Below are 72,089 nucleotides of genomic sequence, written 5' to 3'. Positions count from 1 at the left end.
CCCAACTCTCTGCTCTCCTGCACCTGACTTCAACACCAGTAGATCACAACTCTCTGCTCTCCTGCACCTGACTTCAACACCAGTAGATCCCAACTCTCTGCTCTCCTGCACCTGACTTCAACACCAGTAGATCACAACTCTCTGCTCTCCTGCATCTGACTTCAACACCAGTAGATCACAACTCTCTGCTCTCCTGCACCTGACTTCAACACCAGTAGATCACAACTCTCTGCTCTTCTGCACCTGACTTCAACACCAGTAGATCACAACTTTCTGCTCTCCTGCACCTGACTTCAACACCAGTAGATCACAACTCTCTGCTCTCCTGCACCTGACTTCAACACCAGTAGATCCCAACTCTCTGCTCTCCTGCACCTGACTTCAACACCAGTAGATCACAACTCTCTGCTCTCCTGCACCTGACTTCAACACCTGTAGATCCCAACTCTCTGCTCTCCTGCACCTGACTTCAACACCAGTAGATCACAACTCTCTGCTCTCCTGCATCTGACTTCAACACCAGTAGATCACAACTCTCTGCTCTCCTGCACCTGACTTCAACACCAGTAGATCACAACTCTCTGCTCTTCTGCACCTGACTTCAACACCAGTAGATCACAACTTTCTGCTCTCCTGCACCTGACTTCAACACCAGTAGATCACAACTCTCTGCTCTCCTGCACCTGACTTCAACACCAGTAGATCCCAACTCTCTGCTCTCCTGCACCTGACTTCAACACCAGTAGATCACAACTCTCTGCTCTCCTGCACCTGACTTCAACACCAGTAGATCCCAACTCTCTGCTCTCCTGCACCTGACTTCAACACCAGTAGATCACAACTCTCTGCTCTCCTGCATCTGACTTCAACACCAGTAGATCACAACTCTCTGCTCTCCTGCACCTGACTTCAACACCAGTAGATCACAACTCTCTGCTCTTCTGCACCTGACTTCAACACCAGTAGATCACAACTTTCTGCTCTCCTGCACCTGACTTCAACACCAGTAGATCACAACTCTCTGCTCTCCTGCACCTGACTTCAACACCAGTAGATCCCAACTCTCTGCTCTCCTGCACCTGACTTCAACACCAGTAGATCACAACTCTCTGCTCTCCTGCACCTGACTTCAACACCAGTAGATCCCAACTCTCTGCTCTCCTGCACCTGACTTCAACACCAGTAGATCACAACTCTCTGCTCTCCTGCATCTGACTTCAACACCAGTAGATCACAACTCTCTGCTCTCCTGCACCTGACTTCAACACCAGTAGATCACAACTCTCTGCTCTTCTGCACCTGACTTCAACAGCAGTAGATCACAACTTTCTGCTCTCCTGCACCTGACTTCAACACCAGTAGATCACAACTCTCTGCTCTCCTGCACCTGACTTCAACACCAGTAGATCCCAACTCTCTGCTCTCCTGCACCTGACTTCAACACCAGTAGATCACAACTCTCTGCTCTCCTGCACCTGACTTCAACACCAGTAGCACATACGCTGACAATTCACCCAGTTTGACTGATAAATAAAATGTATCAGGAACATATTATACATGTAATTGTATTCATGAACATTGAAGGGAAGAAGTCTGAATTTGCTCCATCTAGTTCTGTTTATCCACCACAAATATTGATTTTGATGGAGACCAAAGTTCACAACTGGTTCCATAGTGGAAACATTCTTATTGAGTTCAAGCAGCTCCTTCCTAGAGATCAAACACAACTCATGGTAACCTTGCAGAATCATCTGTATCAGTGAGCTGTTGTGAAGCTCCTTCTAAGAATCAACCTTACAAAAAAAGTGACATTTGCATTTTCACATTTGAAATAACTGCTTTCACATGTTGAGCTGAAATTTTCACGTGAAACCATATGTTTTACATTTTAAAATCACATGTAACAGATAGATTCTGAAGGGGTTGGGGAAGTTTTCCACTTGAACTTCAAGCCAGCAAAGTCTAGATACCTGGTGCTGAAAAGGGGGAAGACTGTGGACAAGTTCCGCTTCACCATTCAAGACACCGAGAAACCGGTAAAGAGTCTGGGCAAGATGTTTGACAGCAGCCCGAGGGATACAGCATCCATCAAGACATCCAACCAGGAGCTGGAAGTGTGGTTGGCTACAGTGGACAAGTCAGGTTTATCCGGCAAGTTCAAGGCCTGGATATGGTGTCCTCCCACGGAACCTCTGGCCCCTCCTGGTATACAAGGTCCCAATTTCTATAGTCGAGCTAATGGATGGGATTACTACGAAGCCTGAGCAGCACTGCCCTGTACAGCCAGAAGAACAAACTGAAGCTAGCCATCAGCATGAATGAGGAATTAATGGTGACTCGTACAAAGGAGGTGCTGCAATACAGGGAGTCAAGCAACCCGAAAGTCTCCTAGACAGGTATAGAGGTGAGGACAGGAAGGAAGTGGAGGGCTCAGGATGCAGTAGAGCAGGCTGAGTCACGGCTACGGCACAGCGTACTGGTGGGTAATGTGACTCCGGGAAGAGCTGACCTTGGTAGCATTACAACCCCACACTACGACCAGGCCCAAGGGAAAGACAGGTGGAAGCTGGTGCAGGAGGAAGTGTGGGCAACAGTTGAGGAGGAGGGAGCCAGCAGGATGGTAGGAATGCAGCAACAAGATGGGAGAAAATGGTGGAAAGCACATGGTCCGAGCTAGGGCTGGGCGATATGGCCAAAATCTCATATCCCGATAAAGGTAATTTCATATAACGATACATATAACGATATAGCACATTTTCTGTAAATTCAATGAATAAATAGTTTATATAAAATTACCATAAGTAAATGCCTATTTCTTATTACATTTTGAATTATACTCAACAAATAAAGGTACTTACTCATATTTGATTATTTCTCATTTTATTTAGAACCTTTGTGCAAATTTTCAATTAAGCATTTAACAAAATGTAAAATATTAATGTATAAAATCTAAAAAGGTAAATAGAAAACACTTCAACTATAGTTGCAAACAAAATAAATATAGGCCTAATATATTTATTGGGGGGGGGGGGGGGGGACTTGACTGTTTGTATGTTATTTTGGTATTAATACGTGTCACATATCAATTTGCATTTGATACCTTGGGTCGAGTGTTAGCACCAACTCACGAAACCCCCGTTTCTTGGCCGTGCAAATTGGGGCCTTCTCTTTACAGATGTAAGTTGTAATGGCAACTGTGGTCTCCTTCCACCTTCGTGATTTTGTTATATGGTGTGCCGCGGGCAAAAGCCTCTTGCAACGCCTGAGTCGGGGGATTGTTTTGAGCACTCAACTGTACTTTTTTGGGTGTCATCCGTAGACTCTTTTCGTACTGTTTCACATGATTCTTGTGTCGTAAAAGAGATCAGTGGTGTTTGAGCCTGTTGTTGTGACCGGACTGCAGCATATTTTGCAGAGGACGGTTTTCTGGTCCATGTCAGACTTTTCATACCCAAACCACATCCATGCGACTGAAGTAGCCCCTCTTTTAGGTACGAGCTCTGTGTCTCCGTGCTCTGTGTCACGTTCACTCTCCTCCTTGTTTGTTTGTGTTGCACATTTTCTTCCACACAACTCAAAGCGATGTCCAATTAACAAAAACATTTGGCGTAAAGAGTGTGATTTGCGACATAACAAAATAAATGATAGAGCATAATATGAAACTATAGATGTTTTTCTATCGTCACACGATATATATCGTCATATCGCCCAGCCCTTTTCCGAGCTGCGGAAGGCCGAGCACCATCGCATCAAGTTCTTGATCCAGGTAGTCTACGATGTCCTGAAAAAGAAAAGGAGAGCCGCACACTCTAGGAGCTCAGATGCAATAATTCAATAAACAGCCAAGCTGTCTTCATCAGGGTATAGTCTACAACGTCTTACCAAGCCCATCTAACCTGTTCTGCTGTGGCAGGGTCGATTCACAATCATGCTCTCTGCCTAAAGAGAGGAGTACATCGATTCTCAATTGCTGCTCTAAAGCCCAAGGTGAGGGTCACTACCGCTGGTGCCACAACCTTGTGCCTAAAGCCATTGTGGAAACCATCTGTCAGAATGCAGGTATTATGGTTTAAGACAAAAACGCATCTTCAGTGGGATCAGCCACTGCAAACGCCTCGGACAAGCTAAGTAGGCCATTGCAATCGTCAGAGCCGGGGAAAAGCCAACACCAGCTACCAGAACCTCCACAGGTCTTTTCGCAACAGCTCAAGACTGGGAGCTGAAAGTTGACCAACGAAAGCAGTTCAAGTTCCCAGACATGATCACAGCGACAACACTGAGGCCAGCCATTGTGCTGTTTTCCAAAACATCCAAGCAGGTCATCTTAACGGAGCTCACTGTCCCTTGGGAGGACCGCATTGAGGAGGAGAATGAAAGAAAATAGCCCGAAGTACGAGGACCTGGTGGGGCAGTACTGAAGAGCAAGGTCTGAGTCTGTCGAAGTGGGGTGCAGAAGGTTCGTAGGTCAATTCTTCTACAGGACATTATGACTACTAGGTACCACAGGGAGGAAGGCCATCAAGACAGTGGAAGCTATGCTTTGGCTGTTAATTGTTAATTAACCATGTTAAATTTCAGAAATGTCGACTTCAATGGGGTAGGGACGTCCCAAGGATTTTGGATAGCACAGATCCAAGGGCACATTGAGCTGTGCTAGTGTGCAGGTGTTATCTGCTCTGTTAAACCAAATCTAAAAGGAGGGCAATAAACACAGGTTTTGCAAACAGGTTTTGCCTAGATGGTTAGTTTGTCAGAAATGACGTTTCGTAGCAGGTTAGGAGAACTTACACTGCAGGCTCGAATAATAAACGTAGCATGTTTGAAGAATTGGGTTAGATTTGGGAAAAAGGTTAGGGATAGCTAAAATAAAAAAATTCTCAACTTTTGACATTTGGATGTTGTCTCTAGTTCATTTATAAGCTAAGTGCATTCTGCTCCTAAAATGAATACCAACGTTATCCTCTTCATGTAAAAATGAAAAACTGCTGTTGGGTAAACTATACATCTATATCTGAAAATACATCTACTATGTACAAAATGTATTAGCTAAAACAATTACAACTATTATTGTTTGTAGTTCATGATTTGCCAAAATTGTATAATTGTATGTCTATAATTGTCGGTTATACAGCCAGCTATATGTTTGTGCCAGCCCTACTTCTGCAGCTGTTTATTATCAAATAGGCAATACCAGTTGCTTCTATGATTTCCTGTCTTTTTGTCACTGTTTTAGCAGTATATTACCAAAGTTATCTAATGTACAGTACACCGGGAATAAACCTTGCACTGGGTAGGTTATCCTTTGGAACCAGGATTGGTCATCACGTGTTGTTAAAGGGAAAGTTCACCCTAATAAAAAAATGACATATTGATTTACTTATCCTGTAAGCAGTCTATGGGAAAGGTATGAAAGCAATCCATGATTTGGTTTAGTTTTCCTAGCAGTTTGCACATGAAAACGTTAGCATTTGTGGCGCAAATCCAATACAAGCCATGTGCAATGTTCACTCACATTTTTTGGGACACAGCAAATTTCAGGTCTGCAGTGCAGTGCGCAAACTTGAAAAGTCAGTGAAAGGTTAGTGCAACTTCCAGCACATGTTTTCTGTGAACACAGAGGCTGTACACGCTTTAAGTTACAGTTTTAACAGTGGCCAAGTAGGCTTCTGTGGCTATTTGTAGACCTACTAGAGTGGGCTACCATCAAAAACAATGGAGAAAATGCAACCCATAACATTGTTACATAGAAATAGCTCTTCTGTCATTAAGCCTACAGCAGCAACCAATGAGTGGTGTTCAATGTAGGCCTACATTCCATGAGACTTATGTTGTTGTGTTGTTTGATGCAAGAAACCACTTTACAAAATAAAATGTATTATTATTCCCATACCATTATTACAGAGAATCAGACAAATTATGCTACCCTCTGCCTATTAGCTACTTAGCTTATTCAACCCTGTCTCAAAACACAACACTGGTCCTTTAAGACAAAAAAGCTCTTTACCTGACTTGCTTGCAAAGATGCCTAGGAATGTGCACGTTTGTCCTCTTGTAGGAAGCAATCACTCCCCTATTGCTGACTACAAATGATCTAACAGGGATAAAAACTCACTAACTCGAAAAGGATATGAACTAAATGTGCACACGTGGCTACATGTAGCTCTTGTTTTGATCTCAAAACAAGGACATCTACTGAAGAGGGTTAAACCAAGGCCTCATACCTTTTAAAGGGTTAATAAATGATGTTATGATAAACTGTAAGGTCTCCTCTTCAGGAGACCTCTGTGTGTGTGTTAAAACCTGTTTTGCGTGTTGTGACCTTCAGACACTATCAGAAGGCGTCTACGTTCAGACTCCTCCTGTCTGGATCCCACTGTGGTTGTCTGATTTTCTGAGAACAGAAGGCTGCCACAGACCTGGTGAAACCAGCCACCTGTCAGAAGATGCTTACACTTGTTCACATTGTTATGACTCTATACTTGAGATGAAAGGTCAAGTTTCGGTCAAACCCACTTCTGAGCTTTTAATTGCTGATAATATGGTTTCTGCTGACAGGAGGATGTTAGATTTATTAAAATGTTGTTGCCAGGGAAACTCACGCAAGGAGGACTGGGAGAGGCTATATGAGTTACAGGATGTCTTAGACATTTTGCAGAACTTGGGGAGAACTATCATATACTGTTATATTGTACTCTGTATCAACTTCTGCCTAAAATTGTAATACTACAGGAGAATTTTAAAACTTAAAGAGTCTGTGTTTCCTTTCCGTTACTAATGTATGTTTGATAATTATATAGACCTGATCATTTGTTGAAGAAATTGACCAACACTGTTCGTGACCACTCATGCTATCTGTCAAGCCCTGACCTTAGAGATCCTTCTTATGTCTCTATTTTGGTTTGGTCAGGGTGTGAATTGGGGTGGGTATTCTATGTTCTATGTTGTGTAGTTCTATGTTTTGGCCGGGTAGGGTTCTCAATCAGGGACAGCTGTCTATCATTGTCTCTGATTGAGAACCATACTTCGGTTGCCCTTTTTCACACCTGTGTTTGTGGGAAGTTGACTTTTGTTTAGGGCACATAGCCTTTAGCGTCATGGTTTGATTTTGGAGTTTTGTTCGGCGTCTTTTTTCCAAATAAAGAGAGAATGTACGCTCACCACCCTGCACCTTGGTCCTCTTCTTTTAACGGCCGTGACACTATCAACACAGTCCAGTTCAGAGTAAATGGCACAGATCCATATACAGTTGAAGTCGGAAGTTTACATACACCTTAGCCAAATACATTTAAACTCAGTTTTTCGCAATTCCTGACATTTAACCCTAATAAAAATTCCCTGTCTTAAGGCAGTTAGGAGCACCACTTTATTTTAAGAATGTGCAATGTCAGAATAATAGTAGAGAGAATGATTTATTTAATATTTTATTTCTTTTATCACATTCCCAGTGGGTCAGAAGTTTACATACACTCAATTAGTATTTAGTAGCATTGCCTTTAAATTGTTTAACTTGGGCCAAATGTTTCGGGTAGCCTTCCACAAGTTTCCCACAATAAGTTGGGTGAACTTTGGCCCATTCCTCCTGACAGAGCTGGTGTAACTGAGTCAGGTTTGTAGGCCTCCTTGCTCGCTTTTACAGTTCTGCCCACAAACTTTCTATAGGATTGAGGTCAGGGCTTTCTGATGGCCACTCCAATACCTTGACTTTGTTGTCCTTAAGCCATTTCTCCACAACTTTGGAAGTAGGCTTGGGGTCATTGCCCATTTGGAAGACCCATTTGTGACAAATCTTTAACTTCCTGATGTCTTGATATGTTGCTTCAATATATCCACATAATTTTCCAACCTCATGATGCCATCTATTTTGTGAAGTGCACCAGTCCCTCCTGAAGCAAAGCACGCCCACAACATGATGCTGCCACCCCCGTGCTTCACGGTTGGGATGGTGACCTTCGGCTTGCAAGCCTCCCCCTTTTTCCTCCAAACATAACGATGGTCATTATGGACTATTTTCGTTTCATCAGACCAGAGGACATTTCTCCAAAAAGTACTATCTTTGTCCCCATGTGCAGTTGTAAACCGTAGTCTGACATTTTTATGCCGGTTTTGGAGCAGTGGCTTCTTCCTTGCTGAGTGGCCTTTCAGGTTATGTCAATATAGGACTTATTTTACTGTGGATATAGATACTTTTGTACCTGTTTCCTCCAGCATCTTCACAAGGTCCTTTGCTGTTGTTCTGGGATTGATTTGCACTTTTCGCACCAAAGTACATTCATCTCTAGGAGACAGAACGCATCTCCTTCCTGAGTGGTATGACGGCTGGTGGTCCAATGGTGTTTATTCTTGCGTACTATTGTTTGTACAGATAAACGTGGTACCTTCAGGCATTTGGTAATTGCTCCCAAGGATGAACCAAACTTGTGGAGGTTAACAATTCTTTTTCTGAGGTCTTGGCTGATTTCTTTAGATTTTCCCATGATGTCAAGCAAAGAGGCACTGCGTTTGAAGGTAGGCCTTGAAATACATCCACAGGTACACCTCCAATTGACTCAAATTATATTATTATCAGAAGCTTCTAAAGCCATGAGATCCTTTTCTGGATTTTTCAAAGCTGTTTAAATGCACAGTCAACTTAGTGTATGTAAACTTCTGACCCACTGGAATTGTGATGCAGGGAATTAGAAGTGAAATAATCTGTAAACAATTGTTGGAAAAATGACTTGTGTCATGCACAAAGTAGATGTCCTAACCGACTTGCCAAACTATAGTTTGTTAACAAGACATTTGTGGAGTGGTTGAAAAACTAGTTTTAATGACTCCAACTCCAGGTGTTTGTAAACTTCCGATTTCAACTGTACATTGCCTTCGGACGGTTTTCAGAACACATGACTTTTCCCACATTTTGTTATGTTACAGCCTTATTCTAAAATTGATTCCCTTTTCCCTCAGCAATCTACACACAATACCCCATAATGACAAAGCAAAAACAGTTTTTTACACATTTTGTATTGACATAAGTATTCAGACCCTTTACTCAGTACTTTGTTGAAGCACCTTTGGCAGTAATTACAGCCTTGAGTCTTATTGCGTGTGATGCTACAAGCTTAGCACATTTGTATTTAGGGAGTTTCTCCTATTCTTCTCTGAGGATCCTCTCAAGCTATGTCAGGGTGGATGGGGAGCATTGGTGCACAGCTATTTTCAGGTCTTTCCAGAGATGTTCGATCGGGTTCAAGTCCGGGCTCTGGCTGGGCCACTCAAGTTCGGTCGGAAACTTGTCCCGAAGCCACTCCTGGCTGTGTGTTTAGGGTCGTTGTCTTGTTGGAAGTACAGTCCGGGCTCTGTTCTTTGTTCTGTTCATCTTTCCCTCAATCCTGACTAGTCTTCCAGTCCCTGCCATTGAAAAACATCCCCACAGCATGATGCTGCCACCACCGTGCTTCATCGTAGGGATGGTGCCAGGTTTCCTCTAGATATGACGCTTGGCATTCAGGCCAAAGAGTTCAGTCTTGGTTTCATCAGACCAGAGAATCTTGTTTCTCATGGTCAGAGTCCATTAGGTGCCTATTGGCAAACTCCAAGTTGGCTGTCATGTGCCTTACTGAGGAGGGGCATTCATCTGGCCACTCTACCATAAAGGCCTAATTGGTGGAGTGCTGCAGAAATGGTTGTCCTTCTGGAAGGTTCTTCCACCCCCAAAGAGGATCTCTGAGCTCTGTCAGAGTGACCCTTGGGTTCTTGGTCACCTCCCTGACCAAGGCCCTTCTCTCCCGATTGCTCAGTTTGATCTGGGCAGCCAGCTCTAGGAAGAGTCTTGGTGGTTCCAAACTTCTTCCATTTAAGAATGACAGAGGCCATTGTGTTAGTTGGGACTGTAACAATGTGTACTGAGAGTCGGGAAGCAAGTTCTGGGAGTGAATGTTTTAATAAATAAACACAACATAATACAAAATAAGAAACATGAACAACGCACAGACATGACACAGAAACAATAATGCCTGGGAAAGGAACCAAAGAGAGTGACATATTTAGGGAAGGTAGTCAGGAAAGTGATGGAGTCCAGGTGAGTCTGATGACGCGCAGGAGCACGTAATGATGGCGACAGGTGTGCGCCATAATGAGCAGCCTGGTGACCTAGAGGCCGGAGAGGGAGCACATGTGACAGTTCCCCCTCCCCAATGCACAGCTCCAGCCACAGGACACTGACCTAAATGATGATCCCGGGGATCAGGAGTGGACCGGTCACCTCTGCTGAGGCACGGGAAACCTGTCAGTCTGGCTGAGACGCGGGAGCATAGCGACCTAGAGCGCCGGAGAGATTATACATGACGGTAACCCCTCCCCGGGTGTTCGGCTTCAGCTGCAAGACGCCAACCAAAGAGACGATCTCGGGGATCATGAGCGGACCGGTCGTTGACTGGAGCGCGGAAACCTGACGAGCCGGTTGAAGCAGGGAGCTTGGCGATCCGGCTAAAGCATGAGAGCCTGACCAGCCGGCGGAAGCAGGGGAGCCTGGCGTTCTGTCTGAGGCATGAGAGCCTGTAGCGGCTCCCGGACCCAACGTCATTCCCACCGGGAAAAAAACACTCCCTGGGTGAGGCGTTATTCTATGGATCTACAGGTTCCCGCACCTTAGCAGAGGTGACCGGTCCGCTCCTGATCCCCGGGATCGTCATCTTGGTCCGCGTCCTGCAGATGGAGCCACGCGTCGGGGAGGGGGTACTGTCACTGTCACGTGTAATCCCCCTCCGACCTCTAGGTCACCATGCTGCTTGTTAGGGTGCACACCTGTCACCAGCGTTACACGCATAATGACACTCACCTGGACTCCATCAACTCTTTGATTACCTGCCCTTTATATGTCACTCCCTTTGGTTTCTTCCCCAGTCGTCATTGCTTTTCTTTCATGTCGGTGCGCGGTTTGTGTTTTTCTGTTTTGTTAATTTATTAATTAAATGTATTCACTCCCTGAACCGACTCTCAGCGTACATCGTTACAGGGACCTTCAATGCTGCAGAGTTTTTTTTGTACCCTTCCCCATATCTGTGCCTCGACAATCCTGTCTCGTAGCTCTACGGACAAATCCTTCCACCTCATGGCTTGGGTTTTGCTCTGACATGCACTGTCAACTGTGGGACTTTATATAGACAGGTGTGTGCCTTTCCAAATCATGTCCAATCAATTGAATTTACCACAGGTGGACTCCAGTCAAATTGTCGAAACTCCTGAGCTCAATTTCGAGTCTCATAGCAAAGGGTCTGAATACTTATGTAAATAAAATGTGCAAACATTTTGAAAAACAAGTTACCGCATTGTCATTGTGAGGTATTGTGTGTAGATCGATGAGGATTAAAAAAAATGTCATCCATTTTAGAATAAGGCTGTAATGTAACAAAATGTGGAAAAATCAAGGGGTCTGAATACTTTCCGAATGCACTGTATGTTCATAGTGTATCTATAAATACAACATATTTGGCTCCATTTGCACAATAAGGTCAATTATGTCATGCCATTTTAAGTATAATTTCTCACATCAATCAACAGTATTTGGGAAAACATGGATTTTTCACAATCAAAAATTCCTTGTGGACAGATGTGAGCTGTTTCCAGTTCATTCCTGAATCTCTGAATCTCTCACTCTCTTATTTCCTACAAATGACATGCCATCCTCTACTTCGTCTAAACATTAGATAACTGTTTATGTTAGTCTTCCATGATCTTCTTATCAATTGGTTGATTATTTACTGTAACAACGGATACAAATTCAACATTAATTTGATTAATATGTTTCCAACCACGCCCTCGCCATGGGAAAGCTGACTTGTATTCGCCCAGGAAAACGTCAATCCAAATTCTCCGAACTGCATTGGCTGTAATTCCACACAATGAATTTAGACCACTCCCACTACCATTTCCACACATTGCAGAGGCGCGGAAGTTGGTTTCGTAGGGTACGTTATGTTGTTAAATTGTGCGAAATAACTTCAAATACAGTTAGTTAAATCTGTTTTTAAGGACATGTGGTTTGGGAGCAGATGAACGCATTGAAAGTGTTCCGAATGTTTGAAATTCTCGAAAAAAATAACATCCCAACGTTAGCATGCCGATGTAACTGTGTTAAGCGAACCTGACTGGCTAACGTTAGTTATTTGCATATCTAAAGTTCAGTGTACACTGTTTTCTGAAATGCAACGATACTGACTGACATTTGCTTACAATGTAGTATTGTTCGGACGTCAAAGTGATGTCAACTTTTCCTTGACACATTCATTATTAGCTAGCTAACGCGTTAGCTGGAGACAGCTGGCTAACGTTACCTGACAGCCTTTGTAAGTATCTGCTGCTGAGTGTTACCAGACTTTGGAAAGAATAGGAGATATAACTACCAATTACTTTCTCGTATTCATCCAGACAGCTACTATAGCTAGCTAGTATAATGTTAGTTGTCTTACAGAAAGACACATTAAGCATCCTTACCACTCCGATTTAGAAAACAAGGTATGTTGAGCTATTATAATAGCTCGATACAATGCCAATGAGTAACGTTAATACGTTGTTGTTGAGAAGCTAGGCCTATATACCGCGCACGGTTTTGTAAGAATGTAAGTTGACAGTAAATGAAGCGTTTTCCTGTGTCTTGTCTCGTAGCAGAATGTTGGGGGAAGTCGGTATGCTGGAACGAGACAGAAGGGGGCTTCGTAAATGCTCTGTGACTCTCTGCAAAGATATGGTGGTGGACGAGCTGTTCATTCAGTCGCTGCAGACAGACGACATTCTCACCGACAGCATGGCAGAAAGCATCCTGGTATGTTGTGTTCACCATGTTAAATTGTGTAGTTCGATACTATTACCAGGTCAGGTGACTTATGACGCTATCAACGTCCAAAAAATGCATGCATTCATGGCCCAAATGTCTTATTGTTGATTTATGTCATTAACTTCAATCATGTAATCAAATATGAATGTTAGTGTAGATCAGGGTTTCCCAAACTCGGTCCTTGAAACTCGTCCTTGCCCCTTGTGTGCATGTTTAAAAATGTTTTGCCATAGCACTACACAGCTGATTGAAATAATCAAAGCTTGATGAATTGATCATTTGAATCATGTGTAGTGCTATGGCAAAAACCAAAAGATGCACCCGGTTTCAGAAACCCTGGTGTAGATTACCATGTCTTTCACTTTCTATTTTTTGTAATCTGGGTTGATATCCGTTGTTCCCCAGGTGGAGCCGAACTCCCACAAGCGGAGCTGGCGTCTGCTGTCCCTGCTCCCCAAGCGTGGTCCCAGAGCCTTTAGCAGCTTCTGCTCAGCACTGAGAGACACAGAGCAGCAGCACCTATGTGCCCTGCTCACAGAGTCACCAGAGAGGGATGGAGAGAGACAGGTGAGTGGGCACTGGGTGCCACACAAGATGTTGATCCAGACAGATGAGCAGAAGGACAAAGATAGAAAGGGAGAGGGGTGAGCGCCACAACCAACCTAAGCCTCAAACTGTGCCCCATACACAGTGTCCCCAGACAGCTAAAGTGAAAGACAGGGCTGAGGAGGTGATATCCACAGCATACCCAATCCAAGCTTCAGACAGCAACGCCCCATTCACAAAGACCCCAGTCAAAGACAGTGAGGAAGAGGGGGATAAAGAGAAAGAGGTGAGCTCTACCCAACACCTAAACCAAGCTACAGACTAAGTTGGAATATTTTCCTGGCATTTTACAAATGTTCCATCCCAAGAATAAAACAACTTTTCTCCAGAGTAACCCTGTATTTCAGTCTAAAACTGGAAGTGTCATTCAAAAACATTATAAAGCATATGTAATGAAAAATATTCAAACCTAATGCTACCTGAGTCTGATACATTTTACGAGGCCTACATTAAAGACATTTAATGAGCCCAAAGCCAAAATAATTGTTCCATTATCTATAGGATATAGGCTACTGCACATTACGCACGACAGGGAAGCATTACAACCCATAGATGTAGCTAGCTATATGCTCTTGGGTAAATAAATGAAACAAGCTCCAGTAGGCTAATCTTTTTGAGTGTGAACTGTATTACTCTATTGTATTATACTCTATTATATGAACTGGAATTACGCACAACGTTAAAACCATGATAAAGCAGAAGAGACCATGAAGATTGAATGGTTGTGGGTCTGAATAAATAACTGCATTAGCCTGCTGCCTTGGCACGCAATCACTGTTCTTTCAAACTACCCTTGAGTTCTGTTGGCTGCTGTATTTAACATTCAGCAACAACAACAAAAATTGCATCTCTCTTCGAATAGTCTATTGGTGTAAGAAATGCAAAAAAGATTGTCTAGCTTTTCCTGCATGGGATTCAGAGCTAAGGAGTGTTTTTTGTTTGAGTGGCCAGCGGAGCACAGGCGCTTGCGCATTGTGCAAGAGACAGAGGCTATAAGTTAGATGCTTATTATGCATTATCCATCATTAATTAGCTTAATATAAGGTTAATAATGTTTTACCTGAAAGAGGTAGGCCAGAACATCTATATATCTCAATTTAGAACAGGGTTATCTATTTTAGATGCAAATTGAATGGGGTTGATAGAGAGAGTGTGTTCACTGATTTAAAGCAATGATGTTAGAGTGATAGGCTGTTTTTAAAACTCTTGGACTGCAATAAAAAAAAATATATATTTACAAAACAAAATGTAAAAAGTTGACCCCTGAATGCCAGATGGAGATGGGTAAATTAGACGTGCATTCTGTCTATATTACTGTTGCATAGGCTATGCTGCAGTCAATGTAGGCCCACCTGTCACAAGAAAACATGTTACCATGATGAGATGATACAGGAAGCGGAGCTGCTGCTTTTGCAACAGCTAATGGGGATCCTAATAAAATACCAATACAGTGGGTATGCATTGTGAACTGCGCTCCATACTGAGATGGGCTGCCTGTCTCGCCCCTGAGCTTTGATTCATCATGCAGCGGCTGTAGAGAAACCAAATTTAGACATTGCATATCATTTTAACAGTTCCATTTCACTCCATGCTGTTCATATAAATCATTTATTGTAATTTACCGGTTTCTCGCAGTTATTTATCCCGGGAAAGGGGAGTGGTTTTGGACGGTAAATCTCGGAAACTTGGTTCCTGCCATTCAACCCTACTACAGACTGTCCCCCCCAGAGTCCCCAGATAGTCACTAGAGAAAGAAGTGACCACACCACTCCCAACCCAAGCTACAGACTGCTGTAACAGGGAGAAACATGGGAATAAGAAAAGAGGAGGAGAGATGTAGATTGGGAGAGAGGTGAGTCAGCCATCACTCCCAACCCAAGCTACAGACTGCTGTAACAGGGAGAAAGAGGAGGAGAGATGTAGATTGGGAGAGAGGTGAGTCAGCCATCACTCCCAACCCAAGCTACAGACTGCTGTAACAGGGAGAAAGAGGAGGAGAGATGTAGATTGGGAGAGAGGTGAGTCAGCCATCACTCCCAACCCAAGCTACAGACTGCTGTAACGGGGACAAAGAGGGGAATAAGAAAAGAGGAGGAGAGATGTAGATTGGGAGAGAGGTGAGTCAGCCATCACTCCCAACCCAAGCTACAGACTGCTTTAATGGGGACAAAGAGGGGAATAAGAAAAGAGGAGGAGAGATGTAGATTGGGAGAGAGGTGAGTCAGCCATCACTCCCAACCCAAGCTACAGACTGCTGTAACGGGGACAAAGAGGGGAATAAGAAAAGAGGAGGAGAGATGTAGATTGGGAGAGAGGTGAGTCAGCCATCACTCCCAACCCAAGCTACAGACTGCTGTAACGGGGACAAAGAGGAGGAGAGATGTAGATTGGGAGAGAGGTGAGTCAGCCATCACTCCCAACCCAAGCTACAGACTGCTGTAACGGGGACAAAGAGGGGAATAAGAAAAGAGGAGGAGAGATGTAGATTGGGAGAGAGGTGAGTCAGCCATCACTCCCAACCCAAGCTACAGACTGCTGTAACGGGGACAAAGAGGAGGAGAGATGTAGATTGGGAGAGAGGTGAGTCAGCCATCACTCCCAACCCAAGCTACAGACTGCTGTAACAGGGAGAAAGAGGAGGAGAGATGTAGATTGGGAGAGAGGTGAGTCAGCCATCACTCCCAACCCAAGCCTCCTCTGGATGTTTTGGTATTCACACTGCAGGCGAGAGAGAAAATCAGGAATGAACTGGTTTCACCTATAAATGTTTAGATTGTATTGATGTCGAAGGTATGTTAAAAGATGGTTAAATTCTCCTTTTCCTTTGTCCTTCAGAGATATGTGGACTCTCCCCTCCCACTTCCCACCCAGGAGGGGATTGTTCCAGCCAAGAGAGCCAGAACACAAGGTGAGTAGAGCAGTCATCTGAGGTGGGTGCATTCAAGATCACAGTTTTACAACTGTTTCATTCACAATATTTGCACTTTTCCAAGGAGATCGTGGGAGGGGTTGTTTGTGTGGTGTTTTGGAGAAGAAAAAAAAACAAATGTAATCATTCTGTTTGTTGGCTTGCAACTCAGTAAAAAAAAGCTTATTTTTAATAAACCCAATTAAACTAAATGAAAATGTCCCAATTGAGTCCAGTTGTATAATTTGATCAGTGTGGAAGCAGTGCTGTAGCCTTGGTATGGAGTGCCACTGCCCAGCCAGTCTCGCCACCTTCAGGCACTACGCCCGTGTGACTTGCTCACATAGCTGTAGTACAAAGGTTGTTACAACACCATTATATGTTGCTAACAGCTTCCCTTTCAAGGCAGAAACGTGACCTTGACTGGAACCCTGCTCTGATGGACATTATTGTAATTGTTTGTCTCCACTGGTGTATTTTCTGGAATGAAATACATGCAGGGTGTAATGTCATCCTAATATGTGTTTCAGAGTCAATGGAGATGTGTCTGGATGCAGACAGTCCCATCACCAGCTCTGTTCTTCCCTGTACACCAGACTTCTACCTAAAACACTGCCAACAGGTACAACGCTCACTGTTAATACAAACCAGTAAATCACCTGTCTGTACCTTGTCACTGCCAACAGGTACAACACTCACTGTTAATACAAACCAGTAAATCACCTGTCTGTACCTTGTCACTGCCAACAGGTACAACACTCACTGTTAATACAAACCAGTAAATCACCTGTCTGTTCCATGTCACTGCCAACAGGTACAACGCTCACTGTTAATACAAACCAGTAAATCACTGTCTGTACCATGTCACTGCCAACAGGTACAACACTCACTGTTAATACAAACCAGTAAATCACCTGTCTGTTCCATGTCACTGCCAACAGGTACAACACTCACTGTTAATACAAACCAGTAAATCACTGTCTGTACCATGTCACTGTCAACAGGTACAACGCTCACTGTTAATACAAACCAGTAAATCACCTGTCTGTACCATGTCACTGCCAACAGGTACAACACTCACTGTTAATACAAACCAGTAGATCACCTGTCTGTACCATGTCACTGCCAACAGGTACAACACTCACTGTTAATACAAACCAGTAAATCACCTGTCTGTACCATGTCACTACCAACAGGTACAACGCTCACTGTTAATACAAACCAGTAAATCACTGTCTGTTCCATGTCACTGCCAACAGGTACAACACAGTCTCTGTCTGGTATCTCTTACCTGAGACAATTAACGTTGTTAACTGCTGTGTATTTTTGGTTCTCATATTTGTCACTGCAAATACAATGCAACAAAATGCAATCCCCTAGGGAAGTTAGTTTCAAGGCAGCAGCCACTGCAACGTGCACCTTTGCAACAAACACATGCATGCACTTCTTGTGTCCAGAATGTGTTTCCAGATGCTGTTTAGCTGCATTGTTCCCCAAGGTATTTCTAGGGAGCAGGAGAGCAGATCTTCCTATTCATCCACCTCAACCTGTAACAGCGGTTGAAGTGTCTGCTCTAAACAGACAGCTATTAGACCTCTGCAGTATAGACAGAGTTAAGACAGTACCAGGACCAAGTCCCACTGGTCTGTAGAAGACAGTGTTTGTCTAGACCACAGTCAGTTTGACAGGAAAGAGACACGGGGAGAATTCCCCCAGCCCATGTGTTGAAGTCTCTGTAAACCTGCTCAGGTTGAGGATGATTCATCACTGAGCTCCACTGGGTTGTAAAACTGTCATTGAAGTACAGGGACAGAAACCACAACAAACACTACTGAGAACAGCAGCAACTGAAGCACATTATTATTTTCCTTCAGGTAAACCATGTCATTTTCTCACGCTGCATTTTTGTCTCTTGTCCCTCACTCTTTTTTCCTCCTTTCCCTTCTTCGCTTTCTTTCCTCCCTTTGCATCTCTCTCCTCCCCTCACACGTTCTCTCTTCCCCCTCTCCTCTCTTTCTCCTGCTCTCTCCCCTTCAGTCCTATAGTATGGTGTCCAGTCCTCGTGGCCTGGCCTTGGTGATCAGTAATGTCTCCTTTGACCCCTGTGCTGCTCCTGACCTGGACTCCAGGAAGGGAGGGGAGGTGGACGAGGAGATCCTCAGGAAGGTGTTCACTGAGCTGGACTACATGGTCACCGTCCGGAGAGACCTCACAGCTCCGGTAACAAAGACATACAGTTGAAGTCGGAAGTTAACATACACCTTAGCCAATTATATTTAAACTCAGTTTTTCATAATTCCTGACATTTAATCTAGTAAAAAATCCCTGTCTTAGATCATTTAGGATCACCACTTTATTTTAAGAATGTGAAATGTCAGAATAATAGTAGAGAGAATTATTTATTTCAGCTTTTATTTCTTTCATCACATTTCCAGTGGATCAGAAGTTTACATACACTCAATTAGTATTTGGTAGCATTGCCTTTAAATTGTTTAACTTGGGTCAAACGTCTCAGGTAGCCTTCCACAAGTTTCCCACAATAAGTTGGGTGAATTTTGGCCCATTCCTCCTGACAGAGCTGGTGTAACTAGGTCAGGTTTGTAGGCCTCCTTGCTCGCACACACTTTTTCAGTTCTGCCCACACATTTTCTATAGGATTGAGGTCAGGGCTTTGTGATGGCCACTCCAATGCCTTGACTTTGTTGTCCTTAAGCCACTTTGCCACAACTTTGGAAGTATGCTTGGGGTCATTGTCCATTTGGAAGACCCATTTGTGACCAAGCTTTGACTTCCTGACTGATGTCTGGAGATGTTGCTTCAATATATCCACATAATCTTCCAACCTCATGATGCCATCTATTTTGTGAAGTGCACCAGTCCCTCCTGCAGCAAAGCACCCCCACAACATGATGCTGCCACCCCTGTGCTTCACGTGACATACTTTCTTGGATTTTCCAAGCTGTTTAAAGGCACCGTCAACTTAGTGTATGTAAACTTCTGACCCACTGGAATTGTGTTGCAGTGAATTTTAAGTGAAATAATCTGTCTGTAAACATTTGTTGGAAAAAGTACGTGTCATGCACAAGTAGATGTCCTATCCGACTTGCCAAAACTATTGTTTGTTAACAAGAAATTTGTGGAGTGGTTGAAAAACAAGTTTTAATGACTCCAACCTAAGTGTATGTACAGTTCCGACTTCAACTGTACACACACACAGAGAGTAAGATAGTGGTGCCAAAGGTACAGCAGTGCTTCAACAACATGGACTGTATCGGTGGATCCCCCACTGGCTTCAATCAGTGGCACTCAGGCATTTGTTTGCCTTGATCTTCATAGACCTGTTGCTATTAGAGTCATGTTGTTAGCTAGTGGAGACAGCTGTGTGTAGCGTTGGTCTTTCCATGACCATGTTTAATGCAAAGAACAAAGGGTGAATTTACAGCTCTACACTTCCTCTCTGTATAACTAGTGGCGCTTGCACTTTGTGACAAAATGTACCAAAATAATTCTAAAAGTGCTATGTAATTACACTATAGTTTAATACTTGATTGATCTCTCTCTATGGCAGGGCATGCGGGAGTGCATTGAGCAGTTTGGCAGACAGCAGCAGCACCAGACCGTATCCAGCTGTGTGGTGTGTCTGCTGTCCCATGGAGTAGAGGGGGCTATCTACGGCACAGACGGACAGCTACTGGAGGTGTGTGTGACCTCATTCAGTTGAGAGTGAAACCCTTTCTGATGATAATAATCATATTAATTGAATCTCTGTCTCTCTCTCAGTTGGACTGGGTGTTTGAGGCATTTGACAACGCCCACTGTCCTCTACTGCAGAATAAACCCAAGATGTTCTTCATCCAGGCCTGCAGAGGAGGTGAGCTCACACACGATCTCTCTGCCCTCACTCTCCCTCCTTCCCTTTCCCCAACCCTCCCTTCCCTGTTCTCTTCTTCTAACCCGTCTTCTCTCTGTCTCTGTCTCCGTCCAGAGGAGATGGACTGTGGGGTGGAGCAGCCAGACGGTCCAGAGAGGACCCAGTCTCCTGGCTGTGAACAGAGGGATGCAGGAAGGGAGGGAGAGGGAGATGGAGACACCAGGCAGACGGAGGAGAGAGGCAGGCTCAGAGTCAAACTGCCCCAGCGCTCTGACATGATCTGCGGCTTCGCCTCCCTCAAAGGTGTGAGTGTGTGTAGGTTATGTGTGTTCTCTGAGTTGGTTTATGATGTGAATGTTGGAGTATTTGGTGGTATTTCTTTGTTATGTGTGTCTGTCGGGCCCTGCTAGGTCATGTAGTGTCTGTCGGCCCTGCTAGGTCATGTGGTGTCTGTCGGGCCCTGCTAGGTCATGTAGTGTCTGTCAGGCCCTGCTAGGTCATGTAGTGTCTGTCGGGCCCTGCTAGGTACTGCAGCCATGAGGAATACCAAGAGAGGATCCTGGTTCATCCAAGAGGTCAACTCAGCACTCCGCTTCAGAGCCAGAGACACACACCTATCAGACATACTGGTGCAGGTAAACACAAACACACACCACATATCACAGTCATAGTAAGTACATTTTCCCTCAATAAAGTAGTTATCAGCAAGTTCAGTGCTAGTAACCTTTTGTAACCTCTGTCCTCAGGTGAATGGTCGTATTAAAGACAGAGAAGGCTATGCTCCTGGCACCCCCCACCATCGCTGTAAGGAGATGTCTGAATTCACCAGCTCCCTCTGCAAAGACCTCTACCTGTTCCCCAAGTACCACCCTCAGTACTGACACGCACACATTTCTGCACCACACACATACCGCACCCACTACTGACACACACACACATGCTGTTACACACACTCACAGAGGATTAATTCATTCACATTTGCTGTGCAAATTCTCTCACAGACAAACTCTTGGAAAGAAAAATGGAACGAGTTGTTGTAAATCTATGTGCTTGGTAATGGGCATGAAGTATACATGACTGGTATGAAGCTGATGTGTGTACCTACCTATCAGGTAGGCTTGCTATATGTGTATCTGTGCCAGTTAGAAATGGGATTGAAATGTTTGAGGAAACATTTTTGTCTCGCTAACACACCAGAATATATTTAAATGTATTGCTTTTAATTTCTTACTAAACTAACTTTTGGGTTTCAAGTTTATTATTTTTTTAAACATGTATTTTGTATGCAGATCTATTTTTATCAATTTATTTTGTATCAAATTGTTTTTATGCTGTTTTTTTTGTAAGAATTTTAAAGCCCTCGTTTCCTTTTTGTATTCAAAACTTTATTATAAAATGCATAACATTATAAGCATTATAATAGGAAATCCCCCTGACCAAATGAAGGTGTGTATCTGTGTCCATCTGATGGGCAGACAGGTGGTGGTGTAGAGTTATTGGCTGAGGAGGCAGCATGGAGGGAGCTGCTTTTCAATACCTTCCTAGTAATCTGAGTCTTCCACTGAAGGATACTGGGACAAGTAGATGTGATATTGGGAGTTTCATGTTTGTTAGCAATGATTTGATGTGTTATTGAGGCAACAAGTATACTGCATTCCATTTGAATAGAATGGAGTCATGACCATTTCTCTCACAAACAACTGTCCTCCCCCTCCCATCTCTCAACCTCCATGGGGGCGTTACGGTCTAAGGCACTGCATCTCAGTGCAAGAGGCTTCACTACAGTCCCTGTTTCGAATCCAGGCTGTGTCACATCTGGTTGTGATTGGGAGTCCCATAGGGCGGCGCACAATTGGTCCAGCGTCGCGTCATCCAGGTTTGGCCAGGTTAGGCCGTCATTGTAAATAAGAATTTGTTCTTAACTGACTTGCCTAGTTAAATAAAACATTTAGGTTAATTAATGTTGTAACTACACTGGTAACCAGACTGTTATTACTTAGATGTGATGAAAGATGTCAACATTTTATTTAAATGAATTACATTTATATGTTACACCAATGAATTATATTAGAATTCTATGTAACTGCTTGTTATCTCTGGTCAACTTGAGACCTAAGTTACCTACTGTCAACGTTTCCTTGACCATTAAGGTTTCAGTTCACAAGATGGATGTACATGGATTTTTTAAAGATGGATGGATTGGTTTTAAAGCAGCTACAGTATTTTCCTTTTCAATTTGATATGCAATATTCCATAGCAATGTGTGCCATGTGAAATATGTGTTTAAGTATTGTCTTTAAAATACTTGGTTAATCATTTACATAGGACGATGCATTCCATTCAAGTGTATGAGCAGCAATATTGATGTTTCTCAGAATGAGCAGCAATGTGTTTGGTTCTAACAGTGTTGTAGGGAAGAGTGATATGACAGGAACAGTATGAATTGAGCTGTTGACCAACCAATCACAGAGACAATGCGTAGTGATCATCTTTATAAGGGACAGTTCCATAGAGATCCTGTTAAATTTGTATTCTAATTCTATGGACAATTCACCCCAAAATCAAAGTGCCAGATGTTAGACGTTTTCCATTCGGTTTGAACTAACTTAATGTGTACAATATATCATCTACACAACTGGTGTGGTGGAAAGTCATATTGTTTTGTAATTGTAAATGTTCCAAAGGTGGATTTTGTGGTGAAGTAGGTCATCCCTTGAAAGTGAAGTACTGAGGGCTGGGGTTCACTGCCATAAGCTAAGGAGCTGCTGGGGATGGGGGGAGATGATGACTGTATTCATGTCTAAAACAAAGACTGCCAAATGTTCAAGAAAATAAACAGCTTTTTGTTTTTCTATGAATTGACTTTCTATGAGTTGTGTTAACATGCGCTGTGTGTGTGTGTGTGTGTGTGTGAGAGAGCACTGTACATATATACACTATGCATGATATTATATTTTGATCTCTCCTTGTTGCTGTTTGTTTATATCGCAGTGTACATCCAGTCCCCCTCAATGTACTGGTATGGTATAACTCGCATAACCCTGTAGTAAGGACTGTATGATATGCGTCATGAGTCACACTGACCACCACCACTGTGATAATATTCTCTGTGTATCAGGTAGTGCCTCAGCCAGCTGTCCATAATCATTCTCCCTGACACACATCACACACTCGCCCACTGTCAGTGACACATTTCTCTCTGGCCACCACCATGCAGTGAGATTAGGTTGTAATGTGGTGGCGTGTGGTCTCCAAAGCAGAGAAGGGTTAAGGGATTGGTGGGGCTGGGCCATTCTCTCTCTCCCTCTCTTTGGGCGGGCCATGCTGTCTCATCCGGCTGACATGGAACAGGTGAGTTCAGATCAGTAAACATGACTTTAGTGAGAACCACTTCAGACCTTTGAGATAAATGCCTACAACCCAGACGGAAAACCATTATATCAGGAGGGATATATGGCAATGTGCGTTATGGTGACTGCTACATCTGGCCTAGTGAAGAGGTATGTTGATACAGCAGGGGGAATGAGGGCTTGGAGCATGTGAGGGGTTCGAAGGGATAGCCTTGTATCATTGGCTGCTGAGTTGATACCTGTCACGGGGGTGTTATGTGCACCCACCCTCACGTTGCAGAGGCAGCCCCGTGGGGGGTGGCATCACGCTCAACCCTGACTGTCCAAACAAGAACACTCCATCCAAAAACAAAGATCTAATGGCCCATGGGTCTAGCTGGCCTGCTCACGGAGACAAGAGGTGTGTATGCCAGTATCGGTGTCGTTAATGTGAGCCCTGCTGTGTGTTCTAATAAAGGAAAGCGCTGCGTCTGTCTCTGCCTGTGTGTGCGCACTGAACTGCTGTGTGTGTTCCAATGCATATGTAAGAAAGTGTGTACACTCTTGATGTGTGTGTTTGACTGAGAGTGTGCGGGTGGAAATGCTGAAGTGACCATCAGGGCTATTTTTGGGTCTGTGTCAGCGTGTCAATGGCTGCAGATGCATCGCAAAGGAAGGCTCTGAGATACCAACAGACCCTGGTAGGTCTCTGTCTGTCTTTCCATCAGTCTGTCCACTTCTCACTCTCTACCTGTCCGAGTGTCCGTCCGTCGCAGTCCATCTCTGTCTCTGCCCGTCTGTACACCTCTGTCTCTACCGTCTGTCCACCTCTCACTCTCTACCTGTCTGTCCATCTCTCACTCTCTACCCGTCTGTCCACCTCTCACTCTCTACTGTCTGTACACCTCTGTCTCTACCGTCAGTCCACCTCTCACTCTCTACCTGTCTGTCCACCTCTCACTCTCTACCCGTCTGTCCACTTCTCACTCTCTACCCGTCTGTCCACTTCTCACTCTCTACCTGTCTGAGTGTCCGTCCGTTGCAGTCCATCTCTGTCTCTGCCCGTCTGTACACCTCTCACTCTCTACCGTCTGTCCACCTCTCACTCTACCCGTCTGTCCACCTCTCACTCTCTACCCGTCTGTCCACCTCTCACTCTACCCGTCTGTCCACTTCTCACTCTCTACCTGTCCGAGTGTCCGTCCGTCGCAGTCCATCTCTGTCTCTGCCCGTCTGTCCACCTCTCACTCTCTACCCGTCTGTCCACCTCTCACTCTCTACCCGTCTGTCCACCTCTCACTCTCTGCCTGTCTGTCCACCTCTCACTCTCTGCCCACCTCACTCTCTACCCGTCTGTCCACCTCTCACTCTACCCGTCTGTCCACCTCTCACTCTCTACCCGTCTGTCCACCTCTCTCTCTACATGTCTGTCCACCTCTCACTCTACCCGTCTGTCCACCTCTCACTCTACCCGTCTGTCCACCTCTCACTCTACCCGTCTGTCCACCTCTCACACTCTATCCGTCTGTCCACCTCTCACTCTCCACCCGTCTGTCCACCTCTCACTCTACCCGTCTGTCCACCTCTCACTCTCTGCCCGTCTGTCCACCTCTCACTCTCTGCCCGTCTGTCCACCTCTCTCTCTCTACCCGTCTGCCCACCTCTCACTCTGCCCGTCTGTCTGTCCACCTCTCACTCTCTACCCGTCTGTCCACCTCTCACTCTCTGCCTGTCTGTCCACCTCTCACTCTCCACCCGTCTGCCCACCTCTTACTCTGCCCGTCTGTCCACCTCTCACTCTGCCCGTCTGTCCACCTCTCACTCTACCCGTCTGTCCACCTCTCACTCTCTACCCGTCTGTCCACCTCTCACTCTCTACCCGTCTGTCCACCTCTCACTCTACCAGTCTGTCCACCTCTCACTCTACCCGTCTGTCCACCTCTCACTCTCTACCCATCTGTCCACCTCTCACTCTCTACCAGTCTGTCCACCTCTCACTCTCTACCCGTCTGTCCACCTCTCACTCTCTACCCGTCTGTCCACCTCTCACTCTCTACCCGTCTGTCCACCTCTCACTCTCTACCCGTCTGTCCACCTCTCACTCTCTACCCGTCTGTCCACCTCTCACTCTCCGCCCGTCCACTTCTCTCATGTTCAAATCAGATGTTATTTGTCACATGCGCTGAATACAACTGGTGTAGACTTTACCATGAAATGTTTGCTTATGAGCCCTTCCCAACGATGCAGAGTAAAAAACGGAATAATATTAACACAAGGAATCAAATAAAATACAAGAATGGATCTATATCCATGGAGTACCAGTACCAGATCAATGTGGAGTGGTACGAGGTATTTGAGGTAGATACAGTTGAAGTCAGAAGTTTACATACACCTTAGCCAAATACATTTCAACTCAGTTTACACAATTCCTGACATTTAATCCTTGTAAAAATTCCCTGTCTTAGGTCAGATAGGATCACCACTGTTTCAAGAATGTGAAATGTCAGAATAACAGTAGAGAGAATGATTTATTTTGATTTTCCCATGATGTCAAACAAAGAGGCACTGAGTTTACATTTACATTACATTTAAGTCATTTAGCAGACGCTCTTATCCAGAGCGACTTACAAATTGGTGAATTCACCTTCTGACATCAGTGGAACAGCCACTTTACAATAGTGCATCTAAATCATTTAAGGGGGGGTGAGAAGGATTGCTTTATCCTATCCCAGGTATTCCTTGAAGAGGTGGGGTTTCAGGTGTCTCCGGAAGGTGGTGATTGACTCCGCTGTCCTGGCGTCGTGAGGGAGTTTGTTCCACCATTGGGGGGCCAGAGCAGCGAACAGTTTTGACTGGGCTGAGCGGGAACTGTACTTCCTCAGTGGTAGGGAGGCGAGCAGGCCAGAGGTGGATGAATGCAGTGCCCTTGTTTGGGTGTAGGGCCTGATCAGAGCCTGGAGGTACTGCAGTGCCGTTCCCCTCACAGCTCCGTAGGCAAGCACCATGGTCTTGTAGCGGATGCGAGCTTCAACTGGAAGCCAGTGGAGAGAGCGGAGGAGCGGGGTGATGTGAGAGAACTTGGGAAGGTTGAACACCAGACGGGCTGCGGCGTTCTGGATGAGTTGTAGGGGTTTAATGGCACAGGCAGGGAGCCCAGCCAACAGCGAGTTGCAGTAATCCAGACGGGAGATGACAAGTGCCTGGATTAGGACCTGCGCCGCTTCCTGTGTGAGGCAGGGGCGTACTCTGCGGATGTTGTAGCGCATGAACCTACAGGAACGGGCCACCGCCTTGATGTTAGTTGAGAACGACAGGGTGTTGTCCAGGATCACGCCAAGGTTCTTAGCGCTCTGGAAGGAGGAAACAATGGAGTTGTCAACCGTGATGGCGAGATCATGGAACGGGCAGTCCTTCCCCGGGAGGAAGAGCAGCTCCGTCTTGCCGAGGTTCAGCTTGAGGTGGTGATCCGTCATCCACACTGATATGTCTGCCAGACATGCAGAGATGCGATTCGCCACCTGGTCATCAGAAGGGGGAAAGGAGAAGATTAATTGTGTGTCGTCTGCATAGCAATGATAGGAGAGACCATGTGAGGTTATGACAGAGCCAAGTGACTTGGTGTATAGCGAGAATAGGAGAGGGCCTAGAATAGAGCCCTGGGGGACACCAGTGGTGAGAGCGCGTGGCGAGGAGACAGATTCTCGCCACGCCACCTGGTAGGAGCAACCTGTCAGGTAGGACGCAATCCAAGCGTGGGCCGCACCGGAGATGCCCAACTCAGAGAGGGTGGAGAGGAGGATCTGATGGTTCACAGTGTCGAAGGCAGCCGATAGGTCTAGAAGGATGAGAGCAGAGGAGAGAGAGTTAGCTTTAGCAGTGCGGAGCGCCTCCGTGATACAGAGAAGAGCAGTCTCAGTTGAATGACTAGTCTTGAAACCTGACTGATTTGGATCAAGAAGGTCATTCTGAGAGAGATAGCGGGAGAGCTGGCCAAGGACGGCACGTTCAAGAGTTTTGGAGAGAAAAGAAAGAAGGGATACTGGTCTGTAGTTGTTGACATCGGAGGGATCGAGTGTAGGTTTTTTCAGAAGGGGTGCAACTCTCGCTCTCTTGAAGACGGAAGGGACGTAGCCAGCGGTCAGGGATGAGTTGATGAGCGAGGTGAGGTAAGGGAGAAGGTCTCCGGAAATGGTCTGGAGAAGAGAGGAGGGGATAGGGTCAAGCGGGCAGGTTGTTGGGCGGCCGGCCGTCACAAGAAGCGAGATTTCATCTGGAGAGAGAGGGGAGAAAGAGGTCAGAGCACAGGGTAGGGCAGTGTGAGCAGAACCAGCGGTGTCGTTTGACTTAGCAAACGAGGAGCGGATGTCGTCGACCTTCTTTTCAAAATGGTTGACGAAGTCATCTGCAGAGAGGGAGGAGGGGGAGGAGGAGGATTCAGGAGGGAGGAGAAGGTGGCAAAGAGCTTCCTAGGGTTAGAGGCAGATGCTTGGAATTTAGAGTGGAAGAAAGTGGCTTTAGCAGCAGAGACAGAGGAGGAAAATGTAGAGAGGAGGGAGTGAAAGGATGCCAGGTCCGCAGGGAGGCGAGTTTTCCTCCATTTCCGCTCGGCTGCCCGGAGCACTGTTCTGTGAGCTCGCAATGAGTCGTCGAGCCACGGAGCGGGAGGGGAGGACCGAGCCGGCCTGGAGGATAGGGGACATAGAGAGTCAAAGGATGCAGAAAGGGAAGAGAGGAGGGTTGAGGAGGCAGAATCAGGAGATAGGTTGGAGAAGGTATGAGCAGAGGGAAGAGATGATAGGATGGAAGAGGAGAGAGTAGCGGGGGAGAGAGAGCGAAGGTTGGGACGGCGTGATACCATCCGAGTAGGGGCAGTGTGGGAAGTGTTGGATGAGAGCGAGAGGGAAAAGGATACAAGGTAGTGGTCGGAGACTTGGAGGGGAGTTGCAATGAGGTTAGTGGAAGAACAGCATCTAGTAAAGATGAGGTCGAGCGTATTGCCTGCCTTGTGAGTATGGGAGGAAGGTGAGAGGGTGAGGTCAAAAGAGGAGAGGAGTGGAAAGAAGGAGGCAGAGAGGAATGAGTCAAAGGTAGACGTGGGGAGGTTAAAGTCGCCCAGGACTGTGAGAGGTGAGCCGTCCTCAGGAAAGGAGCTTATCAAGGCATCAAGCTCATTGATGAACTCTCCGAGGGAACCTGGAGGGCGATAAATGATAAGGATGTTAAGCTTGAAAGGGCTGGTAACTGTGACAGCATGGAATTCAAAGGAGGCGATAGACAGATGGGTAAGGGGAGAAAGAGAGAATGACCACTTGGGAGAGATGAGGATCCCGGTGCCACCACCCCGCTGACCAGAAGCTCTCAGGGTGTGTGAGAACACGTGGGCGGACGAAGAGAGAGCAGTAGGAGTAGCAGTGTTGTCTGTGGTGATCCATGTTTCCGTCAGTGCCAAGAAGTCGAGGGACTGGAGGGAGGCATAGGCTGAGATGAACTCTGTTTGAAGGAAGGAAGGCATTGAAATACATCTACAGATACACCTCCAATTGACTCAAATTATGTCAATTAGCTTATCAGAAGCTTCTAAAACCATGACATAATTTTCTGGAATTTTCCAAGCTGTTTAAAGGCACAGTCAACTTAGTGTATGTACACTTCTGACCCACTGGAATTGTGATACAGTAAATTATAAATTAAATAATCTGTAAACAATTGTTGGGAAAATTACTTGTGTCATGCACAAAGTAGATGTCCTAACCGACTTGCCGAATCTATAGTTTATTAACAAGAGATTTGTGGAGTGGTTGACAAACAAGTTTTAATGACTCCAACCTCAGTGTATGTAAACGTCCAACTGTATGTACCTGAAGGCGGGGTAAAGTGACGGCTTCAGAATAGATAAGTGTAAACTAAAGAAGAGTAGTAGGAGCAAATGCCGTGTAACAGTGTGTGTAATGTGTATGTATGTGTTTTTGTGTTGTGTTGGTCTGCGTGTATGTGTGGGAGTGTCAATGTAATGTGTGTGAGTTCGTGTGTGCATATGTTTTGTATACAGTATATCACCTAGTGAGTGTGCGTTTGGTCAGTGCAAGATAGTCATTGCAGATAGTTTGGGTACTATTCACTGACTATTTAGTAGTCTGGCTATTTAGCAGTCTTATGGCTCACGGGTGGAAGCTGTCTCAAAGCCTATTGGCCCAGGAGCCAATGCTTCGGTACCATTTGCCGGACGGTAGCAGAGTGAACAGTCTATGGAATTGTTTCAGTTCTTCCGCTGACCCCGCCTGATATAGAGGTGCTGGATGGCAGGGAGCTCAGCCACAGTGATGTACTGGACTGACCGCACCACTCTTTTCCTGAGGCTGTGATGTGGGCACCAAGGAACTTGAAGCTCTCGACCTGCTCCACTACAGCCCTGTAAATGTGGATGGGGGCATGCTCTCCTCTTCCCCTGTAGTCCACATTCAGCTAATTGGTCTTTTTCCTCTGTACGTCTCGTTGTCTGTCTCTTCATCTGTCTCTTCCTTCCTTCCTCCCTCTCTCTCTATCTCTCTAACCTCAATAGTGTTCTGTGTTCAGGTGTTATGTGCTTGTCTGACCTGCTGGTGTGATGACATAAATATGTGACGCTGTAGAGAACCTAGTCCTCCCTCATTCTCTCCTTTATTCAACAAGATAATCTGAATGCCCGTTGCTTCTTCATGTACGAGATTGCATGGCCCACCACTCATCCATACACTGAGTATAGCAAACATTAGGAACACCATCCTAATATTGAGTTGGAACAGCCTCTATTTCTCTGATGTGGCAAGATGGCGCCGACAGACATGGCAGCTATGCTTCTAGCTCCTAAGCAACTTTGCAGTATTTCGTTTTTTGTGTTATTACATACAGCCGGAAATAACTTTTGGATATCAGAGCAACGGTAACTCATCAGCATTATGACCAGGAATACGACTTTCCCGAATTGGATCCTTTGTTCGTACCCCCCAGGGCAATTTAACCTATCCCAGATGCTGCTCCAAGACGCCACCAGCATAGAAGAGGTATTCGGAGTTGACTTCAAGTCCGACTCAGGAGGCATGCACATAATCCACCACTTCTGAGTATATTACTTGCTTATGTTCAGTCTCTGGACAATAAAATAAACGAGCTTAGGGCGAGGATCTCCTTCCAGCGAGACATCAGGGACTGTAACCTACTCTGTTTCACGGAATCATGGCTCTCTCGGGATATACTTTCCGTCCATACAGCCAGCTGGGTTCTCAGTACATTGCGCAGATAGGAATAAAGAGCTCTCCAGGAAGGAGAAGTGGGGTGGTGTATGTTTCATGATTAACTGCTCATGGTGTGATTGTGATAACATACAGAAACTCAAGTCCTTCTGTTCCCCAGAACTAGAATTCCTCACAATCAAATACAGACCGTATTACCTCCCAATAGAATTATCTTCGGTTATAGTCACAGCGATGTATTTTCCCCCTCAAGCCAATACCACCCAGATGGCATCCCTAGCCGCATCCTCAGAGCATGCACGGACCAGCTGGCTGGAGTGTTTATAGACATATTCAATCTCTCCCTATCCCGGTCTGCTGTCCCCACTTGCTTCAAGATGTCCACCATCATTCCTGTACCCAAGAAAGCAAAGGTAACTGAACTAAATGACTCCTGCCCCGTAGCACTCACTTCTGTCATCATGAAGTGCTTTGAGAGGTAAGTTAAGAATCATATCACTTCTAACTTACCTGACACCCTAGACCCACTTCAATTTGCTTAACGCCCCAATAGATCCACAGACAATGCAATCGCCATTGCACTGCACACTGCCCTATCCCATTTGGACGAGAGGAATACCTACGTAAGAATGCTGTTCATTGACTATAGCTCAGCATTCAACACCATAGTACCCTCCAACCTCATCATTAAGCTTGGGCCCTGGGTCTCGACCCTGCCATGTGCAACTGGGTCCTGGACTTCCTGACGGGCCTCTACCAGGTGGTGGAGGTAGGAAACAACACCTCCACCACACGGATCCTCAACACATGGGCCCCACAAGGGTGTGTGCTCAGCCCCCTCCTGTATTCCCTTTTCACCCATGACTGCGTGGCTATGCACGCCTTCAACTCAATCATCAAGTTTGCAGACGCAACAGTAGTAGGCCTGATTACCAACAATGACGAGACATCCTACAGGGACGAGGTGAGGGCCCTGGCAGTGTGGTGCCAGGAAAATAACCTCTCCCTCAACGTCAACAAAATTACATTGTGTGTACCCATGAGTTTACCAGTCAAATTTCCAGGGTTAGAGGTTCCAAGCCCGTTCTATTCATTGTATTTCTATGCTCTGTCTCCTCGGCTTTATCATTTTAAATCCTCAACAGTGGAGTCTGGTGGGAGGAGCTATAGGAGGATGGGCTCATTGTAATGACTGGAATGGTGGAAAGCTGCCTAAGGCTGCCTCAATTCCCCCTCTTCTCCCTCTCCCTCTCCTCCTCTCTCTTTTCTTCCTCTCTTTCCTATCCTCTCTTTCTTTCCCTTGGAGGTGCTAGGATAGAGTTGAGGTCTACCCAAGGAGGCCCGTCCCCTTCCTCTGCCCCCCTCCTCTTCTCTCCTGTGTCTTTCCCCTCTCCCTCTTCTCCTCCCTCTAACCGTCTTGGAGGTTGCAGAGACGTGGTGGCCTCTTGCCCAAGGCAAATCCTTAATCCCTGGCCATAGCAGAGTGTCTATGGGACCAGAGGTCAGATAAAAATAAGACATTTAAATTAGTCACACTATTTACAGGCTTAATATCCCCCCACTGGAGGTACCCACGTCTATCACACAGGGATGATCACTATGATGGGGCTGCGTGTGCGTGTGCGTGTGCGTGTGCGTGTGCGTGTGCGTGTGCGTGTGCGTGTGCGTGTGCGTGTGCGTGTGTGTGTGTGTGTGCGTGTGTGTGTGTGTGTGTGTGTGTGGGTTACAGAGGGGGAGAGAAACATGGGAGAAGGTTGTGTGGAGCTGTTGATACTGGTACACTATCTTTATACTGTTTATTTATTCAATGCCTTGACACGGCCGGGGATGATTTTCTACAATATTTTGAAGTAAGCTAGCTAAACCCCTTCTGATGATGGTGGACTGGGCTTATGTAGTGAGGTGTGTCCCATGTTGTAAGAGGAGCAGAATATCCATACAGGTTTTCACTTTCAGGTCACAAATACACACACACACAGAGGGAGAGACACACACAGAGAGAGAGAGACTCTCTGTTGGTGTGTGTCTGTCAGCACAGCCACAGCTCCAGAGGTCACATCCTCTCTCAGCCAGGCCAGGGGTCAACACAGCTGTGTGACCTGGAAGTAAATCACTTAATGTTCTCCACTAACACAACAACATCAGTCTGAATAGTTAGTCAGTAGGCTATGGTCAGTCAGTAGGCTGTAGTCTGGGTCAGTAGGACATAGTCTGGGTCAGTAGGCTATAGTCTGGGTCAATAGCATATAGTCAGTCAGTGGGCTGTAGTCTGGATCCTTAGGCTATAGTCAGGTAGTAGACTATAGTCTGGGCCAGTGGGCTATAGTCAGACAGTGGGCTGTAGTCTTGGTCAGTAGGCTACAGTCAGTCAGTAGCATATAGTCAGCAAGTATGCTATAGTCTGGGTCCTTAGGCTATAGTCAGTCAGCAGGCTACAGTCAGTAGACTAGAGTCTAGGTCCTTAGGCTATAGTCTGGGTTCTTAGGCTATAGTCAGACAAAAGGCTATAGTCTGGGTCAGTTGGCTATAGTCAGTCAGTAGGCAATAGTCAGTCAGTAGGCTATAGACATGGTCCTTAGGCTATAGTCAGTCAGTAGGATATAGTTAGTCAGTAGGCTACAGTCAGCCAGTATGCTGTTGTCTGGGTCCTTAGGCTACAGTCTGGGTCAGTAGACTATAGTCAGTCAGTGGGCTATAGTCAGTCAGTTGGATAAAGTCTGGGTCATTAGGTTACAGTCTGGGTCAGTAGGCTATAGTCAGTCAGTAGGCTATTGTCTGGGTAGGTAGGCTGTCGTCAGTCAGAAGACTATTGACATTCAGTAAGCTGTAGTCTGGGCTAATAGGCTATAGTCAGTAAGTAGGCAATAGTCAGTCAGAAGGCTATAGTCTGGGTACTTGGGCTATAATCTGGTGGGTCAGAAGGCTATAGTCTGGGCTAGTAGGCTATAGTCAGTCAGTAGGCTATAGTCAGTCAGTAGACTATAGTCAGTCAGTAGGCAATAGTCAGTCAGTAGGCTATAGTCTGGGTACTTGGGCTATAATCTGGTGGGTCAGAAGGCTATAGTCTGGGCTAGTAGGCTATAGTCAGTCAGTAGGCTATAGTCAGTAGATATGCTATAGTCTGGGTCAGTAGGCTATAGTCAGTCAGTAGGCTATTGTCAGTCAGTAGGCTATTGTCAGTAGTCTGGGTCAGTAGACTATAGTATGGGTAAGTAGGCTTTGGTCAGTCGGTAGGCTGTAGTCTGGGTCAGTAGACTGTAGTCTGGGTAGGTAGGCTGTCGTCAGTCAGTAGGCTATAGACAATCAGTAGGCTATAATATTATGTAGGCTGGGTGAGTAGGTTTTGGTCTGGGTCAGTAGGCTGTAGTCAGTCAGTAGACTGTAGTCTAGGTCAGAAGGCTGTAGTTTGGGTCAGTAGGCAGTAGTCTGGGTAGGTAGGCTGTAGTCAGTCAGTTGGCTATAGTCTGTGTCAGTAGCCTATAGTCAGTCAATAGGCTATAGTCTGGGTCAGTATGCTGTTGTCTGGGTCGGTAGGCTATGGTCTGGGTCAGTATGCTATAATCAGTAGGCTGTAGTCAGTCAGTCGGCTATTGTCAGTCAGTACACTCTGGTCTTGGTCAGTGGGCCAGTCTGTGTACTATAGTCTGGTTATAGTCTGGCTATAGTCTGGCTCAGTAAACTGTAGTCAGTCAGTAGGCTTTTCTCTGGGTCCCTAGGCTGTAGTCTGGGTCAGTAAACTGTAGTCAGTCAGTAGGCTTTTCTCTGGGTCCCTAAGGCTGTAGTCTGGGTCAGTAGGCTATAGTCTGGGTCAGTAGGCTATAATCAGTCAGTAGACTCTGGTCTTGGTCAGTGGGCCATTCTGTATACTATAGTCTGGGTCTTTGGGCTATAGTCTGGCTCAGTAAACTGTAGTCAGTCAGTAGGCTTTTCTCTGGGTCCCTAGGCTATAGTCTGGGTCAGTAGGCTATTATAGTCTGGGTCAGTAGACTATAGTCTGGGTATGTAGGCTATAGTCAGTCAGTAGACTATAGACATTCAGTTGGCTATAGTCAGCAAGTAGGCCATAGTCTGTCAGTAGGGTGTATTCTGGGTCAAAAGCCTATAGTCAGTCAGTAGACTATAGTTAGTCAGTAGGCTGTAGTCTGGGTCCTTAGGCTGTAGTCAGTGGGCTATGGTCTTGGTCAGTGTGCTATGGTCTTGGTCAGTAGGGTTTGGTCTGGGTCAGTAGGCTATAGTCAGTCAGTAGGCTGTAGTCTGGGTCAGTAGGCTATTGTCAGTCAGTAGACTATAGTCATTCAGTAGCCTATACTCTGGGTCAGTAGCCTATAGTCAGTCAGTACGCTGTAGTCAGTCAGTAGGCTATTGCCAGTCAGTAGGCTATAGTCTCGGTCAGTAGGCTAAGGTCTTGGTCAGTAGACTATAGTCAGTCAATATGCTATAGTCTGAGTCAGTAGGCTGGCATCTGGGTCATTAGGTTATAATCTGGGTCAGTAGGCTATAGTCAGTCAGTAGACTGTAGTCTGGGTCAGTAGGCTATAGTTAGTCAGTAGACTATGGTCTTGGTCTGTGGGCTATAGTCTCGGGTCAGTAGGCTGTACTCAGTCAGTAGGCTTTAGTCAGTCAGTAGGGTGTAGTCTGGGTCAGTAGACTATAGTCAGTCTATACTATAGTCTGGGTCAGTAGGATGTAGTCTGAGTCAGTAGGCTATTGTCTGTGTCAGTTAAGTGAGTCAGTAGGCTATATTCAGTTGGTAGCCTATTGTCTGGGTCAGTAGACTATGATTAGTCAGTAGGCTATAGTCAGTCAGTAGGCTTTGGTCAGTCGGTAGGCTATAGTCAATCAGTATGCTTTAGTCAGTCAGTAGGCTGTAGTCTGGGGGGTAGGCTGTAGTCAGTCAGTAGGCTATAGACAATCAGTAGGCTATAATATTCTGTAGGCTGGGTCAGTAGGCTGTCACCTGGGTGAGTAGGTTTTGGTCTGGTTCAGTAGGCTATAGTCAGTCAGTAGACTGTAGTCTAGGTCAGTAGGCTGTAGTCAGTCAGTAGGATGTAGTTTGGGTCAGTAGAATGAAGTCTGGGTCAGTAGGGAGTAGTCTGGGTCAGTAGACTATAGTATGGGTAAGTAGACTATAGTCAATCACTAGACTATTGTCTGAGTCAGTAGGCTTTAGTCTGGTTCAGTAGGCTGTAGTCTGGGTAGGTAGGCTGTAGTCAGTCAGTAGGCTATAGTCAGTCAGTTGGCTGTAGTCTGTGTCAGTAGGCTACAGTTAAGTGAGTCAGTAGGCTATATTCAGTCGGTAGCCTATTGTCTGGGTCAGTAGACTATGATCAGTCAGTAGGCTATAGTCAGTCAGTAGGCTATAGTCAGTAGGCTTTTGTCAGTTGGTAGACTATTGCTAGTCAGTAGGCTCTTCTCAGTCAGTAGGCTTTTGTCAGTCGGTAGGCTTTTGTCAGTCAGTAGGCTTTTGTCAGTCGGTAGGCTCTTGTCAGTCGGTAGGCTATTGTAAGTCAGTAGGCTATTGTAAGTCAGTAGGCTATTGTAAGTCAGTAGGCTCTTGTCAGTCGGTAGGCTTTTGTCAGTCGGTAGGCTTTTGTCAGTTGGTAGGCTTTTGTCAGTCAGTAGGCTATTGTAAGTCAGTAGGCTCTTGTCAGTCGGTAGGCTTTTGTCAGTCGGTAGGCTTTTGTCAGTCAGTAGGCTATAGTCAGTCAGTAGGCACTTGTCAGTCGGTAGGCTATAGTCAGTCAGTAGGCTCTTGTCAGTCGGTAGGCTATAGTCAGTCAGTAGGCACTTGTCAGTCGGTAGGCTATAGTCAGTCAGTAGGCTATTGTAAGTCAGTAAGCTATAGTTAGTCAGTTTGCTATAGTTTGAGAAGCCTGGTTTTAAGACATCACATCATGGGAGAGACAATCCATCCGACGTTTGGAATGTTTTGTCTTTTTCACCATGTAATATCTTGTTAAATACTATATTACTATCTGTACCAAATGGTCTAATTAGGTTGTTACACAGATCTGAGAGAGAGAGGTTTGCTGAGAAGTGTCTCAGTGAGCAATGAGTCTAAGATGGCTCTAAATTCACCCCAGAAGGCGATGGTTAAGGGATGGGCAGTGGACAGCGGAGGGGGATGGTGAGGGGGAAAGTTTGGGGGAGATGAAAGGGAGGAGGGGGAATAGGTCCGATTGTTTTGAGATATAGAGAGAACATCCCAATAGGTGTGTACGGTATTTTACCTTGTACATCTGTACCTTTGTATGCATATATTATATTTCCAGTACTGTCAGTCACAAATCCTAACTCAAATCAAATAATATCTTATGTTTTACAGAGACCTGGCTGAACGACAACACAGATAATATAGAGCTGGCTGGCTTGTCCGTGTTTTGTCAGGACAGAGCAGCTACGTCTGGTAAGAGGAGGGGCGGGGGTGTGGGTCTATTTGTCAATAACTGCTGGTGCGCGATGTCTAATATTAAAGAAATCTCAAGGTATTTCTTGCCTGAGGTAGATTACATCATGATAAGCTGTAGACCAGACTATCTACCAAGAGGGTTCTCATCTGTTTTTTTGGTAGCCGTCTATTTACCACCACAAATCGACGCTGGCTCTAAGACCACACTCAACCAGCTGTAGAAGGCCATACGCAAACAAGAACATGCTCAAAAGAGGTGCTGCTAGTGGCCAGGGACTTTAAGAGAAGCAAACTTAAATCCGTTTTACCTCATTTCTACTAGCATGTCACATGTGCAACCAGAGGAACCACTTGGAGTTCCAAGTGGTACTGGAGCATTAAGTCTAGGACCAAAATGCTCATTTACAGCTTCTATCCCCAAGTCATAAGACTGCTGAACAACTAATCAAATAGCCACCTGGACTATTTACATTGACCTCCCCCCTCTGTTTGTTTTTACACTGCTGCTACTCGCTGTTTATTATCAATGCATAGTCACTTTACAAATAACCTCGGCACACCTGTACCCCTGCACATTAACTCGGACCGGTACCCCCTATATATAGCCTCACTATTGTTATGTACATTTATTTTGTTACTTTTTGATTGATTAGCATTTGATTTGCTTTCGTTTATTAAGTAACTTTATTTCTTGAGCTGCATTGTTGGTTAAGGGCTTGTTAGTAAGCACTTCAAGGTAAGGTCTTGTTGTAATTCAGCATATTTAACAAATAACATTTGATTTGATATATTATATTTCCAGTACTGTCAGTCACAAATTAGTTTCCATATCTGACATTGTCAAAGTACAATATTAAATATGACTAATTATTATTATTTAAGAATATTATTCTTAAATATGATTAAATCACTACTACTTCCATTCCCTGCGAGGGGTCACTAGTTAGTTGTGTACATGTGTGGTCAGCCCTGACAATATAGCCCTGTCTTGGGACACAAGGTTAATAATATGATCTGACCCAGTCACTGACGGACAGACACAGATATTAGGACATGAGGCACCACACAGACACACACTCACCAGGGACCCAGGAATCTTTGGTTATTAGTATTTTTTAATTAACTCTGAATGTCACCCTGCCCTTCACTCTCTGAATCTGTTAGCAGCTCTCACTCACCCCTCTCACCCCTCTGTCTGTCTGTCTGTCTGTCTGTCTGTCTGTCTGTCTGTCTGTCTGTCTGTCTTTCTTTCTTTCTTTCTTTCTTTCTTTCAAGAGGAAGGTGTGGAATGTTCTGTCTTCCTGGGATCTCTTCCTCTGGCAATCTGGCTCCTGTCCAGCTTCCACTCAGGGAGGGATTTTTCCCGATCTCTTGGCCCGTTTTGTCTATTTCTGTTTTTTCCGATCTCTTGGCCCGTTTTGTCTATTTCTGGCCTGCGGCAGGGTATTCAGGTTGGTGTGTATCCCTTACAGATACGCCGCACATTCCCTCTCTACCTCGTTATCTCCAGCTATCCCACTGTGCCGGATTCAGTTTTCTCCACCACTCTGTTTTATGATCCCCCTTTTAATTTCCTCTGATTCTAGGGAGCCTCTTGGTAATGAAGAGAACTAGAAGGCTTTCTGGGTAATGAAGTCTGCTCTGTCCAGGAAATTGCAAGGGTTTCTGGGTAATATTATATAGTCTTTGCTCTATCTCTGGTAAGATCTATTGATCTTGGTAATTATATGTAGTATCCTGCTCTGTCCAGGTCCATGGGACAGCTGGGTATTATAATGTAGATTCAACATTGCTTCCTGGGTAATATAGTCTTTCCTCTGTCCAGCTCTACAGGGAGTACAGGGAACATCTCGGTTGTTCCCAGCCACACGGCTGCTGACAGAGAGACAATGGAGGAAGCAGAAAGCAGAAAACAACATGGTCAATGCCAGACGGGGGCGTGGCCAACAACACCTTCACTATGGAGTCATATCTCAGCCACACCTCCTCCACAAAGAAGCCCCGCCCCTACTCCAAATGCCACGGTGAGAGACAAGGACTAGTTCTAGCTACATCACTGTAAATAACCCCCGGTAAAAGTTATTTTGAGGCCTAAACACATACAGTAATATAACTTATTGTGTTGGTCCAGACTGTGTGACTCATATACAGTGGTACATCGTGACCAAGCTGGGGGAGGACTGGATCTTCCTGGTGCTGCTGGGCCTCACCATGGCCCTGGTCAGCTGGAGCATGGACTACACCAGTGCCAAGAGCTTACAAGGTACTTGACTACAGTCCCCATAATCCAATGTGGCTGTAGCAGACCAGGTTCCCTCACTCGATGGCCATACAAGACAGGATAAAAACAGATGAGCAATATCATGAGGTATTTGACATCAATTTAGGCCTACTACACAAGAGACGCAGAATACCACAGGTGTAGACTTCACAGTGTAATGCTTACTTACGAGCCCCTAACCAACAATACAGAGTTAAAAAGTAAGACACATATTTGCTGAATAAAAAAGGAAATAATAAGACAATGAGAACAATAACGAGGCGAACGTCATTAGGCAATCAGGATATATAATTAACAGAGTAGCAGCAGCGTATGTGAAGAGTGTGAAAGTGCATCTACGTGTGAGTGTGTGTGTGTGTGTGGTGTCAATATGTTTGTATGTGTGGGTTATGTAGCGTGTGTGTGTGGTGTCAATATGTTTGTATGTGTGGGTTATGTAGCGTGTGTGTGTGGTGTCAATATGTTTGTATGTGTGGGTTATGTAGCGTGTGTGTGTGCCTGGGTTGGAGTGTCAGTGTGGTGTGTGTGGGTAGAGTCTAGTGAGTGTACATTTAGCCAGTGCAAGAGTCATTGTAAAAGAAACAGTGTAAATAAATAATAAAGGGGTCCATGTAAATCGTCTGGGAAGCCATTTGATGATCTTCAGCGGTCTTATGACTTTCGGGTTAGAAGCTGTTCAGGAGCCTTTTGGTCCCAGACTTGGTGCTCCGGTACTGCTTGCCGTGCGGTAGCAGAGAGAACAGTCTATGACTTGGTGACTGGAGTCTTTGACAGTTTTTGGGGCCTTCGTCTGACACCATCTTGCATAGAGGTCCTGGATGGCAGGGAGTTCGCCGCCAGTAATGTACTGGGCCGTATGCATTACCCTCTGTAGTGCCTTGCGGTCAAAAGCTGAGCAGGTGCCATACCAAGTGGTGATGCAGCCAGTCAAGATGCTCTCAATGATGCAGCTGTAGAATTGTTTGAGGAACTGAGGGCCCATGCCAAATCTTTTCAGTCTCCTGAGGGGTAAGAGGCGATGTCGTGCCCTCTTCATGACTGTGTAGGTGCATTTGGGCCATGATAGGTCCTTAGTTATTTGGACACTGAGGAACTTGAAGCTCTTGACCCGCTCCACTACATGCATGTTCTGCCCTGTTTCCTGTAGTCCACGATAAGGTCCTTCGTCTTGGCCACATTGAGGGAGAGGTTGTTCTGCCAGGTCTCTGACCTCCTCCCTATAGGTTGTCTCATCGTCGTCAGTGATCAGGCCTACCACCATCGTATTATCGGCAAACTTAATGAGGGTGTTGTAGTCATACGTGGTCACTCAGTCATGAGTGAGCAGGGAGTACCGGAGGGGACTGAACACACACCCCTGAGAGGCCCCCATGTTGAGGGACAGCGTGGCGCATGTGTTGTTGCCTACCCTCACCACCTGGGGGTGGCCCATCTAGTAGGCTTGCGTCACTGGGCAGCTCTCGGCAGGGTTTACCTATGTAATCCGTGATAGTTTGCAAACCCTGCCACATCCGATGAGTGTCAGAGCCAGTGTAGTAGGATTCGATCTTAGGCCTGTATTGCCTGTTTGATGGTTCGTCGGAGGACGTAGTGGCATTTCTTCTAAGCATCTGGACTAGTGTCCCGCTCCTTGAAAGGGGCAGCTCTAGCCTTTAGCTCAGTGAGGATGTTGCCTGTAATCCATGGCTTCTGGTTGGGATAAGTACATGCGGTCACTGTGGGGATGATGTTGAAATGCATAGATGTACAGATGTTGACCTTCCCTGCTCTACACTCTTCCCTGCTCTACAGTCGTGGCCAAAAGTTTTGAGAATGACACAAATATACATATTCACAAAGTCTGCTGCATCAGTTTGTATGATGGCAATTTGCATATACACAATGTTATGAATTTTATGAAGAGTGATCGGATGAATTGCAATTAATTGCAAAGTCCCTCTTTGCCATGCAAATGAACTGAATCCCCCCAAAACATTTCCACTGCATTTCAGCCCTGCCACAAAAGGACCAGCTGACATCATGTCAGTGATTCTCTCGTTAACACAGGTGTGAGTGTTGAGGAGGACAAGGCTGGAGATCACTCTGTCATGCTGATTGAGTTTTAAAAACAGACTGGAAGCTTCAAAAGGAGGGTGGTGCTTGGAATCATTGTTCTTCCTCTGTCAATCATGGTTACCTGCAAGGAAACACGTGCCGTCATCATTGCTTTGCACAAAAAGGGCTTCACAGGCAATGATATTGCTGCTAGTATGATTGCACCTAAATCAACCATTTATCAGCTCATCAAGAACTTCAAGGAGAGCGGTTCAATTGTTGTGAAGAAGGCTTCAGGGCGCCCAAGAAAGTCCAGTAAGTGCCAGGACCGTCTCTTAAAGTAGATTCAGCTACGGGATTGGGGCACCACCAGTACAGAGCTTGCTCAGGAATGGCAGCAGTCATTTTCTCTGATGAATCCCCTTTCCGATTGTTAGGGGCATCCAGAAAAAAGCTTGTCCGAAGAAGACGGTGAGCGCTACTATCAGTCCTGTGTCATGCCAGAAAAAGTAAAGCATCCTGAGACCATTCATGTGTGGGGTTTTGCCTAAGAACAGAGTACTGAATAAAGAATGGCACCAACACATCCTCAGAGAGAAACTTCTCCCAACCATCCAGGAACGGTTTGGTGACGAACAATGCCTTTTTCAGCATGATGGAGTACCTTGCCATAAGGCAAAGGTGATAATTAAGTGGCTCGGGGAACAAAACATCGATATTTTGGGTCCATGGCCAGGAAACCCCCCAGACCTTTGTCCCATTGAGATCTTGTGGTCAATCCTCAAGAGGCGGGTGGACAAACAAAAACCCACAAATTATGACAAACTCCAAGCATTGATTACGCAAGAATGGGCTGCCATCAGTCAGGATGTGGCCAGAAGTTAATTGACAGCATGCCAGAGTGGATTGCAGAGGTCTTGAAAAAGAAGGGTCAACACTGCAAATATTGACTATTTGCATCAACTTCATGTAATTGTCAATAAATGCCTTTGACACTTATGAAATGCTTGTAATTATACTTTAGTGTTCCATAGTGACATCTGACAAAAATATCTAAAGACACTAAGGCAGCAGACTTTGTGGAAATTAATATTTGTATCATTCTCAAAACTTTTGGCCACGACTGTACACTCTTCCCTGCTCTTCCCTGCTCTACACTCTTCCCTCCTCTTCCTACTCTACACTCTTCCCTGCTCTACACACTTCCCTGCTTTTCCCTGCTCTACAGTCTTCCCTGCTGTACACTCTTCCCTGCCTTTCCCTGCTCTACACACTTCCCTGCTTTTCCCTGCTCTACAGTCTTCCCTGCTGTACACTCTTCCCTGCCGTTCCCTACTCTACAGTCTTCCCTGCTCTACACTCTTCCGTGCCTTTCCCTGCTCTACACTCTTCCCTGCTGTACACTCTTCCCTGCTTTTCCCTGCTCTACAGTCTTCCCTACTCTACAGTCTTCCCTACTCTACAGTCTTCCCTGCTCTACACTCTTCCCTGCCTTTCCCTGCTCTACAGTCTTCCCTGCTGTACACTCTTCCCTGCCTTTCCCTGCTCTACAGTCTTCCCTGCTCTACACTCTTCCCTGCCTTTCCCTGCTCTACAGTCTTCCCTGCTCTACACTCTACCCTGCCTTTCCCTGCTCTACACTCTACCCTGCCTTTTCCTGCTCTACACTCTACCCTGCCTTTCCCTGCTCTACACTCTACCCTGCATTTCCCTGCTCTACAGTCTTCCCTGCTCTACACTCTTCCCTGTCTTTCCCTGCTCTACAGTCTTCCCTGCTCTACACTCTTCCCTGCCTTTCCCTGCTCTACAGTCTTCCCTGCTCTACACTCTTCCCTGCCTTTCCCTGCTCTACAGTCTTCCCTGCTCTACACTCTTCCCTGCCTTTCCCTGCTCTACAGTCTTCCCTGCTCTACACTCTACCCTGCCTTTCCCTGCTCTACAGTCTTCCCTGCTCTACACTCTTCCCTGCCTTTCCCTGCTCTACACTCTTCCCTGCTCTACAGTCTTCCCTGCCTTTCCCTGCTCTACAGTCTTCCCTGCTCTACACTCTTCCCTGCCTTTCCCTGCTCTACAGTCTTCCCTGCTCTACACTCTACCCTGCCTTTCCCTGCTCTACAGTCTTCCCTGCTCTACACTCTTCCCTGCCTTTCCCTGCTCTACACTCTTCCCTGCTCTACAGTCTTCCCTGCTCTACACTCTTCCCTGCCTTTCCCTGCTCTACAGTCTTCCCTGCTCTACACTCTTCCCTGCCTTTCCCTGCTCTACAGTCTTCCCTGCTCTACACTCTTCCCTGCCTTTCCCTGCTCTACAGTCTTCCCTGCTCTACACTCTACCCTGCCTTTCCCTGCTCTACAGTCTTCCCTGCTGTACACTCTTCCCTGCTCTACAGTCTTCCCTGCTCTACACTCTTCCCTGCCTTTCCCTGCTCTACAGTCTTCCCTGCTCTACACTCTACCCTGCCTTTCCCTGCTCTACACTCTACCCTGCCTTTCCCTGCTCTACACTCTTCCCTGCCTTTCCCTGCTCTACACTCTACCCTGCATTTCCCTGCTCTACACTCTACCCTGCCTTTCCCTGCTCTACACTCTACCCTGCCTTTCCCTGCTCTACACTCTACCCTGCCTTTCCCTGCTCTACACTCTACCCTGCCTTTCCCTGCTCTACACTCTTCCCTGCCTTTCCCTGCTCTACACTCTACCCTGCCTTTCCCTGCTCTACACTCTACCCTGCCTTTCCCTGCTCTACACTCTACCCTGCCTTTCCCTGCTCTACACTCTACCCTGCCTTTCCCTGCTCTACACTCTACCCTGCCTTTCCCTGCTCTACACTCTACCCTGCCTTTCCCTGCTCTACACTCTACCTTGCCTTTCCCTGCGCTACACACAGAAAAAAGGCTTCCAAAAGGGTTCTTTGGCTGTCCCCATAGGAGAACCTTTTTTGGTTCCAGGTTGAACCCTTTTTGGTTTCAATTATAACCCTTTTGGTTCCATATAGAACCCTGTGTGGAAAGGGTTCTACTCTACCTGGACTCAAAAAGGGATCATCAAAGGGTTCTCCTATGGGGAAGCTGAAGAACTGTTTTAGGTTCTAGATATAACCTTTTTTTTCCTAAGAGTGTAACCCACTGCTCCACTCTCCCCTCTTCTTCCTCCTCCTCCTATGTCTCCTCTTCCTCCTTTCTCCCCTCTTCTTCCACTTCCTCCTATGTCCCCTCTTCCTCCTCTCTCCCCTCTTCCTCCTCCTCCTCCTACTCCTCTGTCCCCTCTTCCTCCTCTCTCCCCTCTTCCTCCTCCTCCTCCTACTCCTCTGTCCCCTCCTCCTACTCCTCTCTCCCCTCTTCTTCCTCCCCCTCCCATGTCTCCTCTTCCTCCTCTCTCCCCTCTTCCTCCTCCTCCTCCTCCTCTGTCCCCTCCTCCTACTCCTCTCTCCCCTCTTCCTCCTCCTCCTATGTCTCCTCTTCCTCCTCTCTCCCTTCTTCATCCTCCTCCTCCTCCTCCTCTGTCCCCTCCTCCTACTCCTCTCTCCCCTCTTCCTCCTCCTCCTATGTCTCCTCTTCCTCCTCTCTCCCCTCTTCATCCTCCTCCTCCTCTGTCCCCTCCTCCTACTCCTCTCTCCCCTCTTCCTCCTCCTCCTATGTCTCCTCTTCCTCCTCCTCCTCCTCTTCCTCCTCCTACTCCTCTGTCCTCTCCTCCTACTCCTCTCTCGCCTCTCCCAGCGTATAAGTGGATGCACTGGGAGCTGAGGGGGAATGTCCTGATCCAGTACCTGGCCTGGGTCTTCTACCCCATGGTCCTCATCATATTCACCTCCCTCTTCTGCAACATAGTCGCCCATCAGGCCATAGGTAGGTACTGAACATAGTGTTGCTCTCCTTATCTCCATCTATTTCTCCCACCCAGTTGCCCAAAAGTACATAAGTGGGATATAACTGCTCTGTTTCCAGGATCTACCTTTCGTTCAATCTTTTTCTCCAACATTCTCTCTGTTGTTCTGTCTCATGTAGGTTCTGGTATTCCTGAGCTGAAGACCATTCTGCGAGGGGTGGTGTTGAAGGAGTATCTAACTCTTAAAGCCTTTGTGGCCAAAGTCATCTGGCTGACCGCCGGCCTGGGCAGTGGCATGCCCGTGGGGAAAGAGGTGGGCCTACTCCTCTCCTCCAATTATTAGTATTATCTCTCTCTGACCTTGTTCTCTAACTCTTTCTCTGACCTCTCTCTCTAAGACCTCTTTCTCTAACTCTCTCTCTGACCTCTCTCTCTCTCTCTGACCTCTGACCTCTTTCTCTAACTCTTTCTCTGACCTCTCTCTCTAAGACCTCTTTCTCTAACTCTCTCTCTGTATCTATTCTCTCATCCTCTTTTTATCTCTCTGCTTCTTCACCTCCTCTTCCTCTCCTTCCTTCCTTTAGTCCCTTACTGTATCTTCCCTCTCCTCCTTTCTGTCTTCTTCTCTCCCAGTGAGTAGTATAATAAATCATCTTCTGTCATGTTTTTTCCTCCACCCCTTGTGGGACAGAAACAATTTACTCAACTCCTCAACAAATGTACTCAACTCCTCAACATTTTTCCTTTTCTGGAGGCTGGTCAACTGTCAAACATAGCAATTATAACATGATTAATCTTTGCTGATACAATGTGACCCATTTGAGAATTCAAGTCAGAGCAAATTGTCCATGTCTACGCAGATCATGTGTATGGTGGATCTACCTCTGTGCTCTTTGTCTCTGTGAGTAGCAGGGGATTTTCCCAGCCACTAATACAAGGTCAGGTATTTTCTCTGACTAGCATGACCTTTGACCTGAGTAATAAGTTTCACAACTCTTGTTCTTGTTGCTGTTATTACTCTCTCTCTCTCTCTCTCTCTCTCTCTCTCTCTCTCTCTCTCTCTCTCTCTCTCTCTCTCTCTCTCTCTCTCTCTCTCTCTCTCTCTCTCTCTCAATTCAATTCAATTCAAGGGGCTTTATTGGCATGGGTAACATGTGTTAACATTGCCAAAGCAAGTAAGGTAGATAATATATAAAGTGAAGTAAACAATAAAAATTAACAGTAGACATCACACATACAGAAGTTTCAAAACAATGAAGACATTACAAATGTCATATTATATATATATATACAATGTTTTTACAATGTACAAATGGTTAAGGACACAAGATAAAATAAATAAACATAGATATGGATTGTATTTACAATGGTGCGTGTTCTTCACTGGTTGCCCTTTTCTCGTGGCAACAGGTCACAAATCTTGCTGCTCTGATGGCACACTGTGGAATTTCACCCAGTAGATATGGGAGTTTTTCAAAATTGGATTTGTTTTCGAATTCTTTGTGGGTCTGTGTAATCTGAGGGAAATATGTCTCTCTAATATGGTCATACATTGGGCAGGAGGTTAGGAAGTGCAGCTCAGTTTCCACCTCATTTTGTGGGCAGTGAGCACATAGCCTGTCTTCTCTTGAGAGCCATGTCTGCCTACGGCGGCCTTTCTCAATAGCAAGGCTATGCTCGCTGAGTCTGTACATAGTCAAAGCTTTCCTTAATTTTGGGTCAGTCACAGTGGTCAGGTATTCTGCCGCTGTGTACTCTCTGTGTAGGGCCAAATAGCATTCTAGTTTGCTCTGTTTTTTTGTTAATTCTTTCCAATGTGTCAAGTAATTATCTTTTTGTTTTCTCATGATTTGGTTGGGTCTAATTGTGCTGCTGTCCTGGGGCTCTGTAGGATGTGTTTGTGTTTGTGAACAGAGCCCCAGGACCAGCTTGCTTAGGGGACTCTTCTCCAGGTTCATCTCTCTGTAGGTGATGGCTTTGTTGTGGAAGGTTTGGGAATCGCTTCCTTTTAGGTGGTTATAGAATTTAACGTCTCTTTTCTGGATTTTGATAATTTGTGGGTATCGACCTAATTCTGCTCTGCATGCATTATTTGGTGTTCTAAGTTGTACACGGAGGATATTTTTGCAGAATTCTGCGTGCAGAGTCTCAATTAGGTTTTTGTCCCATTTTGTGAAGTCTTGGTTGGTGAGCGGACCCCAGACCTCACAACCATAAAGGGCAATGGGCTCTAAGACTGATTCAAGTATTTTTATCCAAATCCTAATTGGTATGTTGAAATTTATGTTCCTTTTGATGGCATAGAATGCCCTTCTTGCCTTGTCTCTCAGATCGTTCACAGCTTTGTGGAAGTTACCTGTGGCACTGATGTTTAGGCCAAGGTATGTATAGTTTTTTTGTGTGCTCTAGGGCAACAGTGTCGAGATAGAATTTGTATTTGTGGTCCTGGTGACTGGACCTTTTTTGGAACACCATTATTTTGGTCTTACTGAGATTTACTGTCAAGGCCCAGGTCTGACAGAATCTGTGCATAAGATCTAGGTGCTGCTGTAGGCCCTCCTTGGTTGGTGACAGAAGTACCAGATCATCAGCAAACAGCAGACGTTTGACTTCAGATTCTAGTAGGGTGAGGCCGGGTGCTGCAGACTTTTCTAGTGCCCCAGAGTAGTGCCCATAACCAGGACCTGCTGGTATGTGCGTGTGCCATGGGAGTGGCCACCTGCTTCGCTGCCCCCGTGGGAGGCAAGTACCGCCAACATATCCCTACATGCACCTCTAGAGACCTGGAGGTTATGGAGCAGTAGGGTGCAATGCATAGAATGTTACAGATATAAATGTTTTGTATAGAATGGAAATAACTGTGTAATGAATAATGAATATTGCTAGGTGTAAGTAATTCTATCTGCAATGGCCTGAGCATTTTATCCTATTGACTAGACATCATGTTCTGTCTATCTGGTCTCCCTCTTTCTCTGTCTATTTTGATGATTTGTTCAGGGCTTGTGTGACTCTCTGGTGAGCTTGTTTGGTTTGGCGATTCTCTGCTGTGCTGTTCTGTATTTTCTACCTCTCTCTCGCCTCCCCTCCCTCCCTCTCCCCCTCTCTCCTCCCTCTCGTCTCTGTCAGTAGAACCCCTGTGGTTACACAGACATTCTGACAGTGGGCTGTGCCGTGGGGGTGGGCTGCTGTTTCGGCACTCCTCTAGGAGGTACTGTATAAAGCCCTAACCGCTGCACTATGACCTCTCTGCTGTACGTCACTACACCTCTCTGTATACCGCTAACACTCCTTCACTACACATCTCTGTATACCGCTAACACTCCTTCACTACACCTCTCTCTATACCACTATCACTCCTTCACTACACCTCTCTGTATACCGATAACACTCCTTCACTCCCTGTTGTAGAATCTCCTGTGGGTTCCTGACTCCCTGTCCCCTGTCTGTCTGTTGTAGGATCTCCTGTGGGTTCCTGACTCTCTGTCCCCTGTCTGTCTGTTGTAGGATCTCCTGTGGGTTCCTGACTCTCTGTCCCCTGTCTGTCCGTTGTAGGATCTCCTGTGGGTTCCTGACTCTCTGTCCCCTGTCTGTTGTAGAATCTCCTGTGGGTTCCTGACTCTCTGTCCCCTGTCTGTCTGTTGTAGAATCTCCTGTGGATTCCTGACTCCCTGTCCCCTGTCTGTCTGTTGTAGAATCTCCTGTGGGTTCCTGACTCTCTGTCCCCTGTCTGTCTGTTGTAGAATCTCCTGTGGATTCCTGACTCTCTGATCCCTGTCTGTCTGTTGTAGAATCTCCTGTGGGTTCCTGACTCTCTGTCCCCTGTCTGTCTGTTGTAGAATCTCCTGTGGATTCCTGACTCTCTGATCCCTGTCTGTCTGTTGTAGAATCTCCTGTCGGTTCCTGACTCTCTGTCCCCTGTCTGTCTGTTGTAGAATCTCCTGTGGATTCCTGACTCTCTGATCCCTGTCTGTCTGTTGTAGAATCTCCTGTCGGTTCCTGACTCTCTGTCCCCTGTCTGTCTGTTGTAGAATCTCCTGTGGATTCCTGACTCTCTGATCACTGTCTGTCTGTTGTAGAATCTCCTGTGGGTTCCTGACTCCCAGTCCCCTGTCTGTCTGTTGTAGAATCTCCTGTCGGTTCCTGACTCCCAGTACCCTGTCTGTCTGTTGTAGAATCTCCTGTGGGTTCCTGACTCCCAGTCCCCTGTCTGTCTGTTGTAGAATCTCCTGTGGATTTCTGACTCCCTGTCCCCTGTCTGTCTGTTGTAGAATCTCCTGTGGATTCCTGACTCTCTGTCCCCTGTCTGTCTGTTGTAGAATCTCCTGTGGATTCCTGACTCTCTGTCCCCTGTCTGTCTGTTGTAGAATCTCCTGTGGGTTCCTGACTCCCAGTCCCCTGTCTGTCTGTTGTAGAATCTCCTGTGGGTTCCTGACTCCCAGTCCCCTGTCTGTCTGTTGTAGAATCTCCTGTGGGTTCCTGAATCTCTGTCCCCTGTCTGTCTGTTGTAGAATCTCCTGTCGGTTCCTGACTCCCAGTCCCCTGTCTGTCTGTGTCTGTTGTAGAATCTCCTGTGGGTTCCTGACTCTCTGTCCCCTGTCTGTCTGTTGTAGAATCTCCTGTCGGTTCCTGACTCCCAGTCCCCTGTCTGTCTGTGTCTGTTGTAGAATCTCCTGTGGGTTCCTGACTCTCTGTCCCCTGTCTGTCTGTTGTAGAATCTCCTGTGGGTTCCTGACTCTCTGTCCCCTGTCTGTCTGTTGTAGAATCTCCTGTGGGTTCCTGACTCCCAGTCCCCTGTCTGTCTGTTGTAGAATCTCCTGTGGGTTCTTGACTCTCTGTCCCCTGTCTGTCTGTTGTAGAATATCCTGTGGGTTCCTGACTCCCAGTCCCCTGTCTGTCTGTTGTAGGATCTCCTGTGGGTTCCTGACTCTCTGTCCCCTGTCTGTCTGTTGTAGAATCTCCTGTGGATTCCTGACTCTCTGTCCCCTGTCTGTCTGTTGTAGAATCTCCTGTGGATTCCTGACTCTCTGTCCCCTGTCTGTTGTAGAATCTCCTGTTGGTTCCTGACTCTCTGTCCCCTGTCTGTCTGTTGTAGGATCTCCTGTGGGTTCCTGACTCTCTGTCCCCTGTCTGTCTGTTGTAGAATCTCCTGTGGGTTCCTGACTCTCTGTCCCCTGTCTGTCTGTTGTAGAATCTCCTGTGGATTCCTGACTCTCTGTCCCCTGTCTGTTGTAGAATCTCCTGTTGGTTCCTGACTCCCTGTCCCCTGTCTGTCTGTTGTAGAATCTCCTGTGGGTTCCTGACTCTCTGTCCCCTGTCTGTCTGTTGTAGAATCTCCTGTGGATTCCTGACTCTCTGTCCCCTGTCTGTCTGTTGTAGAATCTCCTGTGGGTTCCTGACTCCCTGTCCCCTGTCTGTCTGTTGTAGAATCTCCTGTGGATTCCTGACTCTCTGTCCCCTGTCTGTCTGTTGTAGAATCTCCTGTGGATTCCTGACTCTCTGTCCCCTGTCTGTCTGTTGTAGAATCTCCTGTGGATTCCTGACTCTCTGTCCCCTGTCTGTCTGTTGTAGAATCTCCTGTGGATTCCTGACTCTCTGTCCCCTGTCTGTCTGTTGTAGAATCTCCTGTGGGTTCCTGACTCTCTGTCCCCTGTCTGTCTGTTGTAGAATCTCCTGTGGGTTCCTGACTCCCTGTCCCCTGTCTGTCTGTTGTAGAATCTCCTGTGGATTCCTGACTCTCTGTCCCCTGTCTGTCTGTTGTAGAATCTCCTGTGGATTCCTGACTCTCTGATCCCTGTCTGTCTGTTGTAGAATCTCCTGTCGGTTCCTGACTCTCTGTCCCCTGTCTGTCTGTTGTAGAATCTCCTGTGGATTCCTGACTCTCTGATCCCTGTCTGTCTGTTGTAGAATCTCCTGTCGGTTCCTGACTCTCTGTCCCCTGTCTGTCTGTTGTAGAATCTCCTGTGGATTCCTGACTCTCTGATCACTGTCTGTCTGTTGTAGAATCTCCTGTGGGTTCCTGACTCCCAGTCCCCTGTCTGTCTGTTGTAGAATCTCCTGTCGTTTCCTGACTCCCAGTCCCCTGTCTGTCTGTTGTAGAATCTCCTGTGGGTTCCTGACTCCCAGTCCCCTGTCTGTCTGTTGTAGAATCTCCTGTGGATTCCTGACTCCCTGTCCCCTGTCTGTCTGTTGTAGAATCTCCTGTGGATTCCTGACTCTCTGTCCCCTGTCTGTCTGTTGTAGAATCTCCTGTGGATTCCTGACTCTCTGTCCCCTGTCTGTCTGTTGTAGAATCTCCTGTGGGTTCCTGACTCCCAGTCCCCTGTCTGTCTGTTGTAGAATCTCCTGTGGGTTCCTGACTCCCAGTCCCCTGTCTGTCTGTTGTAGAATCTCCTGTGGGTTCCTGAATCTCTGTCCCCTGTCTGTCTGTTGTAGAATCTCCTGTCGGTTCCTGACTCCCAGTCCCCTGTCTGTCTGTGTCTGTTGTAGAATCTCCTGTGGGTTCCTGACTCTCTGTCCCCTGTCTGTCTGTTGTAGAATCTCCTGTCGGTTCCTGACTCCCAGTCCCCTGTCTGTCTGTGTCTGTTGTAGAATCTCCTGTGGGTTCCTGACTCTCTGTCCCCTGTCTGTCTGTTGTAGAATCTCCTGTGGGTTCCTGACTCTCTGTCCCCTGTCTGTCTGTTGTAGAATCTCCTGTGGGTTCCTGACTCCCAGTCCCCTGTCTGTCTGTTGTAGAATCTCCTGTGGGTTCTTGACTCTCTGTCCCCTGTCTGTCTGTTGTAGAATATCCTGTGGGTTCCTGACTCCCAGTCCCCTGTCTGTCTGTTGTAGGATCTCCTGTGGGTTCCTGACTCCCAGTCCCCTGTCTGTCTGTTGTAGAATCTCCTGTGGATTCCTGACTCTCTGTCCCCTGTCTGTTGTAGAATCTCCTGTTGGTTCCTGACTCTCTGTCCCCTGTCTGTCTGTTGTAGGATCTCCTGTGGGTTCCTGACTCTCTGTCCCCTGTCTGTCTGTTGTAGAATCTCCTGTGGGTTCCTGACTCTCTGTCCCCTGTCTGTCTGTTGTAGAATCTCCTGTGGATTCCTGACTCTCTGTCCCCTGTCTGTCTGTTGTAGAATCTCCTGTGGATTCCTGACTCTCTGTCCCCTGTCTGTCTGTTGTAGAATCTCCTGTGGGTTCCTGACTCCCAGTCCCCTGTCTGTCTGTTGTAGAATCTCCTGTGGGTTCCTGACTCCCAGTCCCCTGTCTGTCTGTTGTAGAATCTCCTGTGGGTTCCTGAATCTCTGTCCCCTGTCTGTCTGTTGTAGAATCTCCTGTCGGTTCCTGACTCCCAGTCCCCTGTCTGTCTGTGTCTGTTGTAGAATCTCCTGTGGGTTCCTGACTCTCTGTCCCCTGTCTGTCTGTTGTAGAATCTCCTGTCGGTTCCTGACTCCCAGTCCCCTGTCTGTCTGTGTCTGTTGTAGAATCTCCTGTGGGTTCCTGACTCTCTGTCCCCTGTCTGTCTGTTGTAGAATCTCCTGTGGGTTCCTGACTCTCTGTCCCCTGTCTGTCTGTTGTAGAATCTCCTGTGGGTTCCTGACTCCCAGTCCCCTGTCTGTCTGTTGTAGAATCTCCTGTGGGTTCTTGACTCTATGTCCCCTGTCTGTCTGTTGTAGAATATCCTGTGGGTTCCTGACTCCCAGTCCCCTGTCTGTCTGTTGTAGGATCTCCTGTGGGTTCCTGACTCCCAGTCCCCTGTCTGTCTGTTGTAGAATCTCCTGTGGATTCCTGACTCTCTGTCCCCTGTCTGTTGTAGAATCTCCTGTTGGTTCCTGACTCTCTGTCCCCTGTCTGTCTGTTGTAGGATCTCCTGTGGGTTCCTGACTCTCTGTCCCCTGTCTGTCTGTTGTAGAATCTCCTGTGGGTTCCTGACTCTCTGTCCCCTGTCTGTCTGTTGTAGAATCTCCTGTGGATTCCTGACTCTCTGTCCCCTGTCTGTTGTAGAATCTCCTGTTGGTTCCTGACTCCCTGTCCCCTGTCTGTCTGTTGTAGAATCTCCTGTGGGTTCCTGACTCTCTGTCCCCTGTCTGTCTGTTGTAGAATCTCCTGTGGATTCCTGACTCTCTGTCCCCTGTCTGTCTGTTGTAGAATCTCCTGTGGGTTCCTGACTCCCTGTCCCCTGTCTGTCTGTTGTAGAATCTCCTGTGGATTCCTGACTCTCTGTCCCCTGTCTGTCTGTTGTAGAATCTCCTGTGGATTCCTGACTCTCTGTCCCCTGTCTGTCTGTTGTAGAATCTCCTGTGGATTCCTGACTCTCTGTCCCCTGTCTGTCTGTTGTAGAATCTCCTGTGGATTCCTGACTCTCTGTCCCCTGTCTGTCTGTTGTAGAATCTCCTGTGGGTTCCTGACTCTCTGTCCCCTGTCTGTCTGTTGTAGAATCTCCTGTGGGTTCCTGACTCCCTGTCCCCTGTCTGTCTGTTGTAGAATCTCCTGTGGATTCCTGACTCTCTGTCCCCTGTCTGTCTGTTGTAGAATCTCCTGTGGGTTCCTGACTCTCTGTCCCCTGTCTGTTGTAGAATCTCCTGTGGGTTCCTGACTCCCTGTCCCCTGTCTGTCTGTTGTAGAATCTCCTGTGGATTCCTGACTCTCTGTCCCCTGTCTGTCTGTTGTAGAATCTCCTGTGGATTCCTGACTCTCTGTCCCCTGTCTGTTGTAGAATCTCCTGTTGGTTCCTGACTCTATGTCCCCTGTCTGTCTGTTGTAGAATCTCCTGTGGATTCCTGACTCTCTGTCCCCTGTCTGTCTGTTGTAGAATCTCCTGTGGATTCCTGACTCTCTGTCCCCTGTCTGTTGTAGAATCTCCTGTGGATTCCTGACTCTCTGTCCCCTGTCTGTCTGTTGTAGAATCTCCTGTGGATTCCTGACTCTCTGTCCCCTGTCTGTCTGTTGTAGAATCTCCTGTGGGTTCCTGACTCTCTGTCCCCTGTCTGTCTGTTGTAAAATCTCCTGTGGGTTCCTGGGGGCCTTCTTTGTCTACCTGAACAGACAGGTGGTTCTAGTGTTGAGGAGACAGACGTCTCTCACGCGCTTTCTGACCAAGCAGTGAGACATCACTGATGCACGCACTCGCATACATACACACAGTACACACACACAGTACATTCACACAGTACATACACACAGTACACACACGGTTCACACACACAGTACACACACACAGTACGTACACACACAGTACACACACACACAGTACACACACACAGTACACACACACAGTACATACACACAGTACATACACAAAGTACACACACACACACACACACACACAGTACACACACACAGTACACACACACAGTACACACACACAGTACATACACACAGTACACACTCACACACACAGTACACACACACAGTACACACACACAGTACATACACACACACAGTACACACAGTACACACACACAGTACATACACACAGTACACACACACAGTACACACACACAGTACATACACACACACAGTACACACACACAGTACACACACACAGTACATACACACAGTACACACACACAGTACATACACACAGTACACACAAATAGTACATACACAGTACATACACACAGTACACACATACAGTACATAGACACAGTACATACACACAATACGTACACACAGTACAGACACACAGAACACACACACTGTTACACTCACTCAAATGTCTTCACAATTGTAATGCTTAGCAGACACTATTACCCAGATCCCTGACACTTTCTACATTCCATTCCAGATGAGTTTCATTTGGGTAGCCTCTTCTTCCAAAGTAATCTGTTACACGACCTTGACCCAGACAAGCAGGGCTTAACAGCCAGCCATTCACCCAGTTAGACACATTCACTTAGCCATTGACTCACCAGTCAAGGTACATTGAGCTCCCACATTAGGAGGGGCAGAGCAGTAGAGGTGTCCTGCCATGAGCTCAACAGCCTGACAGCCAGACAATGAACTGGGAGGAGATTCCTGACAATTTATGTCATTACCCTAAAATGTAAGTAATGGCATTGTGGTTTGTTATAACGGCTGAGTATCCCAGTTGTTTAATAATAGTGTGTGTTTGTGTGTGTGTCTTTGTGTTTGTGCGCATGCGTGCGTGTGTGTTCAGTCGGTTGATCTACCCAGGTGTAGTGACGTTTGTCATCGCCACCCTGACCTTTCCTCCTGGATTCGGCCAGTTCATGGATGGAGAGGTTAGAGAGCATTATTGAGCTTATTAGAGTTTATGTTCATGACTTATAGAATAACCTTTTATAAATCCATGTATTGCCTATAAATCCCTCTCCCCCAGGGGCAGCATTTGGGCGTCTGGTAGGGGAGATCATGGCCACTCTCTTCCCAAACGGTATCCTGTTTGATGGGATAGTTTATCGCATCCTCCCCGGGGGCTATGCTGTCATTGGTGAGTCTCCTCTGAAGTCTCATCTTGTCTTGCTGCTGTTGCAGGGCAGCCCAGCCCCAGAAGTGGCTCTTCTTATCAGCTGTATGCAAGAATTTGCTATGTGTTGTCTTCGGAATTCAGCATTCTCTGTGTTGGTCTTGCCAACCCCCATTGTCACACCTCTGAGAGGTTACATCGTGTAGGTCTGACATCTGATTGGAGGTTAACTTTACAGTAATACTATTGGTCAACAACTCAGGTTTTGAGTCCAAACAACTCAGATGTTTATTATTCATTGTCTATTAGTGTAACTCAACCATAGTCTCTTGCATATTGCTAATTATCTTTATGGAGACAGATAAACATTTTAATAGGCCAATTGCTTAGTCTTATTACGAGTATACACACTACCGTTCAAAAGTTTGGGATCACGTAGAAATGTTCTTGTTTTTTACAGAAAAGCACATTTTTTGTACGCCTATGTAGATATTCCATAAAAAAATCTGCCGTTTCCAGCTACAATAGTCATTTACAAGATTAACAATGTCTACACTGTGGGGTAGCCGAAAGGGTAGCCTAGTGGTTAGAGCGTTGGACTAGTATCCGAAAGGTTGCAAGTTCGAATCCCTGAGCTGACAAGGTACAAATCTGTCGTTCTGCCCCTGAACAGGCAGTTAACCCACTGTTCCTAGGCCATCATTGAAAATAAGAATTTGTTCTTAACTGACTTGCCTAGTAAAATAAAGGTACAATTTTTTAAAAATTAAATAGGCGTACAGAGGCCCATTATCAGCAACCATCACTCCTGTGTTCCAATGGTACGTTGTGTTAGCTAATCCAAGTTTATCATTTTAAAAGGCTATTTTTACATTTTATTTCACCTTTATTTAACCAGGTAAGCTAGTTGAGAACAAGTTCTCATTTGCAACTGCGACCTGGCCAAGATAAAGCATAGCAATTTGACACATACAACAACACAGAGTTACACACGGAATAAACAAAACATACAGTGAATAATACAGTAGAACAAAAGAAAACTAAAAGTCTATATACAGTGAGTGCAAATGAGGTAAGTTAAGGCAATAAATAGGCCATGGTGGCGAAGTAATTACAATATAGCAATTAAACACTGGAATGGTGCTGTAGATGTGCAGTAGATGATACTGGGGTGCAAAGGAGCAAGATAAATAAATACATAAATACAGGCCCATTCCTCCATGCAGATCTCTTCTAGAGCAGTGATGTTTTGGGGCTGTTGCTGGGCAACACGGACTTTAAACTCCCTCCAAAGATTTTCTATGGGGTTGAGATCTGGAGACTGGCTAGGCCACTCCAGGACCTTGAAATGCTTCTTACGAAGCCACTCCTTCGTTGCCCGGGCGGTGTGTTTGGGATCATTGTCATGCTGAAAGACCCAGCCATGTTTCATCTTCAATGTCCTTGCTGATAGAAGGAGGTTTTCACTCAAAATCTCACAATACATGGCCCCATTCATTCTTTCCTTTACACGGATCAGTCGTCCTGGTCCCTTTGCAGAAAAACAGCCCCAAAGTATGATGTTTCCACCACCATGCTTCACAGTAGGTATGGTGTTCTTTGGATGCAACTCAGCATTCTTTGTCCTCCAAACACGACGAGTTGAGTTTTTACCAAAAAGTTCTATTTTGGTTTCATCTGACCATATGACATTCTCCCAATCTTCTTCTGGATCATCCAAATGCTCTCTACAAACTTCAGACGGCCCTGGACATGTACTGGCTTAAGCAGGGGGACACGTCTGGCACTGCAGGATTTGAGTCCCTGGCGGCGTAGTGTGTTACTGATGGTAGGCTTTGTTACTTTGGTCCCAGCTCTCTGCAGGTCATTCACTAGGTCCCCCTGTGTGGTTCTGGGATTTTTGCTCACCGTTCTTGTGATCATTTTGACCCCACAGGGTGAGATCTTGCGTGGAGCCCCAGATCAAGGGAGATTATCAGTGGTCTTATATGTCTTCCATTTCCTAATAATTGCTCCTACAGTTGATTTCTTCAAACCAAGTACAGGTGCAGTGATCTGTGAGCTGCTCTGACAGCTGGTGCTTAAAGTTAGTGAGGGAGATGTGAATCTCCAGCTTCAGAGATTTTTGCAGTTCATTCCAGTCATTGGCCTACCTATTGCAGATTCAGTCTTCCCAGCCTGGTGCAGGTCTACAATTTTGTTTCTGGTGTCCTTTGACAGCTCTTTGGTCTTGGCCATAGTGGAGTTTGGAGTGTAACTGTTTGAGGTTGTGGACAGGTGTCTTTTATACTGATAACAAGTTCAAACAGGTGCCATTAATACAGGTAACAAGTGGAGGACAGAGGAGCCTCTTACAGAAGAAGTTACAGGTCTGTGAGAGCCAGAAATCTTGCTTGTTTGTAGGTGACCAAATACTTATTTTCCACCATAATTTGCAAATAAATTCATTAAAAATCCTGTGATTTTCTGGATTTTTTTCTCATTTTGTCTGTCATAGTTGAAGTGTACCTATGATGAAAATTACAGGCCTCTCTCATCTTTTTAAGTGGGAGTGCACAATTGGTGGCTGACTAAATACTTTTTTGCCCCACTGTACCTGCTGGAGCGCGTGCTACGAGTGGGTGCTGCTATGGTGACCAGTGAGCTGAGATAAGGCAGGGCTTTACCTAGCAGAGACTTGTAGATAACCTCTAGCCAGTGGGTTTGGCGGGTAGTGTATGGGTCTTTGGTGACAAAACGGATGGCACTGTAATAGACTGCATCCAGTTTGTTGAGTAGAGTGTTGGAGGCTATTTTATAGATGACATCACCGAAGTCGAGGATCGGTAGGATAGTCAGTTTTACGAGGGTATGTTTGGCAGCATGAGTGAAGGATGCTTTGTTGCAATATAGGAAGCCGATACATTTTGGATTGGAGATGCTTAATGTGAGTCTGTAAGGAGAGTTTACAGTCTAACCAGACACCCCGGTATTTGTAGTTGTCCACGTAGTCAGAGCTATCCAGAGTAGTGATGCTGGACGGGCAAGCAGGTGCGGGCAGTGATCAATTGAATAGCATGCATTTAGTTTTACTTGTGTTTAAGAGCAGTTGTAGGCCACAGAAGGAGAGTTGTATGGCATTGAAGCTCGTCTGGAGGTTAGTTAAAACACAGTGTCCAAAGAGGGGCCAGAAGTATACAGAATGGTGTCGTCTGCATAGAGGTGGATCAGTGAATCACCAGCAGCAAGAGCAACATCATTGATGTATACAGAGAAGAGAGTCGGCCCGAGAATTGAACCCTGTGGCACACCCATAGAGACTGCCAGAGGTCCGGACAACAGGCCCTCCGATTTGACACACTGAACTCTATCAGAGAAGTAGTTGGTGAACCAGGCGAGGCAATCATTTGAGAAACCAAGGCTGTTGAGTCTGCCAATAAGAATGTGGTGATTGACAGAGTCTAAAGCCTTGGCCAGGTTGATGAATACGGCTGCACAGTAATGTCTCTTATCGATGACGGTTATGATGTTGTTTAGGACCTTGAGCGTGGCTGAGGTGCACCCATGACCAGCTCTGAAACCAGATTGCATAGCAGAGAAGGTACGGTGGGATTTGAAATGGTCAGTCATCTGTTTGTTAACTTGGCTTTCGAAGACCTTAGAAAGACAGGGTAGGATAGATATAGGTCTGTAGCAGTTTGGGTCTAGAGTGTCACCCCCTTTGAAGAGAGGGATGACCGCGGCAGCTTTCCAATCTTTTGGAATCTCAGACGATACGAAAGAGAGGTTGAACAGGCTAGTAATAGGGGTTGCAACAATTTCGGCAGATAATTTTAGAAAGAAAGGGTCCAGATTGTCTAGCCCGGCTGATTTGTAGGGGTCCAGATTTTGCAGCTCTTTCAGAACATCAACTGAACGGATTTGGGTGAAGGAGAAATAGGGAAGGCTTGGGCGAGTTGCTGTGGGGGGTGCCGGGTAAGAGTAGCCAGTTGGAAAACATGGCCAGCAGTAGAGAAATGCTTATTGAAATTCTCAATTATAGTGGATTTATCGGAGGTAACAGTGTTTCCTAGCCTCAGAGCAGTGGGCAGCTGGGAGGAGGTGCTCTTATTCTCCACGGACTTTACAGTGTCCCAGAACTTTTTTGAGTTAGTACTACAGGATGCAAATTTCTGTTTGAAAAAGCTAGCCTTAGCTTTTCTAACTGCCTGTGTATATTTGTTCCTAACTTCCCTGAAAAGATGCAAATCACGGGGGCTATGCGATGCGAATGCAGAACGCCACAGGATGTTTTTGTGCTGGTCAAGGGCAGACAGGTCTGGAGTGAACCAAGGACTATATCTATTCCTAGTTCCTACATTTTTTGAATGGGGCATGCGTATTTAAGATGGTGAGGAAGGCACTTTTAAAGAATAGCCAGGCATCATCTACTGACGGGATGAGGTCAATGTCATTCCAGGAAAGCCCGGCCAGGTCGATTAGAAAGGCCTGCTCGCAGAAGTGTTTTAGGGAGCGTTTGACAGTGATGAGGGGTGGTCGTTTGGTCGCAGACCCATTACGGATGCAGGCAATGAGGCAGTGATCGCTGAGATCTTGATTAAAAAAAGCAGAGGTGTATTTGGAGGGCGAGTTAGTTAGGATGACATCTATGAGGGTGCCCTTGTTTACGCATTTGGGGTTGTACCTGGTAGGTTCATTGATAATTTGTGTGAGATTGAGGGCATCAAGCTTAGATTGTAGGATGGCCGGGGTGGTAAGCATGTCCCAGTTAAAGTCACCTAGTAGCACGAGCTCAGAAGATAGATGGGGGGCAATCAATTCACATATGGTATCGAGGACACAGCTGGGGGCAGAGGGAAGTCTATAGCAAGTGGAAACAGTGAAAGACTTGTTTCTGGAAAGGTGATGGATCATTAGAAAACCCTTTTGCAATTATTATTATGTTAGCTGAAAACTGTATTTCTGATTAAAGAAGCAATAAAACTGGCCTACTTTAGACTATTTCTGAAGCATCAGCATTTAGAGGTTCGATTACAGGCTTAAACTGGCCAGAAACATGGGCCTCCCACTCCTCTTTCTATTCTGGTTAGAGCCAGTTTGCGCTGTTCTGTGAAGGGAGTAGTACACAGCGTTGTACGAGATCTTCTGTTTCTTGGCAATTTCTTGCATGGAATAGCCTTCATTTCTCTGAACAAGAATAGACTGACAAGTTTCAGAAGAAAGTACTTTGTTTCTGGCCATTTTGAGCCTGTACTCAAACCCACAAATGCTGATGCTCCAGATACTCAACTGGTCTAAAGAAGGCCAGTTGTATTGCTTCTTTAATCAGCACAACAGTTTTGAGCTGTGCTAACATAATTGCAAAATGGTTTTATAATGATCAATTAGCCTTTTAAAATGATAAACTTGTATTAGCTAACACAATGTGTCATTAGTGCACAGGATTGATGGTTGCTGATAATGGGCCTCGATACGCCTATGTAGATATTCCATTAAAAATCAGTTGTTTCCTGCTACAATAGTCATTTACAACTTTAATAATGTCTACACTGTATTTCTGATCAATTTGATGTTATTTTAATGGATAAAAAAACTGCTTTTCTTTCAAAAACAAGGAAATTATTACTAAGTGACCCCAACTTTTGAACGGTATCAAAAATGACAGCCCACTACCCTGTCATACACAATTATGTAATTTAACACCATCTCTCCTTCCCTTTCTGCCTTGTCGTGACTCCTGATCTCTCATTCCCTCCCTCTATAATCTCTCTTCCTCTCTCCTTTCCCTCCTTCTCTCCTTCCTCTCTCCTTCCGCTCCCTCTCTCCTTCCCCTACCTCTCTCCCTCTCTCCTTCCCCTCCCTTTCTCTCTCCCGCCCTCCTTATCCCAGGTGCCGCGGCTCTGACCGGGGCAGTAACCCACACAGTATCCACGGATGTGATCTGTTTTGAGCTGACAGGCCAGATCTCCCACATCCTACCCATGATGGTGACGGTGATCCTGGCCAACATGGTGGCCCAGGGCCTGCAGCCCTCCCTCTACGACTCCATCATCCAGGTCAAGAAACTGCCATACCTCCCCGAGCTCAGCCTCGGACACATCCGGTACTGGAATGGTCGCCATTATGGCTCTAATAAGTGTTTATGCAGAGAACTGTATGTCATTGTGGCTCAAACAGTTCTAGTGTACATGCAACCTGGTGTGCTTTTAAGATTCGAGCAACCACTGTTCACATATATCCTCTCTCCTCTCAAAGTAAGTACAACATCTTTGTGGAGGACATGATGGTGCGGAAGGTGAACTTCCTATCCTCTCAGTCGACCTATCGGGAGCTGGGCTATCTGCTAGACTCCACCTCCCTTAAAACCATCCCTCTGGTCAACTCCAAAGGTGAGACATGTTATAGAAAGTTTGATGCCATGCACCGTAGATGTCACAAATCCATCCACTGAAATCCCTTTCATGTCTCTCTCTCTCTCCTCTCTCTCTCTCGCTCTCTCTCTCTACTCTCTTTCTCTCCCTGTTCCCTGTCTTTCCTCAGTGTCTATGATCCTATTGGGGTCTATAGAGAGGACAGAGCTGCAGGCCATCTCTGATTGGTGGCTTTTAGCCGAGAGGCGTATCTTTGAGAGGGGTCAGGGGTCACCGGGTCAGGGCTGGGAGTCCTTCACTTTAGTAGATGAGGAGGGAGGAGAGGTGAAAGGATGGATGGAAGGATGGATGGTTAGATGGAATGATTGAACGATAGCATCATATTTATTATACTTATTAAATTAATAAACATCAGTATACTTATAATGCCTTTATAATCACATTTATAATGCATTATAATTATCCACACCATCATGTAATACTTGGTTATCAACCTGGTTAGCCCTTTTGTCTGTTCTCTAGACCTCTCCTGTACAAGATGAACAGAATAGGCCACTCCCATCCCCCACACCACAGGAGCCCTCCACCAATCACACTTGCTCAGGTGACATGAATCACACAAAATGTCAGAATATGACATAGAATTGGGATGTACCCACTATTGCTATTTTCTTACCATGTATGTATTTATTATGGATCCCCATTAGCTGCTGCCAAGAAGCAGCTACTCTTCCTGGGGTCTAGCAACATTAAGGCAGTTATATACAATTTAAAATATTACATTACATAACACTTTTCACAACACATTAAGTGTGATCTCTTAGGCCACTACTCTACAACCAGATACTGTATCTACAATAAAACATCTCTGTGTACATATGGTAGTTGGCTTGTTGGTTTGCTGTTAGCGCTTCAAATTTTTATAAGCAATCAATATTAGACCTGCTGTTCTATCGATTGCTCATGGGGTTTGTTTCCAACAATTAACCAGCACCTTCTGTAGAAAAGTGTTTGAGTGAGAATGTGTTGGAGTGAGAATGTTTACCCAATGTACTCACTTCTAAATGTCTGTCCTGTCTTTCAGAGAAGCGTTCCCTCCAGTCTATGTGGGGAATATTTCAGCGCCTCTTCTCCTCTTCCTCAACCAGCCAGGCTGAAGCTCAGGTATCATTCCATATCAAGATAGAGGTTGGCTGTAACCACTGATACAGGGTCAGGTATATTAGAATATGTTTTTCATTCCCATAATGGTTGAGGTTTGGATTGGTGTTTAGGGCAACCTGATCCTGGATCTGTGGTTAAGGCCAACATCAACCTCAAGCGTTCCTCTGGTAGCTCAAAGAGGAGCAATATCACATTCTGTCCAGTAGGGGACACACGCTCACGTCAATGGCATGACCTTGCTATAATGCATCATATGATATGTAATGAGCAAGTTTGTCATTCTGTGTGATGGAGAAATAGCACCACAAGGGGGCATCTGATCTGACACTTTGTAAACCTGGAGGGAGAAAATAACTAAAATCTCTAAACCAACACCCCCCTCTGTCTCACACTCCTTCTTTTCTTTCTCTCTCTCTTTATCTCTCCCTCTCTTCCTCTCTATCTCTTCGTCTCTCTCTTCCTCTCTCCAGGAATCCACCCCAACTCCACTCACTGACACCATGTCCTCAGAGGAGGTAATGTGTCTCACTCACCCTGATCAACCTTTAACCCCTGATCCCTGACCTCTACACCCTGACCTGGGCACTTCATCTAGCACTAAAAGGATTCCACGAGTACGAGAGGATTCCACGATCAAATATCATAAATTATTACTCCCTCTTTATATTGTCAATCACCCTCTCTGCTCTCTGATTGGCTAATGCAGATCAAAGCCTGGGAAGAAGAAGAGTTGGATAAGCCAATCAGTATGGAGGAGATACGGATTGATCCCTCCCCCTTTCAGCTGGTGGAGAGAACCTCCTTACACAAGGTATCAACTGTAGCTAGCACCTTGTGCTCTTATGTAGCCACTTTAAGCCATTATAAACAATACATGCTGTAGGATATTGACAAATATGCCTCCCTCTCTCTCTCTGACAGACCCACACTTTGTTCTCCTTGCTGGGTCTCAGTCATGCCTATGTTACCAGCATTGGGAAACTGGTGGGAGTCGTAGGTGAGATCACACAAGCTCTCTCTCTCTCTCTATCTTTATCTCTCTCTCTCACTGTCTGTATGCCGAGTCTTTCCTTTTCTGCAGTGTAGAAGCATCAGACACACAGCTTGTCCATTTGTTCTGCCTCTCTGTCATCGTTCTCTGATGATGATCTCACAGTGTTACAGTAATTACATTGCCAAGATTAGCAAACTGAGGAATGCCATGCCAACAGCAAACTCTGAACCTACACATCCATGCATAACTGACCAAACTATGAAAGACAAGCATTGTCCTTTTTAATTCCGTAAAGTGAGTGTGGATGAGGTAAAAACATTATTGTTGTCTATCAACAATGACAAACCACCTGGGAATGACAACTTGGATGGAGAATTACTGAGGATGATAGCAGACTATATTGCCACTCTTATTTGTCATCTCTTTAAACTAATCCTACAGGAAAGCATGCGCCATCAGGCCTGGAGAGAAGCAAAAGTCATTCCGGTACCCAAGAATAGCAAAGCACCCTTTACTGGTTCAAACAGCCAACCAATCAGCCTGCTACCAACCCTTAGTAGACGTTTGAAAAAAACATTTGACCAGAGACAATGCTATATCACAGTAAACAAATTACTTTCAGCACGCTTATAGAGAAGGGCACTCAGCATGTACGGCACTTACACAAATTACTGATGATTGGCTGAGAGAAATTGATACTAAGAACACCAAGACGGCACACAAGGAACGTCATTGTACTCTAGGTACACTGGAAACTATATACCCAAAGGCTGCGTTTATTGTAGCTGGGGATTTTAACACAGCAAATTTGAGATCAATGTTACCTAAATCTTATCCGCATATTGATTGCACAACATGTAGGGCTAATACTCTCGACCACTGCTCCTCTAACCTCCACGATGCAGACAAAGACCTCCCCCGCCCTCCAAATCTGACCACGACGCCATCTTGCTCGTCCCGGCTTATAGACAGAAACTCAAACAGGATGTACCAATGACGAGAAACATTCAATGCTGGTCTGACCAATCAGAAGCAACGCTCCAAGATTGTTTTTATCATGCGGACTGGAATCCAATTTGTAAGTCGCTCTGGATAAGAGCGTCTGCTAAATGACTTAAATGTAAATGTAAATGTAATATGTTCCAGTCAGCGTCAGAGAATGACATTGGCGCTGACTGGATGAGTGTGTGTATAAATAAGTGCATTGGAGATGTCGTACCCAAACGACTACCGCCCCGTAGCACTCACTTCCATCATCATGAAGTGCTTTGAGAGACTAGTCAAGGACCATATCACCTCCACCCTACCTGACACCCTAGACCCACTCCAATTTGCTTACCGCCCAAATAGGTCCACAGACGATGCAATCTCCACCACACTGCACACTGCCCTAACCCATCTGGACAAGAGGAATACCTATGTGAGAATGCTGTTCATCGACTACAGCTCGGCATTTAACATCAAGCTCGAGACCCTGGGTCTCGACCCCGCCCTGTGCAACTGGGTACTGGACTTCCTGACGGGCCGCCCCCAGGTGGTGAGGGTAGGCAACAACATCTCCACCCTGTTGATCCTCAACACTGGGGCCCCACAAGGGTGCGTTCTGAGCCCTCTCCTGTACTCCCTGTTCACCCACGACTGTATGGCCACGCACGCCTCCAACTCAATCATCAAGTTTGCGGACGACACAACAGTGGTAGGCTTGATTACCAACAATGACGAGACGGCCTACAGGGAGGAGGTGAGGGCCCTCGGAGTGTGGTGTCAGGAAAACAACCTCACACTCAACGTCAACAAAACTAGGGGAGTGATTGTGGACTTCAGGAAACAGCAGAGGGAACACCCCCCTATCCACATCGATGGAACAGTAGTGGAGAGGGTAGTAAGTTTTAAGTTCCTCGGCATACACATCACGGACAAACTGAATTGGTCCACCCACACAGACAGCATCGTGAAGAAGGTGCAGCAGCGCCTCTTCAACCTCAGGAGGCTGAAGAAATTTGGCTTGTCACCAAAAGCACTCACAAACTTCTACAGATGCACAATCGAGAACATCCTGGCGGGCTGTATCACTGCCTGGTACGGCAACTGCTCCGCCCACAACCGTAAGGCTGTCCAGAGGGTAGTGAGGTCTGCACAACGCATCACCGGGGGCAAACTACCTGCCCTCCAGGACACCTACACCACCCGATGTCACAGGAAGGCCATAAAGATCATCAAGGACAACAACCACCCGAGCCACTGCCTGTTCACCCCGCTATCACCCAGAAGGCGAGGTCAGTACAGGTGCATCAAAGCTGGGATCGAGAGACTGAAAAACAGCTTCTATCTCAAGGCCATCAGGCTGTTAAACAGCCACCACTAACATTGAGTGGCTGCTGCCAACACACTGACACTGACTCAACTCCAGCCACTTTAATAATGGGAATTGATGGGAAATTATGTAAAATATATCACTAGCCACTTTAAACAATGCTACCTAATATAATGTTTACATACCCTACATTATTCATCTCATATGTATACGTATATACTGTACTCTATATCATCTACTGCATCTTTATGCAATACATGTATCACTAGCCACTTTAACTATGCCACTTTGTTTACATACTCATCTCATATGTATATACTGTACTCGATACCATCTACTGTATCTTGCCTATGCCGCTCTGTACCATCACTCATTCATGTATCTTTGTGTACATATTCTTTATCCCCTTACACTTGTGTGTATAAGACAGTAGTTTTGGAATTGTTAGTTAGATTACTTGTTGGTTATTACTGCATTGTCGGAACTCGAAGCACAAGCATTTCACTACACTCGCATTAACATCTGCTAACCATGTGTATGTGACAAATACAATTTGATTTGATTTGACTATTAAAACCTACCCTAACCAGAAACCGTGGACGGATGGCGGCATTTGCACAAAACTGAAAGAGCGAACCACCGCATTTAACCATGGAAAGAGGTCTGGTGATATGGCTGAATATAAACACTGTAGTTATTTCCTCCACAGGGCAATGAAACAAGCGAAATGCAGGTACAGGGACAAGGTGGAGTCGCAATTAAACGGCTCAGACACGAGACATATGTGGCAGGGTCTACAGGACATCACGGACTCCAAAACAACATCAGCAACGTCATGGATACTGATGTCACGTTTCCAGACAAACAAAAAACCTTCTTGGCCAGCTTTGAGGATAATACAGTGAAACCGTCGCGACTCGCTGACAAAGACTGCACCCCCCACCCCCCCCACCCCCCTCTCCTTCTCAGTGGCAGATGTGAGTAAAACTTTTAAACGTGTTAACCCTCTCAAGGCAGCAGGCCCAGATGGCATCCCTAGCCGCATCCTCAGAGCATGCACGGACCAGCTGGCTGGTGTGTTTACGAACATTTTCAATCTCTCCCTATCCCAGTCTGCTGTCCCCATATGCTTAAAGATGGCTACCATCGTTCCTGTACCCAAGAAGGCAAAGATAACTGAACTAAATGACTCCTGCCCTGTAGCACTCACTTCTGTCATCATGAAGTGCTTTGAGAGACTAGTCAAGGATCATATCACCGCTACCTTACCGGCCACCCTAGACCCACTTCAGTTTGCATACCCCCCCAGCAGGTCCACAGATGCAATCGCCATCGCACTGCGCACTGCCCTATCCCATCTGGACAAAAATAAGAAAGTAAGAATGCTGTTCATTGACTACAGCTCAGCATTCAACACCATAGTACCCTCCAAGCTCATCATCAAGCTGGAGGCCCTGGGTCTCAACCCTGCCCTATACAACTGGGTCCTGGACATTCTGACGGGCCGCCCCCAGGTGGTGGAGGTAGGAAACAACATCTCCACTTCACTGACCCTCAACACTGGGGCCCCACAAGGGTGTGTGCTCAGCCCTCTCCTGTACTCCCTGTTCACCCACAACTGTGTGGCCATGCACGCCTCCAACTCAATCATCAAGTTTGCAGACGACACAACAGTAGTGGGCTTGACTAAACTGCTTGGAGTAACCCTGGATTGTAAACTGTCATGGTCAAGACATATTGATGCAACGGTAGCTAAGATCTGCTTTCTTGACATCGCTATCAACAAAACAAGTCCTTACAGGCCCTAGTTGTGTCACACCTGGACTACTACCCAGTCATATGGTCAAGTGTCACATAGAAGAACATATGTACACAGAGAGCTAATATCATTAACATGCATGTCAATCTCTACTGGCTCAAAGTAGAGGAGAGATTGACTGCATCACTACATGTCTTTGTTAGAGGTATTGACATATTGAAATCACTGAGCTGTCTGTTAAAACGATTAGCACACAGCTCAGACACTCATTCATACCCCACACGCCTGTCCACCAGGGGTCTCTTCACAGTCCCCAAGTCCAGAACAGACGTGTGCAATACTACATAGGGAACAACGTGGACTGTGAAGAGACACATACGCAAACGCACACACACGCTAACACACACAGTTTACACACATGTACATTGTAAAATTATACATTTTGTATTGTAGATATGTAGTGGTAGAGTAGTGGTCTAGTAATGTGTTGTATGATGTACTGTTACATTTGTAGGTGATGTAATTGCCTTAATCTTGTTTGGACCTCAGGAAGAGTAGCTGCTGCCTTGGCAGGAACAAATGAGATCCATAATAAATACACATACAAATACATGGAGCCTGTTCAGTTGGCTGTTGCTTTGCTGTTCTGTTGTACTCGAATAGTGAGTCACACTATTACACCATCAACTGTGTTCGTCTCTGACTTATCACAGTGTCACAGTAAACCTGTATTAACATGCTTTGCTTGTGTTATGTCATGCTATGTTAAAACCACTTCTATTCACTCTTTCCCTTCCTCTCTCACCCTCCATCTCAATCTTTATTTCCCTCCCCTCTTTCTTTCTCTCTCTCTCCCCTTTTCCCTTCGCCATCCCTTTTCTCTTCTCCCCCTCTATATTTATCTCTCCCTTTTAATCTCTCCTTCTCTATCTCTCCCTCTCTCTTACCTCTCACAGTTGCAGAAGGCCATCGAGGGCTCCACCCTTAGTGGGGTGAGATTGCGCCCCCCTCTGGCCAGTTTCATAGATGCCAACCGTAAAGCCAAGAAGCACGAGGCTCCTCCCACCACCCCCTCCTCCCCCACCAGGGAGAAGGAGCTGTGGGGTGAGGGGGGGAAGAGGGAGGGAGAGGGTAGTAGGAAGGAAGGGGGCGAGGGGTTTAGGTGGGAGGTTAAGGAAGAAAAGGGTAAAGATGGAGAAAAGAGGGAGGAAGAGATGGAAAGGTGGAAGGGTGAGGTGGTTAGGACAGAGGGAAAGGGAAACATGGATGAGGCTCAGGAGGAACCCAGGGGGAACACAGGAGGAGCAGGTGGCTCCAGTGCAGGTGCAGAGTGTGATACCTCCACCCCCAACAGCGAAGGGACAGACTGTCTCCCTCAGGAGCCTTCCTCCCCCACCTCACCACCCTTCTCCTCCACTCGTGTCTTCATTGTGTCATCCCTTCCTACAGTGCCGGATACGGATGGAGATAGGGAGAACAAAGATTCTGAAGAGCCGATTTAGATGGGAATTATGTGGATTCTATTTCTTAAATGAAGACCTCTCTGGCCTCATTCAGTGAGAGGGTGTCAAGGTGCATCCTGGGTAATGGAGTTCTGTGCAGGCTCATTCGAGGCTCTGCAGATTTTCAGCTTTCAGGGAGCAGGAAGAGCAGGTGTACACAGTGCTTCTGGGACTTGTAGTTTTGGAATTTCTAGTAGCTAATAATACTTGTTGTACGATGGTAGCCTCTTTCCTTATTTTTCTGTGGATCTCAATCATTAAATTAAATTTCATTCATCATTAGATTTTTTTCTACTCAAGACAGAGCCTATTCCTTTTCACCATTTCAGTTTCTCAGGTCTCTCCGTGTCTTTCAAACTACAAAAATGGACAGATGTTCTAAGTTCTTCATCTGTACCTATCATTGTTGGTCTCCTTGTCCCCGTATTGTTGAATGTATGAATGTGTTTGTCGCTACATGGTAGTGTATGTCTGTATCACTGAACTCCATGTATCTTTATGACACTGTATATGACAGCAATGAAGTGTTTGATACTGAAATCACATCATTAATCATGACTCAATGTCTGTCAATGGACTGATTTATATTTGATCAAATCAATTGAACGTTTACTTATTAATGAATATACAGGCTTTAAATTATTACTGTAACCACTGTAAAGTAAATATTGAAATTGTTCATACCGTTGCCTATCTACTATTCTTATGGAATACAATAAATATTGTTTTCAGTAACATTTCATTGGACTTGCTCTAAAATAACCAGCAATGGAGCAGGGCAATAATCAGCTCCATCATAATACCAGAGATGCACTGTTCACTCCAGTCTCTTAAGTGTATAATACTAATCAGCTCCATCATAATACCAGAGATGCACTGTTCACTCCAGTCTCTTAAGTGTATAATACTAATCAGCTCCATCATAATACCAGAGATGCACTGTTCACTCCAGTCTCTTAAGTGTATAATAATAATCAGCTCCATCATAATACCAGAGATGCACTGTTCACTCCAGTCTCTTAAGTGTATAATAATAATCAGCTCCATCATAATACCAGAGATGCACTGTTCACTCCAGTCTCTTAAGTGTATAATAATAATCAGCTCCATCATAATACCAGAGATTCACTGTTCACTCCAGTCTCTTAAGTGTATAATACTAATCAGCTCCATCATAATACCAGAGATGCACTGTTCACTCCAGTCTCTTAAGTGTATAATACTAATCAGCTCCATCATAATACCAGAGATTCACTGTTCACTCCAGTCTCTTAAGTGTATAATACTAATCAGCTCCATCATAATACCAGAGATACACTGTTCACTCCAGTCTCTTAAGTGTATAATAATAATCAGCTCCATCATAATACCAGAGATGCACTGTTCACTCCAGTCTCTTAAGTGTATAATACTAATCAGCTCCATCATAATACCAGAGATGCACTGTTCACTCCAGTCTCTTAAGTGTATAATAATAATCAGCTCCATCATAATACCAGAGATGCACTGTTCACTATAGTCTCTTAAGTGTGTCTATAGAAAGGCTGTGGACGTATAAACACTTCCAGCTGAGAAGGTCAACAGTGTATTTTAGTCTCGCCACACACACACACACACGCACGCACGCACGCACGCACGCACGCACGCACGCACACACACACACACACACACACAAACAAACACAAACACAAACACAAACACACAAGAGAGGAGCCAGGAGAAACAAGTCTCTGGGAATTTGTTTGTCATGAACATTCTCCTGACATCATAATGGCTGACCGTGACAGACAGGGAGGTTTAACTGTAGGCTTCAACCATCGTTGCCAGTCCCCAGCAGGACTGTTTCTGTGATTGTCATGTTTGGCATGGCTTTGACAAAGAAGTTGGCTGAACAAGAAACAGATCTGGCTACCAGGCTGGGGCCCTATATCAGTACTTAAAGAAATCTATCCATCCTTTAAGTAATCCCTGATGTCTACCAACAAGTTTTCTACACTACCATACATGAAGGAAGGCAGGAAGGATGGATGCACTGTCAATAATTCAGGATGAAAGGCACCTAGAATGTGTGTTTGGGGTTGACAGGGAGGGAATGGAAACATGATAGAAGAACTGCGTCACAAAGCCCCAGCAGGCTTTGCATCTCCGTGTTCGCTGACCATAAAGAAAAGCACGCTTTCGGTGACATTCCCCATCCTCACAATATAAAAAACAATGTCCCTTCTCACTGTTCAAAGACGTCCACACACATACACATCAGGATTCTCTTTGTGAGTTTATTTTCTCTTTCTCCGCT

General features: G+C 46.0%; 1 protein-coding gene and 1 pseudogene across 3 annotated transcripts; both read left to right on the top strand.

The window, feature by feature from the left end:
• The first annotated feature begins 11,892 nt into the window (after positions 1–11,892).
• LOC135520608 (caspase-2-like) lies at positions 11,893–23,057 on the top strand. Of its 3 annotated transcripts, none has more exons than XM_064946280.1 (12): positions 11,893–11,948; positions 12,649–12,802; positions 13,220–13,381; positions 13,506–13,646; positions 16,256–16,328; positions 16,859–16,950; positions 18,366–18,548; positions 19,897–20,025; positions 20,109–20,199; positions 20,314–20,502; positions 20,725–20,834; positions 20,946–23,057. In XM_064946280.1, exons 2-12 carry the CDS (start codon positions 12,650–12,652, stop codon positions 21,078–21,080), a joined length of 1,458 nt encoding a protein of 485 aa, XP_064802352.1. In that variant the 5' UTR covers positions 11,893–11,948; position 12,649; the 3' UTR covers positions 21,081–23,057. The 3 variants fall into 3 exon arrangements, with proteins under 3 accessions (XP_064802352.1, XP_064802351.1, XP_064802353.1); XM_064946279.1 differs by having other exon boundaries at positions 11,911–11,948; positions 12,646–12,802; XM_064946281.1 differs by lacking the exon at positions 13,506–13,646 and having other exon boundaries at positions 11,911–11,948; positions 12,646–12,802.
• A 13,762-nt stretch (positions 23,058–36,819) lies between these two features.
• LOC135519761 (chloride channel protein 1-like) lies at positions 36,820–69,793 on the top strand (annotated as a pseudogene).
• Positions 69,794–72,089: the final 2,296 nt, after the last annotated feature.

This window comes from Oncorhynchus masou, chromosome 29, assembly GCF_036934945.1.
Source record: "Oncorhynchus masou masou isolate Uvic2021 chromosome 29, UVic_Omas_1.1, whole genome shotgun sequence".
Classification (NCBI taxonomy): domain Eukaryota; kingdom Metazoa; phylum Chordata; class Actinopteri; order Salmoniformes; family Salmonidae; genus Oncorhynchus; species Oncorhynchus masou.
This window is presented reverse-complemented; position numbering and strand designations above follow the sequence as displayed.

Coding starts and splice junctions, on each gene's coding strand:
- LOC135520608 (XM_064946280.1), top strand. CDS start 12,650: ATGTTGGGGGAAGTCGGTATGCTGGAACGAGACAGAAGGGGGCTTCGT. Junction 16,329..16,858: donor CAAGAGAGCCAGAACACAAG/GTGAGTAGAGCA, acceptor TATGTGTTTCAG/AGTCAATGGAGATGTGTCTG. Junction 16,951..18,365: donor ACCTAAAACACTGCCAACAG/GTACAACGCTCA, acceptor TCTCCCCTTCAG/TCCTATAGTATGGTGTCCAG.